General features: G+C 45.5%; 1 long non-coding RNA gene across 1 annotated transcript; it reads left to right on the top strand.

The window, feature by feature from the left end:
• Nucleotides 1-30,741: 30,741 nt before the first annotated feature.
• Nucleotides 30,742-66,017, top strand: LOC142571228 (uncharacterized). The gene is made up of 3 exons (XR_012825805.1): nucleotides 30,742-30,877; nucleotides 48,774-49,004; nucleotides 65,877-66,017. It is a non-coding gene; the product is annotated as an uncharacterized LOC142571228 (long non-coding RNA).
• Nucleotides 66,018-72,089: the final 6,072 nt, after the last annotated feature.

Genomic DNA, 72,089 nt, shown 5'->3' with positions numbered 1-72,089 from the left:
AGCGATACTGCCGGAGAGCTTTCGCAGTCACCACGCCTTGAGTGTTCTCGAAGATCAAGTGAGCATTCCGCCTCGCTCGAGCATTGTTATTTCGGTCGGCACCGAAACACCCGCTGACGTAGAAGGCGTCATCGAAGGCGACCAAGGTCTACTGCTAGACCGTGAAATTTGCGTCGCAAGAGGGATCGCTCGACTGCATCGAGGGAAAACTGAAGTGTTGCTGACAAACTACAGCCAAGAGTTCAAGCACATCAACAAGGGCACGACGATCGCGTACATCGAGGAAATTCTGGAAACCTGTGATGCGTTTCTGCTTTCGGATTCCGCCGCATCTACCCGGACGACGGTGGTTCCCGCACCAGACTACGACATTAATCCAAGTCTACGCGTGATTAAGCAACCGCAGCTCAGAAGTTTGCTCCGACGATACAAAGGCTGCTTTTCGACGTCATCGAGGATTCGACAAACACCAGTCGCCAAGCATCGCAGAATCAACGAGGAGTGCGCTCGACCACTCCGCCAGAGCCCTTACCGAGTTTCGCCGCGAGAACGTGCAGCTATAAGACAACAAGTCGACGAAATGCTGCGCAACGACATCATCCAGCCGTCGAAAAGCCCGTGGGCGTCCCCTGTTGTCCTGGTAAAGAAAAAGGACGGAACCCTACGTTTCTGCGTCGATTATCGTCGTCTGATCAAGATCATGAAGAAGGACGTATACCCCCTCCTACGAATATACGACGCATTGGATCGGCTCTGCAACGCTAAATACTTCTCGTCGATGGACCTCAAGTCTGGCTATTGGCAAATAGAAGTCGACGAAAGAGATCGTGAAAAGACGGCCTTCATCCCCCCAGACGGCCTCTACGAGTTCAAGGTTATGCCATTCGGACTGTGCTCGGCGCCTGCAAAGTTCCAACTCGTCATGGACACGGTGTTAGCAGGATTGAAGTGGCAGACCGGTCTCGTTTATTTGGATGACGTTGTCGTCTTCGCTGGAAATTGCGACGATCACCTCAGGCGGCTTGCGACAGTACTAGAGGCCATCAAGTCGTCAGGGCTTACTCTGAAGCCGGAAAAATGCCGCTTCGCTTACGATGAGCTTCAGCTCCTAGGCCACGTAATCAGCAAATCTGGTGTCCGTCCAGACCCGGAAAAGACAGCTGCCATCGCACAGTTCCCGCAACCCATCAACAAGAAGGCAGTGCGTACATTCCTTGGCATGTGTGCCTACTACAGGCGCTTTGTCAAGAACTTTTCATGCATCGCCGAGCCTTTGACACGTCTAACTAAATGTGATGTTGACTTCAAGTGGGAAACGCCGCAGGCCGACGCATTTGAAGAACTCAAACGACGCATGCAGTCGCCGCCAGTACTTGCGCACGTCGACGAGTACGCCTATACAGAAATCCATACTGACGCCAGTAGCCTAGGCCTCGGTGCCGTTCTAGTTCAGAGAAGAAACGGAGTCGAACAGGTGATAGCTTACGCTAGCTGGTCGCTGTCAAAAGCAGAAGGCAACTATTCTACGACCTAAAAGGAATGCCTCGCAATCGTTTGGGCTACAGTCCAATTTTGGCCTTATCTTTATGGCAGGCCATTCAAAGTCGTCAGTGACCATCACGCGTTGTGTTGGCTAGCGAATATAAAGGATCCTTCAGGACGACTGGCGTGGTGGAGCCTCAGACTACAAGAATACGACATCACTGTAACCTACAAGTGCGGAAGAAAACACTCCGATGCCGATTGCCTATCACGTGCACCCATTGACCCGCCGCCGCAAGATGACGAGAATGACGACGCCTTCCTTGGAATTATAAGCGTGGAAGAGTTCGCTCAACAGCAACGGGAGACCCGGAGCTAAAAGGCCTCGTCGAATATTTGGAAGGGCACACCGACGTTGTCCCCAGGGCATTTAAGCGCGGATTATCTTCCTTCACGCTTCAAAACATCTACTCGTGAAGAAGAACTTCTCACCAGTCCGTGCCAATTACCTTCTTGTCCCGTCAGGACTTCGTCCAGAAGTATTGCGTGCCCTACATGACGATCCGACCACTGGACACCTCGGATTTTCCCGGACACTATCGAGGATACAAGAAAAGTATTATTGGCCGCGCCTGACCACCGACGTCGCCCGTTACGTCAGAAGATGCCGAGACTGTCAGCGACGCAAGACACCGCCGACAAGGCCAGCCGGATTACTACAGCCAATCGAGCCTCCTTGCCGACCATTCCAGCAGATCGGGATGGACTTGCTGGGACCCTTTCCGACGTCAATAACCGGAAGTAAGTGGATCGTCGTGGCGACGGACTACCTCACCCGCTTCGCTGAAATAAAAGCACTACCGAAAGGTACCGCAGCCGAAGTGGCGAAATTCTTTGTCGAAAACATCCTGCGCCGACATGGCGCCCCAGAAGTCCTCATCACCGACAGAGGAACGGCCTTTTCAGCGGAGCTCACTCAAGCCATACTGAAATACAGTCAGACAAGGCACAGGAGGACAACGGCCTACCACCCGCAGATGAATCGTCTTACGGAGCGGCTGAATAAGACCCTCGCCCACATGCTAGCTATGTACGTCGTCGTCGAACACAAGACCTGGGATGCCGTCCTGTCGTACGTGACATTCGCTTACAACACGGCGGTGCAAGAAACAACACAGATCACGCCGTTCAAGCTGGTCTGCGGCAGGGACCCGACGACGACGCTCGACGCCATGCTGCCGCACGTCACTGACAAAGAGAACCTTGACGTCGCTACCTACCTCCAGCGCGCCGAAGAAGCCCGACAGATCGCCCGCCTGCGAATCAAGAACCAGCAGAGGACCGACAGCCGACACTACAACCTCCGACGACGCTTCGTCGAGTACCAGCCCGGTGACCGTATTTGGGTGTGGACCCCAATACGCCGACGAGGACTCAGTGAAAAACTACTGCGACGATATTTCGGACCCTACAAGGTCATCCGACGTATTGGCGCACTGGACTATGAGGTTGTGCCAGACGGCATTTCGCATTCACAGCGACTTAAACGTCAGCGTCTTAAACCCTTTCACGGACGCTGACGAACTTCCTTATTTTGTTGTTTTCTTTGCTAGGAGTGCTTTCCTTTTATTTCGTTTGTTTGCAGCATCGGCTCAATGCTTTTTAAGAGGGGGGTATTGACACGTGTACTTATATTTAATCGGTGACCACGTTTCACCGCCTAACAAATGTTATCGCACAGCGCGGGACGCGTCTGCATGTATCCGAAGTTTCTGGAAAGTTATCGATGCTTCTATCCGCTGTCTGTTGTCGCCGAACCTTGTGTTATCTGATTTCATCGCGTGACTCGAATGTTGTAGAACTTTGTGGAAGGCATGCGCGTCCCAACGATTAGTCTGCAACATTCGATGACTGCTGTATAAAAGCCGACGCACTTGACCCGCTGATCAAATTTTCGACGATCGCCGACCGTGTTCGCCGCTACCGTTGTGCTATGAGTGTAGCCTGTTTTTGTGGCCACAGGTTCGCAGAATAAAAGTTAGTTTTGTCTTTCACATTATTTGCTACTGTGTTCTTCAACGTCACCACCACGTGACAATACCTTAGTAACTTGCGATTCGCTGATGATATTGCCTTGCTTAGTAACTCAGGGGACCAACTGCAAAGCATGCTCACTGACCTGGAGAGGCAAAGCCGAAAGGTGGGTCTAAAAATTAATCTGCAGAAAACTAAAGTAATGTTTAACAGTCTCGGAAGAGAACAATAGCTTACGATAGGTAGCGAGGCACTGGAAGTGGTAAGGGAATACATCTACTTAGGACAGGTAGTGACTGCGGATCTGGATCATGAGACTGAAGGAATTAGAAGAATAAGAATGGGCTGGGGTGCGTTTGGCAGGCGTTCTCAGATCATGAACAGCAGGTTGCCATTATCCCTCAAGAGAAAAGTTTATAACAGCTGTGTCTTACCTCTACTCACGTACGGGGCAAAAACCTGGAGGCTTACGAAAAGGGTTCTACTTAAATTGAAGACGACGCAACGAGCTATGGAAAGAAGAATGATCGGTGTAACGCTAAGGGATAAGTAAAGAGCAGATTGGGGTGAGGGAACAAACGCGAGTTAATGATATCTTAGTTGAAATCAAGATAAGGAAATGGGGGGGCATGGGCAGGACACGTAATGAGGAGGGAAGATAACCGATGGTCATTAAGAGTTACGGAATGGATTCCAAGGGAGGGGAAGCGTAGCAGAGGGCGGCAGAAAGTTAGATGGGCGGATGAGATGAATAAGTTTGCAGGGACAACATGGCCACAATTAGTACATGAACGGGGTAGTTGGAGAAGTATGGGAGAGGCCTTTGCCCTGCAGTGGGCGTAACCAGGCTGATGATATATATATATATATATATATATATATATATATATATATATATATATATATAAACGAGAAGAGAGGGGTTAACCGAGGGTCCCGATTTTTATTAATTATTAATATTATAAGAAGCCTTATGACTTATGGCTTCTTATGATATGACATATATATATATATATATATATATATATATATATATATATATGTATACATATATATATAAGCTTTTCCTAGACCCTATCAATAATGTCACTGTTCGATCTGGAAATGCCATTCCACAGGACCGGCGCATATTCAAGACTTATACTTCTGTATATCTTGTGGAACGGTGTAGGATTGAGACTTGGAACTTCCTCGGTAGTCTACAAACAGAGCCAAGAGAGCGCATACCCCGCATAGCAACGCGCTTAGTATGAGCAGAAAAGTGTAACGTTCCTTCAGTAAGTACACCAGGATCATTAATATCACAGACCTTACACGACGGTACAGAGCCTACAAAATAAGAAAAGCAATGCTTGCTGCTTTGCCTGTGAAAGTCACGACTTTGGCCTCAATTGCATTCGAAGAGAGGTTATGTTGATTGCACAATTTAGAAAAGGAAAGCAGGTCAGACTACAGCGTGCGACAGTCATCAACAGTGTAAATTTTCTATAAAATTTTGATGCCACCAGGATATAGAAGAAGAGTTCCGAATAATGGTATGAACGTCATTAGCAAAAATTAGGAAAGGCGCGGTCCTAATGCTGTTCCTGGAAGGACGCCGCTAGTTCTTATGTAAGAAGACGTTTGGCCACTGATGTTAGCATAATATGATCTATCAAGAAGATAACGGCGCAAGAGATTGACAACTGACGATTTAACATCATAGTGCGTAAGCTTAATCAGAAGCAATGAGAGACAAACTACGTCAGAGGCCTTGCTCAGGTCACAGTAACCGGTGTCAACTTGCCCCCTTTGAAGCACTTGGCGCGGAGATCTGTGTCATGAAACTTCGAGATTTGTGATAGTGGAGCAGCTGGTGAGAAATTCATACTGATTCGGAATAAGTTAGTTCTTCACAGTAAAAGAAAATACGTTGTATAGTGGAAAGATTTGGCAAAAACTTATTGTAATATGTAACCATTCCCACAAAGGACCGCAACTCAGCAACACTTCGCCGTGAAGGGGCTAGCCTGATTGCATCGACGTGCTTCTCGAGTGGCTGTAGCCCTTCAGCATCGATACGATGGCCAAGATATGTCACTGATTGTTCACCAAACTTGCACTTGTCGGAACGTAGCTTGATACCGTTCTCGCGGAAACGCTGTAGCACAGTTTGCAGGTTTACGTTTTCAGCATCGCTTCTCTCGGCTATCAGGACGTCGTCTAGATAAGCCTGGGTCCCTTTTAGTCCTTGTAGCACAGATTCAATTTTCCGTTGGAATATCGCTTGAGCTGATGCGATGCCAAACGGTAACCTGTTGTAGCAAAATAGCCCCTTTTGTGTGTTTATCACTTCTAATTTCCGCGAGTCTTCATCTAGCTCGACCTGATTGTAAGCATCGCGAAGGTCTAAAATACAGAATTTTTTTCCTCCACACAGGTTTGCAAAAATATTGTCTATGAAAGGCAATGGGTACTGCTCGACATTGCAAACAGGGTTTAGTGTAACCTTGATGTCCCCGCAAATGCGCACTGTTCCGTCCTTCTCCAAAACTGGCGGCACGATGGGCGTTGCCCATTCGGAATGAGGGACTGGAGATATTATACCACCTGAGACTAATCTGTCAAGCTCCTTAGACACTTTATCACGAAGTGCAAAAGGAATTTTTCTTGCCTTGCAGAACTTGGGGTTTGCTGCAGCCTTGATGTGCAGTCGGGCGGGCGGGCTTTTCATGAGACCAGCGAGTTCAGTGAAAAGGTCGGAGTGTTGCTGGAGCAGCTTCGGCACGTCCTCCAAGGCTTGTTTTGGCACAGGAGCCATCGAATACACGCTCAGCACCTGAATGCGTTCATCGGTTAATTTTTTCAGTAGGTCCCGACCGCATAGCCTAGGGCCATTGCAGTCTAAAACTGTCAGACTGCACTGCACTGTTGTACATTCATAAGAAACTGGCATTCTCAGTGCACCCAGAAGCGCAACTTTCCGAGATAGCATGAAAGCTGTACTTCCGCCTTTTGCAGCTGCGGCCATCGGTGACAGCGCAATTTGTAAATGCTCTTGGGAATGACACAAACAGGGGAGCCAGTATCGATGTCCATCATTATTTCGATGTCATTTCACGCAAACGCTTTCCTGATGGGCGGTATGAGAGAGCGCGTGGTGGTCAAGGACCAGATTTGTGACATGCTGCTATCACTCACTTCGGTTTCCGTCGCCTGAGCAGTTACTGCTAGCATTTTGCTTGTTTCATTTGCCGCACACATTCTCGCTAAATGCCCTGGCCGTGCACAATTGTAATATTTCCGCTTGATTAGTCGACAAGCATAGGTCTTGTGACCACGCTTACCGCAACATTTGCATTGTTGCACGCTTTGCGACTTCGCGCGCGATTCGTATTGACCAGAGAGCTTTAGCAATCTTGCTTGTTCTTGGTCCGTAACAATACCTTGCGAATCGCTTTCAGCACTCTCTGCGGCAAAGGCAAGAACCTCGGCTTCTTCAAGATTCAGATCTTTCTTCGCTAGTAGCTGCTTCTGCACAATCTTGGATCTGACGCCGCACACGATACGGTCCCTTATCATTCTGTCCAGCATAGTTCCAAAATTGCAGTTGTGTGCCTTCTGCCGTTTTGCCACTGTGAATGCATGTACAGATTCCCCTTCTTGCTGGCAGCGATGGAAGAACTTGAAACTTTCAGAAATTTCATTTGGTACCGGGTCGTGGTAGCTGTTTAACGTCTGCACAACTTCTTTGTAGGTCAGGGCGTTAGGCTTTCGCGGGGCTACCTTTCCGTTCAAAATTTCTATTGTCCTTGTTCCAAGTGCAGCTACCAGCAGGGCTCTTTGCTTAGCATCGTCCTTCACATCATTCGCTTCGAAATAGGCTTCAACCTTGACTAGGTACGCCTGCCACTTATATTTTTCGTCGTCAAATTCCGGTAGCCTGTGTGCCATGGTCGGTGGTGGGCTCCTTCTGCTTGGCTTCCTTGCTGCAGCAGTATCCTCGTCGCCACTGTTACGTTCTACCGGCCAAAGGCTGGCAGCTACGCGATGAAATCCAGGCCGATTCACAGAGCAAAACGACGACGCTTTATTTCCAGCTCGGAAATATATATAGGAGAGAAAAGAGAGAAAGAAGGAAAGAGGGACAATCGACGCATGCGCGGAGAGGTGCACGTGGCTCCGAAAAGGTTATCTGCAGCAGGTCTCATCGAGGCCGCAGCACAGGAAAGGCTTCAAGCGTTTAAGGAATTCGTGGATGAGCTTTTCATCAAACTGAGCCCTAGTTATAGGAAGCGTCGCATGCTGCTGACTGACTGTAGCATTGAGACCTGCAGCTTTATACAATAATAAGAAATGGGCTGCAAAACGAACCGCGCCTGCTTGGACTTCTACTGTTTTAGAGTCAAGCAGGCGAAAACGCTCTCCACATATATGAGCGCCTACGGATGAACTTCCAAAATTCCGCCGGCCGATCCGATGTGCTCTTTTCAATAATAATAATAATAATAATAATAATAATAATAATAATAATAATAATAATAATAATAATAATAATAATCACTAAATGAATCAATCAATCAATCGAAAGTGTTTATTAAAGTTCCCAGGAACAACCTCGACGACCTTGGACTGGCGCACTCAGCAAAGCAATGCACTCGAAATACAGTGCAAGCCCACACACACGCACACGTATACACTAATAATAATAATAATAATAATAATAATAATAATAATAATAATAATAATAATAATAATAATAATAATAATAATAATAATAATAATAATAATAATAATAATAATGTTTTGCCACAAAATATACAAAACAACACAAGCAGGCCGGTCTAAGCCTCAGTTGGCTTGTAGGACCGTGCCAATGAATGTGATAGACAAAGCAAAAAAATATACATAAATTGATGAGAAATGAAGAAAAAAATTAAAAAATAAAACGAAAGGCAAAATTTGAAAAGAACAAGGTAGCATTTGGTTAGCTACATATAACAAAAGTTGAAGAGGTAAATATTGCGATGCAAAAAAGAAACGTACAAGAGGTTAATTTTACTGTAGCTGCTTTAAGAAGTGTTTGAGCGTGCTTTTTGATGTCGCGCTAAAAATTTCTTCTGGTAATTTGTTAAATATGTAAGGCACGTATGCACAGCGTCTGGCCACGCCATACCTTGTGGCTGAACGAGGAACTACATAACGGACATGTTTTCTAAGCTGTCTTGCGGCGGTACTTTTTTGTTTGAAAGCGGAATTCCAGAAATGTTTAACGACAACTGTGTCTTGGCTGTAATAATAATAATAATAATAATTTTCCGTAGATAATAATAATAATAATAATAATAATAATAATAATAATAATAATAATAATAATAATAATAATAATAATAATAATAGTAATAATAATAAACACTCAATCAATTCATCAAAGGTGTTTATTAAATTGCCAAGGAACAACCTCGGGGGCCTTGGTGCAGGCGCACTCGGCAAAACAATGCACAAGAACAGTGCAAGCTCACACACATACACACACACACACGCGCGCACACACACGCGCACACATAAAAAAGAATAATAATTTCGCGAATACAGGTTTTAACAAAACATAAATTGTGTACACGAAGAGAATACAAAGCAAAGGTGGAGAAACAGAAGAAATGATTAAAGAATAATGGAACACACAACAGAAAAAAGAATTTTTGTTCAGTTATTGAAATACCTCTGCAACTCCTTTCAGGAATATATTAAAATTAGGCATGATGATATCCAGGCACTCTCAATGGCGTTATATGTGGCCTGCACTCTAGATAGAGGGCCACAAAAATCTGAAAGCTGCAAGGCGCGCTGTTTCCTTGTGCCTTCCCGCGGAAGGTAAAAGCGCTCATTAGAAAGCAAGTACAAGCAGCAGATTTTTCCGTGTGTTAATTTGTGCAGAAAAACAACATCAGATTTATTGCGTCTACAGAAGAGGGTAGGTAACGTGAGTGTCTGTGTTAGTTCTATGGAGATAGAAGGCTTGTGACAGAATCAATGTTTAAGTATAGATGTGAACTTTTTTGCACATTTTCGAGAAGTGCACAATTTGACCTACAAGTGTCGGCCCATACCATGGAAGCGTACTCAAGAACTGGAAGACATACGTTCTGATATAAAGTTACGAATGGCCCACGTTATTTGAAGTCTCTCGTCACCCGACATACTGCGCCGAGCGTTCGAAGTGCACGTGTAGGGCGAGAAGTGCGGCGTGGGGCGAGAAACTCCGAGCGCTATCGAAGCACCCTCCAAGCTCCTTCGTTCCCTCAGCTCTTGGCAGGAGAACATCTTTAACGCTATAGGGAAATAAGGTCCTGTTAGTCTTCCGCGTAAAGTTTACAACTTTAGTTTTTGATGCGTTTATGACTAGCTTGTTATCAGCGCACCATGGCGCAAAATTTGCAATGTCATTCTCAAGAGCGGTGCAATCATTAGCATTTTTTTACCGATTTCAAATGTTTCGCGTCGTCAGCATATAACAAAATTCAAGAGTTTTGAATGACAGTCGAAACGTCGTTAATAAACATCGAGAAAAGAAAAGGGCCCAGGACAGGCCCTTGAGGAACTCCACTTGTAACCGCATAAAGTTCTGACGACTGACTATTCATGCTAACGTAGCAGTACCGGTCGCGTAGGTAGCTTCTTATCAGTGCTGGGACAGAGTAGTGCGGATCGAGTTGTGCCAACTTTTGAAGGAGTATCTTGTGGCATACGACATGAAACGCATTACTGACGTCAAAACAAATGACATCCAGCTGCCCTTTCTCATACACTGCTTGAGAGGCATGCTTCATGAAGCTAACGAGCTTGGTAGGTGTGGAGGATCCCGATATGAAACCATGCTGCTGAGAAATGAAAGTATGTTTAATAGAAGATGAAATTATTTGTTGCATAGTTGACTCGAATAGTTTAGATGCTGTGCATAGGAGAGAAATAGGCCTGTACTTACTGGCAGCAATATTTATCCCTGACTTAAAGACTACAACAACGCGCGCTGTTTTTCAAACATTTGGGATATGTTCGTGTTTAAAGCAGGATTAAAAATACAAGTAAGCACTGGAACAAGCAAGGCCCCGTACATCTTAATCAAAGCAGGTGGAATGTCATCAGGACGACACGAAAACAATGGTTTAAAGCGTTTGATGCTCTTAATGACAAGTTGCTATGACACCGATAGACATGAATCCAGGCAATAGCGATAGGAAAGCTCACTAACTCACTGTCAGTGCACCTTACACCGTACACAGACCCCAAGTCTAGGGTGATGGCGCCCTCGACATCTGGGACAGGTGGCCGTCACCATCAAGTAGAGAGATATCTTGTTTTGGGAATTGGATGAATGTTCACGAACGTGTCGCCAAAAAGACTGAACTTTTTTGTAGTACTAGGTTCCACATGTGCTATATAGATAGAATGATCACGCTTGTAAAAACGCTTAGCGAGTGCCCTGCACATTTTAATATCTATATGCTAGTGTTCCTAATTTGTACGCTGTGCCCTCCTGTGAGCACGGTCTTTTAGGTTCAAAGTTGTTTTCAGTTAAACAAAAAACCAGTGGGAAAATTTGGAGCGTTTAGCACCTTTCAGTGGTATAAATTTCTTTATTCCATCATGAATAATATTGGTGAATGCCGTGACTTGGTAATAATAATAATAATAATAATAATAATAATAATAATAATAATAATAATAATAATAATAATAATAATAATAATAATAATAATAATAATAATAATAATAATAATAATAATAATAATAATAATAATAATAATAATAATAATAACCTCATTCTTGAATTTGTAATGGATACAAAATATCGTTGAAAATCATCTGAGGCCATAGCCGACTAGCCAAGTGAGGGACCCATTAGCACAAGGCTTCGGACCCTAAAGGGAACTGTTACAAAGGATTCGTAGCAAAACAAGAAAACTGAAACAGAAAGAAGAAGAAAAGACAATTTATGAGGTCATATAAGCAGACTATAAGGGACGTTTTATTTTATCGGTAACAAAATTTTAAAACATCACCCATGAGACGTCGTACAATTCTATACTTGTTGAGCTAGATTATATTCTCAAAGCCAGACGTTATTCCCACAAAAAAAATTAAGTGAATGTTTGAACAGAAATATTTCGCAAAATAACTGTAAATCTAACTATTTTACGCCACATACTCAAAGTTACGAATTGTAGCCGGTGTCTTTTACAGTGATCTTCACTTGGAACAACTTGTAAGGATTACAGCAGTTTCGAGATGTGAATTGCTAAAGTTTGCGATGAAATCCATTGGTATTCCAGTAAGTTTTGAACTTCAGTGAATAAAAACGCATCTTATTAGAAAAGTAAGTGGAACCACAGCGCAATTTTACGACAATTTCGATTGCGATAATTTCAAAATTGATGCTAGATTTCAAATTCGTTTTAAATGTATATAGCTTATCAAATCACTGGCTTCAATTCGCGTATAGCAAGGTGTGCGCTAAAATAATCCGTTATAGCTAGCGAACATCTTTATTTAGTGAGGATGTGTCAGTCCAAGTAATGTATACCTCTTCAAGGATTCTGGCTCAATAAATAGAGTTATGCTAAATGTCACGGGTGATTTCTAAAAATTCTGTTAAGGTTAAAATAAAACACCCGATAAAATAACGCGCCGTATCTTATGTCAGATCGTATAAGAAAGCATACAATAAATAATATTTCAAAAAGGAATGCATACATTTTGTAACAGTACAATGTATGGTGTCATAAAAATTATCAGAGGCATAATATTTGACGCGTATATTTTCCACGAAATATACGTGTTTATGGATTGTGAAGTGTTAGTGTTACATTCGATACCAGTTAAGAGGTTAGTCCGTAGTTAATCTCGAACAAACGCTAACTTGTGGTGCACATGAAGATTGTTAGCCTTTGTTAAGTTGAATGTGTTATGAAGTGCTTGTCTAGTGACACGCTCTGCTGATACCATAATTGATGAATGGTAAGGTGTGTAAGGTACGTAGGATGCAACTATACTTAGCAATGTTTGGGAAGTTTTATCATCGCATCCTATTTGAAAGGGAAAGACGTTTAGTTGGATAAAAAGGGGAACAGGTGATGTAGAACGTGATAAAGATGCGACTATTCTTATAGCCCTTCTCTGAAGACTGAAGATTACGCCGATATACATGCATAATGCGCATGTAAAGCCCGACGATTCAGTACAGTATGTGAGATGACAAGGGAACACGTTGAATTATATTACCTGAAGCGAGTCTCTGTTAAAATGTTGCCGTACCTTAATTAACGTACAGCAGCCTAAAGTAACGTTGTTTTTTATTTTTGTTGTTTACACAGCTCAGATACATGAGGCTGCCAGTGCAGCAACGCATCTATAATTATGCCGAGGTATTTGTATGTCTCGCCATTTTCTATGCTGTTCCCGTCTGTGTTCAAAGACCATACTTTGATCGCGGCATTTTTGGCTGGACGAAAGTAATATATTTTTTATTATAAATTGCAAGTCATAAGCCCTGCACAGTTACTCCCATTCCTTCCGCAGTTTCCGTCGGCAGTGTGGTTCGCGCAACTCGAAGCACGGCTCGAGCCATTACCACGCACGTCCAGTTCTCCTTGTAAGCTGAACTGCCTGCGCCAAGGGCATGTCCAACGACGGCCTTAAAGGGACTGACAACCGGCCAGAACGTGCTGTGACATGCTGACTGAAATGAAATGACCACGACTGATAGTGATAGAATCCAGCACGCTGTTCGCGATTTAAGTAGGGACTATAATTTTAAATTGGCAAAGAAAGTCTCAGAAAATTAGTAAATCGCGAGGCCTGTCGGTGAGATCTTGGTACTTCAGATGTAGTCTACGAGGCTACTGCACGTAAGTCGCCTGTTGTTAAGTACAACCTAATTATTGCTTAATATTGTTTTTGCTATATTATTACACACTTGCGCTTTATTGTACGCTTCGGAAATCAAAAGCGCACACATGTCAACGACAACACATAAAACTGCGTATCACGTGAAAAGCCTCGTTTTGCTTTCGATCCAATTGGTTTCGTTTTGACTGGTTAAATAGCGAAGGAGTTAGACAGGAAATCGCGAAAACACGTAGCTATTATCGCAGAAATGCTTAGCACTTCGGAAAACATAAGTCGTAGGACCATAGACTTGATGAACAAAGTAATACTTTTTCACAGATACGGCCGCATTTGTCGCCTCCCTCCCGCTAATGCCGGTGTATAATGGCTACCACGCTCGCCCATCACCGTTTCCAGCATGCTTCGAGGGAACGACTGCATCCTCACTGCTGATCGAAAAGTTCTGGTAAATGTTCCAGGCGCTTTCGGCGTTACCACTTCATGATTAGACACTCTGACTTCATTGCATTAAAGAATAGGTACTGTGAAAATTGGTTGTCAATCCCTTCAACGATTTTGCATCGGAACTATTTCTTACAGTCGTTACAAACATCAATGCAAACATTCCGACTGCTTTGTGTGTCTTCTAGATTCATCACCACTGGAGCTCCCGGTAATACTAAAGGACGCGGTATGATACCCGTTCTGCTCCTTCGTCTGTATTCCCCGCCACCAATTTTGGCATGCGCTGTTTCTCGCCGTCCAGCAGTGCATATCATATTGACCGCAAATGAAGACGGGGACAGCGGAACATAACACAAAAACAACGCGGGCGGTAGCTTTTAACTGGTTTATTCACGGCAACCCGTGGCAATATATAGACAAACAGAACATGCTCAGAACATAGCAACAAGAACACTCATCAGCATAGCAGGGTAACCAATTATAAAAAAAAGCTATCTCCGATTGAAACATCCTAATGGAAGTATCAGTAACATAGTCTTGGCCTTTCCTTTTTATGTGATATGCCTCCATCAGTCAGCGTGCAGTCTGGTTCTGGGTTCTCCGCAGAATCTTTATCTCCTTGAAAAGTGCCTAGTGTTAGTGATACGCTGTTAGTGATACGGGGTTAGTGATACTTCAATTAGGTTGTTTCAATCAGAGATAGATTTTTTTGATAATTGGTTGCCCTGCTAGACTGATGAGTGTTCTTGTTCCTGCGTTCTGCGTATGTCCTATTTGTCTATATATTGTCGCGGGTTGCGGTGAATAAACCAATTGATAGTTATCACCCATGTCATTTTTGTGTTCTCTTCCGCTGTCCCCGTCTTTATTTGCAGCCGATATGCAGTAAATACCAACTAGGCCAAACTGAAGTTCTTCTGAAGTCCAGCAGTGCCACGTATGAATTGCCCACGTTTCCTCCACCCCGACCCGGAGAGCCAGTCCGTACTTCCTGGAATCTGCCCTGTCGGTTGCCAACCCAGACGCCTGCTGCCAGTACGCCTCGATGCAGTGGTTGGGCGACGCTGTCATCGGCTCCTAGGCGCGAGTATCGCTGCGCAACATCATCAGCAACCGTGCATATTTCTGGACCCGTCTGCATCAGTCACTTCATCCACCAAGTATTTCCCTCACCTATGCCACGCTGCATCCTGGATCAACACATGCACTTCAGCAGCGCCTATACAACAGCCTCATTTTTCTATTATAGTTTCGGTTCTATAGCAACCTTTACATGACGTTCCTTTATTCATTATTTTGTCATCTCAATTTCATTGTAGAGGTTCAGTACGCGACATCACTATCACTTATTATTATGCATTACTCGAGCGGTGAGCCGGACCAAGGAAGTAAACGTGTAATTCTCATCGGCAAGGCTGAACGCCAGAGCTGCCATTCCGCTGACTTTTTCGGTAAACGAGAGGCCGATAGCAGGCTTCGTAGGCCGCCATTATGCTGTCCTTACACCTACAATTACCGTTTTTCTTCTCAGCCCACAGACAATGCGTAGCGTTTTAACGTCTTATGGGAGCTCATCACAGATCTCTGCCGGCGTGCGCCTACGGCAATAGTACTGATACCTATTTGGTGCCTTTGACAGCTTCAAGTGCATCTCTCCATTCCAGCGGGAAGGGAAAAAAAGGCTTGAATTTTCTGACAGGTTCGAGTCAGAATCACTGACTTTTTCGGTTTCAGGAGTACGGTCATTGCGTGTACATATTTACCAACGGATGCGCTTCACACTACAACACAAACAAGCACTAGGTTCACCCAAGCGAAATGCTATATAATGTACTGTCGTGTCTAAAGTGTCTAACACAAGTGCGCAGACACTGACTATTCTCGCCGCTCATCACGCTGCGGCAAATAGCGTTGCACAGGAAGAGCGACAGAAATAGAATATGTTTAGGACACTAAAATCCTGTGTCAAGCCAGTGCACTGACTTCCAAACCACAGAAACCACATTCTGAAGAAGCAGAATGAAATGCCGTGTCCCTAATGCACGTTAAAGGACTCCAGGTGGTCAAGATTATTCTGCAACCTTCCAGAACGGAACTTGTTGAGGAGCTCATTGGGGAAGTAACATGCTAACAGGCACCAACATTACGAGAAGGGAACTTCTGCATATATATTTAAGAAAATTGTCAAAATGATTGCATCTCGACTGAAACAAACGAAATCACTTTTGCATCTCGTCTACGGGTTGGGAATAACGGTGGGTGACGTTTCAAATCCGATTGAAAACGTCATCTTATTTTGTCGTAAGAAGGTGCAGGCACAAAAGTATTTGAAAACTGTTCTTCAGAAGTCCTGATTTTCTGTGTACCGACAACCTGCACAATACTTCCGCATTCGTTTTTAAAACGCGACTACACAAGAAGATGAGGGCGAAAGCAAAAAATAATAATCATAATCAATATACATTATGAATACATAAGGCTCAACTTTCAAGTTTTTCAGTACATTCACTTTGATGTTACCACTAGCGTTCCAGATGGAACAACAAATAACCAAATTGAACCAAAATAAGAGCGTTTGCGCTCGCAATGCCCTGGTGCCATAGTTTCCTGATAACCCCTTCCACTGGATTAGGCAATTCACGGCCGCTCAAAGTTATGTCTCCGGAAATGATCAATGGCAAATACGGTTTCAGTTTAGGCCAAACCATACACTTTCATACCTGATGTTGCATCAATGAGAAATATTCATGCTAGAAGAATGGATACCTACATGTGGAATCATGCACCAGAAAAACCAAAATACTTTACACTTTTTGCTCGTTTTCTTAGTCGTCTAATTTCCGCAGGCATAAGTGAACACAAAACATGTCGTGGAGCTTGCCAGAGAGCTGCGAGCTCGGTAATAGCCGGAATTGGGGTCGGTGTACGCTCTGTTTTTCAGGTTGGACTTGTGTCTTCTTTTAAAGGGAAGCACGTGGCTGTACAGCTGTGAGCACTAGACCGACGACCTTTTGCTGTTTCGCTTTCGCTCATTGTGACCCTTATTTTGTATTCGGTATTAGTCATGATTCGTCAGGTAGAGTGGGAACAACATGGTAGGGCGACGTACCGCTATAATATCTTATGAATAAATATGGGCTCTAGATTTTAAAAAATGGTTTCATGAGCGATGACAGTATGAATGTTGAAAACTTCAATTTGGGTTGGTTTTAAGCTTGTTTTTAATGCTTAGGAACGCAACAATCTTATATGTGTGCTTTGCTACTGACATGGCGCGTTTAAATAAAGCAACTGTGCGGAACCGTAGATATATACTAAGTGCTGAATAGCACTCCTGCCCTTTCTAGTACCGCAACCTTTCAAGACGATCAATTTTCAGAATCACCGATACCCATATTTACCCTAACCTTTGGTTTAGCACTAGGGCTTCACAAACAGAAGGCCACGATTCGCAAGCATAACGGCTGCAATCTCAAGCGCAGCAAACGGAAGACAATCCTTCAGGTAGGCGGAGGAAGTGTTAGTCAGAAACCTTGATCCTGCCGCGCCCTCTGAGGTCTCGCCCGCGCTATCACAGAGGCCACGCAGTGGCACTTCTCAGCCTCAGAGCTATTATCGCATTCTTCTCGAAACTCAAAGCCCCCTTCGCCTTTTTGTTATTACTTTTCCTCCTCTTTTGACCAGAAAAGCAAGAATTTGCACCCACTTGCTTACATTTGTGGAAGGAGAAACCCGCAACAAAGGAGGGCAACACTATTGGAGAAAAAATACGAATCCTTTGACTTCATTTTGGTTCGAAGGCATAAAGCGATATTAAAAATTTTTGAAACAGTTTAATGCAATGTGCCACAATGCTGCCATTAGCTAATGATGCAGCGAAGTATAGAATATTGATGAGCTATACATAAGTGCGATTGCGTAAAACGCAATGCCTCTGAAGGTCTTTTAATGTCTGTACAGGGGTCAAATCAAGTGAGAGGAACCTTGTGAATAAAAGAAGGGGCGAGTGCACACGAACGAGGTTCTTTAACGCGCTCCTGTGAAACAAACATTCCAACGATGGTGCTACTATATAGCAGAAGGGTTATGCACCAGTGAGAACAGCTGTAGCAGGCAAGGTGTCATGGACCTTCAGACACCAAGTGTCACAAAGGAGGAATAGGAAATGTGTAGGGACATCCGGCCAACATCAGCTATCTTCATGAGCTATGCGTATACCAATATACGGCGAGCAGCAGCCGATATTACTAAAGTTTTTCGCACCGAATGTAAGTTTACGACTGTCTCTTGCATGCTGGCGTTGTAGGACGAAGGACGACTACTTTGCTGCACTTTCTGTTCAGCGGCTGAGACAGAGAGAGAGAGAGAGAGAGATAGAGAAGGGAAGAAGGAAAGGCAGGGAGGTTAACCAGGCTGAGTCCAGTTTGCTACCCTACACGTGGGGAGGTGAATGGGGAGTGAAAGAGAGAAAGAGAGAAAACATGAGTATATACCGCACTTTTTACATGCACTAAGTTAGGTGCAGGACGTTTATAGTCGGGTACTCAAGTCTGTTGCCTTCAGGTAGTGAAGAAGCGCTCTAACTGCTTTCTGGCTAATGAACTGTGAGGTCAGGCTCCCAAGATCTTTGCTTGTGTAAATGGCCTGTCGTCCAGTCTGTTGAAGGCACACTGGAGAATCTGCCATTGATTGTCGAAGCGAGAACAGTGGCACAGAAGATGACTGATGGTCTGCTCATACTTGCACTTAGCGAACATTGGTGAGTCCGATATTCCATCATGATAGCTGTAGGGAATGCTATTCCTCCCACAACCGGCACAGCCGGGTTGCGTCACGTCGTGAAAGGTTTGCTGGTAATTTAAGTTGCAGTGATGGGTAGAGGCTGTATAAACGACACTTAGAGTTCTGTGGTATATGCCAGTAACTTGACGAGATGGTACGAGCGAGACTTCGAAGCTCTCTTGCAGCGTCTACTCTCGATAAAGGTATGAAGAGTGTCGGTGCGCCATCCTGGGCACGTCGGGCAGCGTCATCGGCGAGGTGATTACCAACGATGCCACAATGTCCCGGCAGCCACTAAAATATGATATCGTGTCCTTGTTCAGAAGCGCAATGGCAAGTTTCGTTGATTTTAGACAGCGGCTCAAGTACATCCATATCATGCTAAGTGTCCTATAGACTTAGTAGTGTAGAAAGAGGAAGTGTGTGATGATGTGTGATGATGATGTGTGCGTGGTGTTCTTGGGTGCATCCTGGTGTATTGAAGATGCATAGAGATATGGTAACGACGAATTGGTAGAAAGAGCGTCGAATGGGCACCAACGCTGTGCCTCGTGCCGATACGCGCAAGCGGAGAAAGGCGATGGCGTGAGAAGCGCTCGGAGGAAGCCGACGAGCGGGCACACGTTCGGCGAGTGGACGGGTGAGATAGTGGAGCTGGGATGCGGCCACGTAATTTCCAAACACGAGCTCCCAGCAGGCACCCAGGTGGGCAAATCATCGCATCAGCCGCCTCATGACCAGGAATTAGAGACATCATCTTTATAGCGGCCGCCCCTGCAAACATGCACGTTTTCTAGGGGATAGCGTCGTTTATTTTTTTGCGAATAACGAATCATAGAAGTCACCTCTCAAAAAAACACCAGGCCAACAGGTTCTACACGCCTAGCCTGGCATATCATACGAGCTGTATCATTGCTTACAACGGAAAACCCATTCCAAATTGCGTGCGAAGATTGGAAGTATGGGAGTCTACGGAAACGATCAAATTCTGGGCGCTTCTTTTGGCCATTAAAAAAAAAAAGTGGTTAGCCGCAGCTGAATGAAACCAAAGGCATACGGTTTGCCGTCGGGTGGCGCTCCTTAGAGTATCTTTATATTCCGCCTAAGTAGTTAATTAACCAAGTTGAATTATGAAACACGTTTCAATATTTACTTTAGGACCAAGTGCGTTTCGTTGCGCTGTAGAGGTGGTTCAGCAACGACCGATCCAATTTGTTGCGGCAACGTAGTACATGCTGCGTGGTGATATCTTTTTTTTGCGCTTTAGGAAAGCCCGCAAAATATGAAATAAAACCGAGTGACTGCGCTCACGCGCTATCGTGTTGCAGCACTCTCAATCGCGGTTTGTGCGAAAGAACCGTGCGCGCGGAACATGGCGAAGTGAGCGGCCGCGGCTCTAGGCATCGGCTTCACAGTGCGTCAGCACATTTGGCGGTGACACACGGAAAGGAAGCGCCGTCGTCCTTGATAAGCGATAGGCTCGACGCACGGTTGAGAGCGCTGCAGTACGATAGCGCCCGAGCGCAGTCACGTGGCTTTATTTCATATCTCGCGGGATTTCTTTAAAGGCCTAAAGAAATCGCCACGCAGCAGGTACGTTGCCACAAATAATTGGATCGGTCATTTCAGAACCTCCTCCCCTTCCAACACAACGAAACGCACTTGGCCCTAAAGTGAATATTAAAAAGTTTGCATAATTCATCTGACCTAATCAACTATTGAAGCAGAATGTAAAAATACTCTAAGGAGTGCCACATGACGGCAGACCATATGCCCTTGATTTCATTCAGGTGCGGCTGACCACCTTTTTTTTTAAATCCTTGGCAGAAGTTATGTGAAACACCCTGTAAGTATAAACGTAGTTTCGCGCTAGAGCAACAGCTGAGCGCCCTCAAAGGCGACAGATCACAATCTCTGATGCCACCAGCTCGAGTTGGCAGGTTCGAGGCCTGCTGCATCTCTTATTTTTATCATTTTGTTGCTGTTTAGTCTGGCAGTCTTCCACCAGATGGCATATTATAAAATGCAGGTCATTTAGTTAAAGTTCTAGTTTTGTTTCTTTCTATATGCAACAACTATTTTGTACAAACAATAGCTGGCTGGTTTTGTGAACATGCGAACGTGCTTCCAAACTTCTTTTGCACTTTAGGTATATTATATTTCAGACAATAAACCCACCAAACGGGTTTTGAAAGATGATTTCTTTGTTAAGGCGAAGAGTTACGCAGTTTTTGCTAAGAAATATGTTGCCTCCGCAGCTATCTCATGGGAAAGGCGTTTTGTGCGACCCTTGTGCTGCTTGAAACGTAGCAGAAAAAACAATTAGCGGCCAGTGTGCGCAATTAAAATGCACAAAAGTAGAAAAATCGCCAGCAGCCGTAAACGCAGTATTCATACAAAGCAATGTAGATGAAGCTATTTGACTGAGGGCATTCACAGTATATCAAAGCAGCATACTTGCATGCCTGATTTTGGGTGAAAATGTAGGCTGCCCGAAATATTGCAGAAGTTTGTTTCCTTAGTACGAACCAGTAGCTCGAAACCTAAACATTCTATCACCAATATTGAGCGCACGTGTTATCATTCGAATCTTTTCCATATAGCATCGTTAAATCCAACCGCAGACCTTTTTTTTGAGATATGCCCATAGAGTTGTGCAAGAAGACCTTGTCCTCGGCTACAATCACCAGAGATCCCATAACATTCGGCTGTCCAGTTCGGCTCTCACTCTATTGCTGAGTCAGGTCACAGCACCGTGATTTAAGTACTGGTGCAATTCTTCCGTTATGATGTGAGATTATTCTTCCGCCCTAAGTTCAACGTGCTTCAACAATTGAATAAACATGAGAGAGGGCATTGAGGGTTTGCTAGAAATGTTCCATTATCAGAATTGTTTACGACCCATATCGGCACCATGGTTTTGCGTTGATCACGCCAGCGCCCGCCATTTATAAATTTTTCCAACGCCTGTAAATAAACTGTAAAAATGTCGCTGGTTGTGCGTGAGTAGCACAACGCCGGTTGAGCCTTTCATATCGTCCCACTACGCTACACATTCCCTCTTCCGCCATGGTGCCGCAAGGCATGCCAATTTACATCTTGAGTTTCGCGCTTTCAGTTTCCCAGAAAGCTTTCGGAAGTACACGAGACGAGCAGGCAAAGTTTTGAAGTAGCTGTGACATTTGAGCAAATTTCACAGACAATTTTCGCTTTCGACCCCCACCCCCCTCTATCTCAACGGCGATCTTCGTGGTGCCGGATCGTCGCACTGGGCTTCTGGACGGCGTTGAATAATTGACACGTGCTGAAGCTGCGACTGCGTGATAACATCGTGGCCTGCTGACGAGATCGATGATATCACCACTGGATGTCACTACCCTAGGCGCAATCCCTTTAAATAAGCCAGCACCGACGCCTAATATTCACTGACAGCCGTAGTATTGCACGAGCCGCAACTTAAACAGAGTTCACTGTTTACGCAGTTATTCTTACAACCTCTCTTTTTTTCTTTTTTTCCATACCACTGCCGCTGCTCCCACCCCATCTGTGTTCTCCTCCTTCTTCCATCTTCGATTTCGTGTTTTATTGTATACCATCCCAACTAATCCTGAACTCTAAAAAAATCCAGGGTTTAGAGGCTAAAGTTAATAGTTTAGCTACAGACACCTCTGAGAAGGTGTTCGGCAGGTTTTTGCTAAAAATGAAAGATTCCGGCATTGATATTGTGGAATTAAAAAAAGAAGTTGGGTTCCTTCAATCAAGTGCACAACACTTGAACGAACTTGTCGAGGATCTACGTGGCCAAAATGTCTCATTGAGAAATGAGAATAAACAACTCAAAACTCAAAACTACTCACTGACTCGCAAGGATGAAGAACTTGAGCAATGTTGAGGTCGAGGTGTCCCCTGCTACCCAGGGGAGGACTGTATCGCCATCATGGAAAATGTTAGGGGAGAAAGCTGCTTATCCCATATTGCCTAATGATCTCGACATTGTCCATCGCGTGCCTACACCGTCTAGCGACATAAAAAAAAGATCATTGCGTCTTTTTGCTTTAGAACTAAGAAATCTGACTCCTTCAGTAAAGCACGTAAGGTCAAGCTTTGTGTTAGTAATCTAGGCTTTTCTAGCATTTCTAACACACCCATCTTTGTAAACGATCGTCTGCCTCCATGTAACAAGGCCCTGTTTTCCAAAGCCCTAACACTGAAAAGGAAAGAAAATTAAATTATGGGGTTTTACGTGCCAAAACCACTTTCTGATTATGAGGCACGCCGTAGTGGAGGACTCCGGAAATTTTGACCACCTGGGGTTGTTTAACTTGCACCTAAATCTAAGCACACGGGTGTTTTCACATTTCGCCCCCATCGAAATGCAGCCGCCGTGGCCGGGATTCGATCCCACGACCTCGTGCTCAGCAGCCCAACATCATAGCCACAGAAAGAAAAGAAGTGAATGTTTCTTTCGACTGACAACTGTGAAATCAAGGCTAAAAAGACTACTAATTACAGAGTTTTGCGCATTCGTGATGATTCCTACTTGACTAGAATAGACTAATAGCATAGCAATTAGTGTTCACTGTATCACCGCTTATCACATCAATAATGGGCTCTTCCCTGAAACCTAATCAAGCTAACTCTTTCATAAGTGGATTTTATTCCGTGATTCTTTTCAACACTAGAAGTCTTCGCAAACATTTTGATGGGATAGATAAATTCCTTTCATCATGCTCTATCTCATTCTCACTAATTGTCTTAACTGAAACTTGGTTATCAGACGATGACAAAAATCTTTATTGCTTCCTTAACTACAATTCAAAATGTAACAGATTAACTAGCAGTCATGGTGGTGCAGCGATATATATTTCTCCTGGTCTTACTTATCGCAGACGACGTGATCTACACTTAACCATCACTAATTGCGAATCCGTCTGAATTGAAATAGTTATTCTCCCTCAATGATCACAGAGATTTCATATTTGGTTGCATTTACCGTTCCCCTTCGTCATCAGTCAATGACTTTTTATTTAACCTTGATCATACTTTACACAACGTTTCACTAGAAAAATAAAATGACGTTATTATTTTTTATTTTATTGGTTTATTTATCCATACTGTTAGCATGCATGCCAAAACAGGATTTGCTGTATTCGGCACAAATACAGTTTTTTGTGAATTTGAACACAAATACAAACAAAATCATATCGCATAATAAACATATTAGCCCAACTCAGCAGAACACAAGTGAGCCAGAAAGTACATTTGGGTATATCAATTCTGATTTCAATATTTAGAAGCTGCATTACGTACAATAGGTTTTTCGCTCAACAAAGCCCTCTCAGATACTTTATCGTCATTACACAGTGCATAATCATTCGGCAACTTGTTCCATGTATCTATAGCCCACAGAATAAAGAAATTTTAAAAGACACTGTGTGTTGATTTAAAAGCTTTATGTGCTTACCGTGCTTTGTACGCGAATGTGATGTGTCTACAACTAAGGTTTCGCTATTTCAATTTGACATTTGTCATGCAGTATCTCGAAAAAGAATTTGAGGCTGTTGATGTTCATTCTTTGCCACACAGTAAGAATTTCTGCTCGTGTCCTCAGTCTTGTTACCGACTGCGTTCGACGGAAGGAGTTATAAATAAATGGTAAATACCTATTTGGACCCGTTCACATTTCACGATGTTTTCTCGTGTGTATGCTTTCCATACCGGACATGCGTACTCCAGCAACGGCAGAATGGTAGTTTTATACGCTAAAAGTTTGACTTTAGTTGTCGCATCACCAAGCTTACGAGAAAGCATCCACACTTTCTTTTGTGACTTATATCACAGATATAATCTACGTGGCGAACCCAGCTCAAGTCACCTGTGACATGAACACCCAGGTATTATTTACATTCTGACGCACGGCAGAGTGGTTCGTCATGAGCCATTTAATGAGATAATAGCGGCTTGTTTTTTCGGGTAATTGGCCTAAAAACGGTTTTGCTAGGATTCACCTCCATTGCCATTTTCGGCACCAACAGCCTATCATCCCCAAGAGTTCATTAAGTTTTTCGAAATCATAGATAGAATCCACGTTTGAGTATATAACTGTATAATCCACATAATGCCTAATGGAAATGTAAGGCGAGAAACCGCTACTCAAATTGTTAACATAAAGTGCGAACAAAAGTGGCCCTATCACAGAGCCCTGGCGAACCCTCCATTCTACCACTCGACTCGTACTTGTGACGCCTTGGATGCAAACCACCTGCTCTCTCTTTGTTAATAGGCTGCAATCCACTTGAGGAGAGTATCATTCCGCAAAATCATGCTAAGTTTATGTAACAACATGGGATGAATTATTTTGTCGAATGCTTTCCTAAAATCAAGAAAAATAATGTCAACCTGTTCTCTAGCGTGCACAATTTGGTTAATGAAGTCTCTTAATTCAGTAAGAATGGTCACGGTAGAGAAGCCCCGCCTAAAATTACGTTGTTGGTTGCCCATTATGTCGTGCTCTACAATAAATTCTCTTAAGTGCTTAGTAAGTACATGCTCCGGGGTTTTACAGCATGTGCTTGTCAATGACACAGGCCTGTAGTTATTCATGCTATCTTTAGCGCCAACTTTATATGCCTTTACCTTTATGAATCGGTATTACTCTCGCACATTTCCAGTCATTAGGAACCTGTCCTGTTTGCAAGGATTTGTTAAATATGTCAGTCAAGTAATAGGAGCACCACTCAGCGCACCATCTTAAAAAGGCATTTGGAATTCCCTCCAAGCCGGCTGACTTCTTTAGATCACGGTTTAACTGAAGGTTAAAAGTGCCTTCTTGAGTCGCCGCAATATCAGTTATGGCCATAGCAGGAAAGCACAAGTTATGTTCTAGTAAAATGCAGTCATGGTTCATAAACGCTGATTCTAAATAATCATTAAAAGTACAGTCTATCTGGAAATTATCGGTGACTTTGCAGTTCTCACTAGTTAAATGTACATCATTCGTTTCTTGAGCTGATAGATAGCGCCGAAACTTTGCTGTTGTTTAAGAAATCGAAAGGAAGAAGTGAAGTTGAACAGGTCATGCAATGCGACACATGGAGGAGGAAGAGGAGGAGGAGGAGGAGGAGGAGCAGATTTTAATGAAGAGAAAGGAGAAGATGTCGGCCTGGAGAGCGTGTCTCTAGCCTGCTTCTCCTCAATGGGGAAAGGGGAAGTAGGAATATGGGTAAAGGTAGGTAGCAGACGATTATGTTACGGTACAATACCCGTAAGGTATTTTTAAATAAATAAATAAATAAATGAGATATTATATACAAGTTCTCCAAAACACGGATGTGCACTGCATACACAATACATGCAAGAGTAATCTTGTCCACACAAAAATTTATCGCGTAAAGACATTTCGCATTGTCCGCACGCCTCACAGGTTCTAGAGGCGATCGTCTAAACCAGTCTCACGTAGAAAGTACAAGAGTGACTTTATGGCACGTTGGGCATAGTCAACTCTTTTCCACGCGCCTAAAATCTTCTCTTCCGAAAAGGGGCGGGAGTCCAAGAAGTCAACACTAGACTTAAGTGTTCTTCGTTCGGCCGCATATTGAGGGCGCACGCAAAGTACGTGAGCTATTGTCCCGGGAGTGTGAAAGCCGCTACAGTCAGGGTCCCGTGCTTGTCCTATCTTGTGAAGGTATCAATTAGTGTACGCCACACCCAGCCGTAACCGATGGATGAGTGTTTCCTGGCCTCTCCGCAACTGAAGTGGAAGCCGGAATCGTAAACCAGCGTCAAGTCTATGGAGGCGCTCTTGCTGATGTTCGGGGTTGTCCCATTGTCGCGCCATAGAGGTTTTGTTGGAGTTATGGAGCAAAGCGTTGATGCCATACCGGGAAAAATGAATTTTTGTAATGTTTCCGTCACTGTGCGCCTTTTTGTTGCTTCCGCGTCAGCCTGTTCCTTTCCAGCTATTCCACAATGACTAGGAATCCACTGCAGCACGATGGTATGACCGGACTGAGACGCCACAGCATGCACAGACATGATATCATAAACCAGAAGACTATACGCGGTTCTGCGATTCATATAATTTCTGATGAGTTGAAGTGCTGGTTTTGAGTGAAAGAACACTGTCCACTTCTCGATCCTTTTTTGTAGCATGCGGCGAATCGCTTCTTCGGTCAACTCAACTGCTGTAGACGACGTTCTGTGTGCTATTTTGAACCGTTGTGCAATGCCCATTCCAGGTACCGTGTAAGCCGCCGCGGAAGAGGTCTGTGTCACAGAACCATCTGCAAGAACATGTTGTGTATATCCATACATGTAAGCAATCTAGAATAACGCGAAATTCTTGAGCCTCGCAAGCGGCATTTTCGACTTCTGCGTCATTCCGGGGATTGGGAGTCTCACCGTTGGTTTTGCCATCGTCCAGAGTGGAACTTATGGTATGTCATGCGGTTCGAAATCCGACGGCAATAAGTCTTGCTGCGACAACACGGCTTCTAAGTAGGCGGCGACAGGCCATATGCTTGTGATGTTCGTCAGTGGATGATTCCTGTGTCTAGTCAGTAGCCTTAGATGCACTCGCAATGGCTCATGTTGCAGATAAACTCGAGCTGGGCACGCGCGTGCCTTTGCACTAGCGCCCCAAGTAGACGCACATCGTGGTAGCCCTACGCAAATTCTCAGTGCGCGAGCGTGAGAACCTTCAAATGTGCGTACAGCAGTTGTACTAACCCGAGAAAGTACAGGCGCACTGTAGCGGAGGTAGCCAACAAAAGGTGCCTGCTAGAGCTGCAGAATAGATCATTTGGACGGCCCCCATGATTTTCTGGACATATGTCGAATGATTTGAGTAAAGCTATCCAGCTCTTTTTCTTAATGCAGAGATGTGCTTCGACCAAGATAAGTCAAGGCCGAAGATAACTCTGAGAAACTTATAGTGGGTTACCGAAGGTATAATCTTCTCATCAATCATAACGGGTTAGCAGGCCATTGACCTCCGTGTAAATGCCATAGTTGCACTTTTTGTCGGTGAGAGCTGCAGTCCTCGACTGTTTAGGTATGTCGAAGTTATTGACACCGCATGCTGCAGCTTCGTTTGCCCTTGCAAGCGTGTTAAGCTCGTGGTCCATATACAGATGTCATCTGCGTACACAGAGACCATGACTGTGCCTGCGAGTTCTGTGACAAGTACAACAAGAACGACATTAAACAAAGGTGGGCTCAGTACGCCTCCTTGAGGGACCCCACGATAGACGGGATGGTTCCTTGTTTTACCGTCTAGAGTTGTCATAAATATCGTTCTCTCGTAAAGATAGCTGGCTATCCACTGACGCCTACGGCCCCCAATGCCATTTTCTTCAAGGGCATCTAAAATTGCGTCATGTAAAACATTGCGGCGAAGAGATAACGGGTAGCATATTAAGGTGACATAAAGAGCGCGGAGGGAAGGAAAATACAGTCAAGGGCGGCCGAAGAGTGGTTTGTGTGTTGAGACTAAGAAATCTACAGGCATACAATGGAGTCCGCTGGCGCAAGGAGAAAAAAGGTGAAGGCGGATAGTACTGAAGCAACACACCATATTGACAGTAACTAAACGCGTCGGCGTGTAAGAAGCTTGGCTCTTCGCGCTTCCCTCTGGGCAGGCTGCGCCATCAAGCACCTCCGCCACTAAGTCAACGCGTACAGCATGTGTGAAAACTTATTCAGACAAATTTGTCTGAATATTTAAGACGCGAGTTCTATTTCGCCCCGCAGCGGAGAAATGTTAAATATTTTTTTTAGTCATTGAAGAGTGGCACACGGCCAGTAGCATACACCCGGTGACCCAAGCTGGTGTCAAAGAGCTTCGTTGAAGAGCGGTACGTATCCTGTGACCCAAGTTGGCGCCTAAGAGGTTACTTGAACAGCGGCATAATACGCAGTGGCACATATCCAACGATTGAAGTTGGCGTCAAGTGGCCCACGAGAAGTGTCGCATACCCCGTGATTCAAGCTGGCACGATGATTGGCTTCGAACCGTGTTCACTCAGCACAGTAGCCGAATACTCTGCCCATTATACCAAGGACCAACCAGTTACCCGAGTCGGCGGCAAAACGGGAAGACATAGTCCGATAGATATACAGACAGATAGGCGCCGGTAAGTGCGTCAAGTGTCCTAAGTATGCTAATCAGATCAAACGTTGGCTTCCAAAGGTCTTCGTTCAACAATGGACATTAAAAAAAACGGCTAATGGCGGTGAGGAGGAGGTGGATCATGATGACTGTGATCATCACGATTTAGATTATTTAAAATCAGGCCTTATACAGTTTAGGAAGTCCCACTCGAGGCCATTGTGGTGCGTTTGAGACATTCCATATGCCGCTGGTGTCAAGGAGCAAGTGGTCTCAGGAGCATTTAAGTATAGCCAAGAGACCCTCATATCGTATGCACGATATACGTCATTATACCGGCACGCTGTCATTTGAATGAGTTTCGCTCGTCAATTAGATCTATATGGCGACAGCTGCGTTGAACAAACTTATATAAGCACTGTCCTTTTCAGACATATCCCTTTATCATACAGAGTGTATAGTATCGTTATTTGCAAATGAACACGGTGAAAAGACTAGAGTTAGCGTACCTACTCGACAGCGATGGCCGGATGCGAATTCTAAAAAAACAAACAAAAAATGTCAAAAGGTTGTTGACGCGCGAGCATCCGCTGGTTTGGTGCGTGACAGGGGAGGAGCGAGAAATGTCAATAGCCCTCTGCTTAGCCGGCTCGAGCATAATTACGCGCTCGCGCGAAAAACAAGCCCATGCGCGAACGAAGCATAAGTGTTGCGAACGTTGGGTACGTGCTTCCGCTTTCGTGGCTCGATTAGCCTGCCCTTATCTATAACTGAATTTCTCTGCTGCTGCCTTTTATGAGGCAGAAAATACTGCATGCGAGCATAACAGCCCCTGTGCCGATGGGCGCAACGTCGATGTGACGACGCGACGCTGTGCAAGCGCCATCCCGCACAGCGCCGGCAAAACACTATCGTTTGTAGCGATCTTCATCCGGGCAACGCAAGTGCTGAATCGGCTCCCTTCTTGCACTAGTGGAGATGCTTACAACGTGGGGCGTCCACAGAATTCGGTACATGCGCTTTTCTTCGTAAGTCAATCGATACATCGCGGAGAAGTTCCAGTCTCAGTTTTCAGATTCCGTTTATTATTTTTTAAATACAAATAATGGGGAAGAGACAATATACAGACTCTATATGTACGCATGGTAAGGCTTGGAGAGGAAGCTGGGAAAGTCATAAACTTCAGTTTTGTTCAGGGAAACATAAATATGGCTGCAAGCGCTAGTGACAAAAAAAAAGAGTAAGGAAAATATATTTCTTCCGAAAAAATAGAGCGTTGATAGCAAAAAAGTTGCATTTTTTTTCCACGAATCATGGACTCAAAGGTCACTGAGCGATAAATGCGCCTGGTTTTCGGACTGCACTCTCCATGACAGCACTTGGATGTTTAGAGCAACGTAAAAAAAATAATAAGTAAAAAGTAATATACTGGCGCATCGAACGAGGCCTAACCAAACGTTAATCTCTAGTAAAAATGCTTCTCTATTCGTATTTGGAGCGGAGAAGCCAGCGTAGCACAAGTTTTACTTACCTTATACTGTAAACAGAGCGTGGAATGTAACTTCGTGTCTATTTTGGCTATAAAGCCATCAGACGGGCATTCAAAACTCTCTCGAATAATTGCGCTACGTAGTGAGGGAACAAAAAAATATAAATATACATAGTCTTACTAAGGCTGATTTGTTAATTTTCAGCAAGCGCACCACTAGTACAAAGAATGACGCACAGAATGCTGGCAATGCCGGCGACCTTGTAAATACCGAAGCCCCGGTCGCTATGCTGTCGCTAAAGGCTATATATTATTTTTTTCTTTGTCCAGATCCCAGCTTCCATACAGGCAGCTCTAGCCACCTGGCCAGCACTCACCTCTCTCTATTTTTGTTTTCAGCATATTTTTCTCACATACGTTCCCCCCTGTGGAGTGCAAAATTTAGCATTCGTTCAGCGTCGGTGGGCCGTAAAACGCGAGCTTGAAGCATTGCCGGCTCTTACAGGCGATTTGTTCTCCTACGGCTACCTGTTGAAGCAATATAAGGCAACATCAACTGACTTAAGGTAAATGCCGAGGATTAGTTCACTGTTTAATATCGAGTTTTGACGTTCCCCATGCGCCAGCTCCGGATCAGTTAATACAATCTGGTGAGTAACATACACTATATAGCGACTTTTCCTGGTGCCGCCGTTATCAGAACAACTGAGAAAGGGACGTAAAAATGATAACTGTTTCTTTTTCAATTATTTTATCAGACACTTATATTATATCAGGGGCGTATATTTTATTGTTTGTATCATCACTGGAAGGATGTAAACATTGTTTTTCGATAACTGAAAAAAAAGGGAACCCTTAGGCCTATAGACGTGTTATCTTGACAAGATGAGCCTTAAGTCTCAAACAGGTTATATGTTAATAAAAAATTTAATTATGGGGTTTTACGTGCCAAAACCACTTTCTAAATATGAGGCACGCCGTAGAGGAGTACTACGGAAATTTTGACCACCTGGGGTTCTTTAATGTGCACTTAAATCTAAGTAAACGGGCGTCTTCTCATTTCGCCCCCATCGAAATGCGGCCGCCGTGGCCGGGATTCAATCCCACGACCTCGTGCTCAGCAGCCCAGGTTATATATTCGTGTTGCCTAATAAGTTTGAATGGTCCTGAAGCAAGGAATGCTTTCATAAACAAGGTATGCAAAGTGTCTGACTTAAATTTAGCCAAATACTGGGTACAATACAGGATTAGGATGCCTACCATGTTCGCTCATCAATGCTCTTACGCCGCTAAGATCATTTTGTGTGCTAGAAATATCAGACTAATTAGAGAAGATTAATTAAGCAAGATTACTTTTTGCATTCACAGAGTTACTTCAATGGGATAACTGATATCGCGTCCTAGCACAACCTATCCACTCGTTTTCATCGACATATATGTCCAGCACAATTAATTTTTCCGCACTTTGCACGTAGCGTCCAAAATACCAGTACCGCGTGACTGCGCTCTCACGCGCCGCGACAACCTCGGAAATGACCAGCCGGTTGCCATTTCTGGGAAGGATTGGAGTTAGTTCCTTCAAATGACTTTTAGGACCGCTGTTGTCGCGGTACCCAGGCGAGCAGTCGCGTGGAACTTTTTTCTTATTTCGGGCATTGTGATTAAAGCGTGGAAACATTCATTACGCTAAAGATAGTGCGATTAAAATGACTGAATAGGATGTCTTATGAAGGAATAATCGTTTTCCCTTCAATATTGACACTAGCAATAAGAAAACCAAAAACTTGTTCATTTGTACTCTCTAATTAACTGAATAATTGGCAAGCAAGAATGATCGTAGTGGTGGAAGTGGCCTGATAACCGAATACCGCAGGTGTCATAGTCTTATATTGTACCAATTGTTTTTTTTTTGTTTTTTTTAACAGCTTGGCTAACATTAGCTGGGGTACCCACTACATGTATAGAATTTAATTACAAGAAACGCGGCCCAATGAAAAGAGTTATCAAATAAGTTCAAATTCAGAAACATCCAGCCCTTCTATTTTTTGCAAGTGCTGTTCGCGAACTGTGCACAATGCAGTCCTTTCTACATTGAACTTCCCAAAGACCGCATTGCTAACGAGTTCGGTTATACTTGGTTCGGACTGAGAGAATGCATTCTAGCGGGACGACAACTAAAGACGAAGACAAGACATTCCTGCCCTCTCTGTCTCTGTCTGCGTCTTTACGTGCTCTACTTGATGAATGAATTTCTCATTTCGAAAGACGCGTTGCTCGACAGCAAAAAAAAAAAAAAAATACTGCCCTCGATAGAAGGTACATGAAGACTTGACAACGCTCAGGAAAAATGATGCCAACAGTTAACTAATAACGCCGCCTAAACATACAACGTTGGCTTATTTCAAGCCAATGGATATGCGATGCTGGGAGACTGAATGCGGCGATACATTGCACGCGCATCCCGATATCTGTTGTTAATCTTGCTACACTGTGAAGCCGAGCTCTCGAAATTAATATTCAACGCGAAAGAACTCCCCCGTAATGCCGTTTAGAATGTAACGCGCCAACCGATTAAATTACACTTTTTTTTCACAACTTTCGGGCGAGCCTCCCCCGAGAGAATAAACATGGAGATATTGTATCCACGTTTGACTTGTCATATTGGCCTAATTCAATTTTAGACCACGTCATACCCTATATTTCGTGCCCTTGCCATGATATGCAAAACATGTAACTGCCGAATCGCCAACAGGAGAATTGTGTTGGGCAATGGATGAGCGCGAGCCCTCTAAGAGGAAAAATAAACAAACTCGGTCTCTTTTGCCTGAGGCAGCAACTAATTACCACTATTAAGCACGCTTCATACACAACAATAAAGTGACTCATGTCAGTCCGTCACATTACTACTAATCTGAGTTGAAAATACCCCCATGCGTAGTTCCAGCGCGCCTAATCAAGAGCCCGTAGCAACTGCGATGGCGGAATATAAAGGCTGAAAATTCCACCTTCAACTTTCCGCTCTCTTAGGAGCTGAAAAAAAAAACGAGCAGAAGTCCAGATATGCGGGACATCTACTAGTGCGGCGAAACCGACCCTTCGGCGATGTGGTACGCGTAATGCTAAAGGAAGTATTGTTTAAAAATTTATTGCTGAGTCCTACCTCGTCTTTCACAAATCGCATTTTAGGCACTTAATTCGGACAACGCACTCACGCTACATGTTGCGTCAAGATTAATTCAGTTGGCTGGATTTCTTTTTTCCTGGGACACTTTTGGCAGAGCGTTTTAAAATGCATGGGGTTTATCAATTTCCAGGATATCATCATCATCACCATCGTCATCAGCCTGGTTACGCCCACTGCAGGGCAAAGGCCTCTCCCATACTTCTCCAACTACTCTGGTCTTGTACTAATTGTCGCCATGTTGTCCCTCCAAACTTCTTGATCTCATCCGCCCACCTAACTTTCTGCCGCTCTCTGCTACGCTTCCCTTCCCTTGGAATCCATTCCGTAACTCTTAATGACCAGCGGTTAACTTCCCTCCTCATTACGTGTCCTGCCCATGCCCATTTCTTTTTCTTGATTTCCACTAAGATATCATTAACTCGCGTTTGTTCCCTCACCCAATCTGCTCTTTTCTTATCCATTAACGTTACAGCTACCAGTCTTCTTTCCATAGCCCGTTGCGTCGTCCTCAATTTAAGCAGAACCCTTTCTTAAGCCTCCAGGTTTCTGCCCCGTACGTGAGTACTGGTAAGACACAGCTGTTATAAACTTTTCTCTTGAGGGATAATGGCAACCTGCTGTTCATGATCTCAGAATGCCTGCCAAACGCACCCCAGCGCATTTTTATTCTTCTGATTATTTCCGTCTCATGATCCGGATCCGCAGTCACTACCTGTCCTAAGTAGGTGTATTCCCTTACCACTTCCAGTGCCTCACTACCTATCGTAAACTGCTGTTGTCTTCCGAAACTGTTAAACATTACTTTAGTTTTCTGCAGATTAAATTTTAAATCCACCCTTCGGCTTTGCCTCTCCAGGTCAGTGAGCATGCATTGCAGTTGGTCCCCTGAGTTACTAAGCAAGGCAATATCATCAGCGAATAGCAAGTTACTAAGGTATTCTCCATTAACTCTTATCCCCAATTCTTCCCAATTCAGGTCTCTGAATACCTCCTGTAAACACACTGTGAATAGCATTGGAGAGATCGTATCTCCCTGCCTGACGCCTTTCTTTATCTAGATTTTGTTGCTTTCTTTATGGAAGACTATGGTGGCTGTGGAGCCGCTATAGATATTTCTCAGTATTTTTACATACGGCTCGTCTACAACCCGATTCCGCAATGCCTCCATGACTGCTGAGGTTTCGACCGAATCAAACGCTTTCTCGTAATCAATGAAAGCTATATATAAAGGTTGGTTATATTCCACACATTTTTCAATCACCTGACTGCTAGTGTGAATATGGTCTATTGTTGAGTACCCTTTACGGAATCCTGCCGTGTCCTTTGGTTGACGGAAGTCTAAGGTTTTCCTGGTTCTATTTGCAATTACCTTAGTAAATACTTTGTAGGCAACGGACAGTAAGCAGATTGTTCTATAATTTTTCAAGTCTTTGGCGTCCCCTTTCTTATGGATTAGGAATATGTTAGCGTTCTTTCAAGATTCCGGTACGCTCGAAGTCATGAGGCATTGCGTATACAGGGTGGCCAGTTTCTCTAGAACAATCTGCCCACCATCCTTCAACAAACCTGCTGTTACCTGATCCTCCCCAGCTGCCTTCCCCCTTTGCATAGCTCCCAATGCTTTCTTTACTTCTTCCGGCGTTACCTGTGGGATTTCGAATTCCTCTAGACTATTCTCTCTTCCATTATCGTCGTGGGTGCCACTGGTACTGTATAAATCTCTATATAACTCCTCCGCCACTTGAACTATCTCATCTATATTAGTAATGACATTGCCGGCTTTGTCTCTTAACGCATACATCTGAATCCTGCCAATTCCTAGTTTCTTCTTCACTGCTTTTAGGCTTCCTCCGTTCCTGAGGGCATGTTCAATTCTATCCATATTATAGTTTCTTATGTCCGCTGTCTTACGCTTGTTGATTAACTTAGAAAGTTCTGCCAGTTCTATTCTAGCTGTAGGGTTGGAGGCTGTCATACATTGGCGTTTCTTGATCAGATCTTTCGTCTCCTGCGATAGCTTACTGGTATCCTGTCTAACGGAGTTACTAGCGACTCCTATTGCACACTCCTTAATGATGCCCACAAGAGTGTCGTTCATTGCTTCAACACTAAGGTCCTCTTCCTGAGTTAAAGCCGAATACCTGTTCTGTAGCTTGATCTGGAATTCCTCTATTTTCCCTCTTAGCGCTAACTTATTGATCGGCCTTTTATGTACCAGTTTCTTCCGTTTCCTCCTCAGGTCTAGGCTAATTCGAGTTCTTACCATCCTATGGTCACTGCAGCGCACCTTGCTGAGCACGTCCACATCTTGTAAGATGCCAGGGTTCGCGCAGAGTTTGAACTCTATTTCATTTCTAGTCTCGCCGTTCGGGCTCCTCCACGTCCACTTTCGGCTATACCGCTTGCAGAAGAAGGTATTCATTATCCGCATATTATTCTGTTCCGCAAACTCTACTAATAACTCTCCCCTGCTGTTCCTAGTGTCTACGCCATATTCCCTCCACTGCCTTGTCTCCAGCCTGCTTCTTGCCTACCTTCGCATTTAAGTCGCCCATTAGTATAGTGTTTTTTGTTTTGACTTTACCCATCGCCGATTCCACGTCTTCATAGAAGCTTTCGACTTCCTGGTCATCATGACTGGATGTAGGGGCGTAGACCTATACAACCTTCATATTGCACTTCTTATTAAGTTTCACAACAAGACCTGCCACCCTCTCGTTTATGCTATAGAATTCCTGTATGTTACCAGCTATATTCTTATTATTCAGGAATCGGACACCTAGTTCTCGTCTCTCCGCTTAGCCCCGGTAGCACAGGACGCGCCCGCTTTTTAGCACTGTATATGCTTCTTTTGGCCTCCTAACTTCACTGAGCCCTAATATATCCCATTTACTGCCCTATAATTCCTCCAATAGCACTGCTAGACTTGCCTCACTAGATAACGTTCTAGCGTTAAACGTTGCCAGGTTCATGTTCCAATGGCGGCCTGTCCGGAGCCAGGGATTCTGCCGGCCTTAATCTTATGCCTTCGGCAGGAGTGGACAGTGCGATATACAGCTGAACAAAACGAACAAAAAATAATGAACAGGAAAAATTATTACAAGAATTCCATAAATCGCAACAGACGTATTCCGAGATCCGCACGCACCGTACAGAGCATTCCAACGAAAAAGCTTTGCAAAATTTTAATATATTTTAGAATACAGATATTCGCTGAACCGCGCGAGCTGTACAGATCATAATGATAACAACGCGATAGGGATAACAAGAAGTAAAAAAGAGAGAGCCGCATTCATACTGGTATGCTGAAAGACATCGCGCATGCTCAGTTGGTTGAGCAGCAAAAATCTACAAAGAATAATGACAAGCAAGCGAAAAAAACACTTGTGCATAATGTAAATAAAAGAAATACACACACACACACACACACATATATTATATATATATATATATATATATATATATATATATATATATATATATGTACAGAATGCCACGTCTACATGCTATTCAGCATGTTGCAGAATGACTGGATGGTCCGGCATTCCAATGTACTTGCGGGGAGCGCATTCCACTCACCTATCGTCCGAGGAAAACAACCGTTTTTTAAATACGTTTGTTCTGCAAGAATATTCTTTTTTTTTTTGGATGATGAGATCGTGTTGCACGCCTGGTAACTAAAGTAATATACATTTCCTTATCTATCCCTAGCACATCATGATAAAGTAAATGCACTTATTTCAGTCGGTCTCTACATCGCCTTAATTTTAATGTTTCCAATTTGGTTTTGTTAATAAGGTCAGTCGGATATACGTGCCAGCTATAACAGTTAAATACGAATCTAACAGATTTTCTTTGAACTTTTTCCAATTCTGTAATGTTTTTCAGGGTGTATGGTTCCCATACTACTGAGGCGTAGTCAAGAATTGGTCTAATATACGTTTTGTACGCTGAAAGACGGACTTCTTGTGTGGACTGTCGTAGCGACCTTCTCAAGTAGCCTAGTTGGCGTATTGCCTTTTTTTGTAATATGAGGTATGTGTTCGTTCCATCTAAGGTCGGATGAAATTACGAGGCCTAACAATTTTGTATCTACTAACCGTAGATAGATTATTACCACTGAAACTGTAAGAAAAGTTTAAGGGGTGGCGTTTTTGTGTTACTGGCATAGCAAGCGCTTTCTTTGCAATAATATTCGTTTGCCCTGTGGCGCACCATGCTTCTACCTTAGCCAGTGAAGGATTCAAACAGACCTGATCATTTACGCTATTAACTTCTTGATATAGTATACAGTCATCTGCAAAATAATCGTATTTTCACGTTCGCTTCTTTTATTAAGTCATTCACAAAGATTAGAAAGAAAAGGGGCCCAAGGATGGACCGCTGTGGAATGCCCGATCGAACCGGTGCCGATCCAGACCGCGCGCCGTCGATAAACACACTGCCGCCTTAAGGACAGATACGCAGAAATCCATGAAATCAAAAAATCATTTTTATGTATTGTTTCTAGTTTTAACAGCAGTTTGGTGTGAGACCCACGGTCGAATGCTTTTTCGAAATCTATGAATATTATATCAGTTTGGCCCTGTCTGTCTAGAACTGCTGCGAGTTCACGGATAGTTTCGAGTAGCTGTCTTGTAAACAGTCCCTTCCGAAACCTTTGCTGCCTGGAATCAATTAAATTGTTGTCATTCAGCAAGACAGAAACATGTTTAAATCTAGTATGCCCAAGAGTTTTTGCACATGTGGGTAACAATGAAATCGGTCTGGACGAAGTGATAGGCGGCCTGTTTTCTGATTTGGGTATAGGAGTAACCTTTGCGAACTTCCAGTCATCCGGAACTCCTGCACACGATAAAGACTTGCTGAATAGGATGCACAGATATTTCGAGCACCACTCGGCATACCTCACGAGAAAAGCAGTAAGTATGCCGTCCATTCCGGGCGATTTCTTCGTATTGAAATTTAACAAGACAGATAAAATGCCTTTTTCGGTCACTGAGATATTTGCAATTGACAGGCAATCAACTGGAAGGTAAGATATTGATCTGCGACCGTCGTCATCCGTAAATACCGAACAGAAAATTTGATTGAAAGATTTCACGATCAAACTTTGATCAGTTACGGTTTCCCCGTCGATGAAGAAACTAGACAAGGGCTGCTTTTTCGAAGAAAAATGACGCCACAACTTTGCCTGGGAAGACAGCGGAAAATTCGTCAAAGATACACTTCGATAGTATTCCTCTGCTGTTCTAATGCTTGCCTTTAGTTGCAGACGTATGTTGGAAAGTTTACTGGCATTGCCCTCTGTGGTATACTGACGGTGCTGTTTTCTTATTCGTTTAGCCTTCCGTTCCAGCCGCACTATATCTCCTTTGTAATCAATCGGCGTGTGCGCTGTTGAATGCTTAGTCTCATTGGAACAAAGACCCTGACGCATGTTAAGACTAGGTTGCTAAAGAAGCACCACAGCTCGTTCACGCAGCAGGTGCCTGATTCAGAAAGAAGTACAAAATCAGCCAGCGACCTATCCATGGCGTCCAATATGTCAACGTCCTTAGCGCGGAAAAAGTTTCGAACGAGGCATCTTTTTTTCTTGGTTTCAGTCCGACGGCCAAGTTGAACTGTTAAAGATATCATATTGTATTCAGTTATTCCGTCAAAAAATATGTACTTCGTGATCACGACTGAGCACTGCATTGCTTACAAGGAATAGATCTGAAATTGAAGCTGCATCATTCTGGCTGCGCGTGGGCTCTTTTACTAACTGAGCCAAATCATGGAATACTCCGAAGTCAACAAAAGGTTCAGTAGCACTGGAAAGGGGCTCAGGAAAACCGGTACTCCTGTCGATTGAAGGCATACTGAAGTCGCCACCCAAGAGGACATTACAATAATAGCTTTTGCTAGAATAAAGGAATTCGTTAAGCCCGAGAAAAAGTTATCTTGAGTAGGGTACGGTAGAAGCCTGCTACGATTACAGTGTGCCCATCCAAATATACTTTAATGAGGACGCACTCAATTACAGAAACATCAAGTGACCTAGACACCAATAGTGACTGTTGATAAACAATTGCAACACCACCGCCGCACGAACTACTATTTTTACGATGAATTCCGAAACCTGGTGGCGTTACTTCCTCGTCGGAGATAACGGGGTGAAGCCAAGTTTCCGCAATTATAAGAATATGCGGCATGTGTGTTAAAATTTGGTTATTTTTTATGCCCTGACTGCATCGCAGGGAGTATTGACGATGAACTCTTTGTAGCTGTGCGTGGGGAATTCATCGTGGGGAATTCAGTTCAGTTCATCGTGGGGAATTCCCTACGATGAACTCTTTGTAGCTGTGCGTGCACTTATTGATCACTGCAGTCCTGTAAACTTCCAGAACGCATGTGGTATGTCGGTGGATGCCTTTCTAGTGCTCTTATACTTTTATCTGTCATCCACTGTTGTTGAATTGAAAGGCTCCTTGTTCCTTCAGAAAAAAGGAATATGTATTGGCCCTAGTGTTGCTCCAGTGCTTTCCCAGATATCGCTAGCAAAATGTGACAGGAAACTTTAAGGCTTCCTTCAAAACCAGCGTGCGAGCAGTCTTTCGGTATGTGGACGATTTAGTACTTTTAGAGCTTTTACCTAATGACACACAGCCCGCATCAGTAGAATGTGTATTGACTGCTTTTAAAGCTTCTTAACGCACTCTTAACTTCACTCATGAACTTCCTAGCAATCATTCTATCAGGTTCCTTGAACTGTAACTAGCATTCTTTGAAAACGCGTGAAGCCAACAAACACTGACACCGAGGACAACACAGGGGAAATTACTTGTGCTTAATAAATGAAAATAAAGAAACGATAAATAAATGGAAATTAAAGTAGATGAAACAACTTGCTGCAGGTGGGAACCGAACCCACAACCTTCGCATTTCGCGTGCGATGGTCGACCAATTGAGCTACAGCGGCGCCGTTTCCCCATCCGCTTTCTTGGCTATTTATGTGTACTAGCAGAAGCATGGGAGTGTTAGCCAGCGCCACCCCTCACAGACCTTGGGGGCGGACGTGGAACGCCCTTTTGTGGCAGGCGTCACGTGAACGTGATATTTTTGGGTGAAGGCAACTGGTCAATAAACCCACATGTGCTACCTGGAGGCATCAATGCTGCCGGATTCGAGACCCTCGTTATGTAATAAATGAGAAGAAAGGGGGTTAACCGAGTGGCCCGATTTTTATTAGTCATATCATAAGAAGACAAAAAACACTGACACCGAGGACAACACAGGGGAAACTACGTGTGCTTAATAAATGAAAATAAAGAAATGTTAAATTAATATAAATTAAAAAGTGGATGAAAAAACAGCTTGCCGCAGGTGGGAACCGAACCCACAACCGAAATACGAAAGTTGTGGGTTCGGTTCCCACCTGCGGCAAGTTGTTTCTTCATCCACTTTAATTTTCATTTATTTATCGTTTCTTCATTTTCAGTTATTAAGCACAAGTAATTTCCCCTGTGTGGTCCTCGGTGTCAGTGTTTGTTGACTTCTCATGATATGACTAATAAAAATCGGGCCCCTCGGTTAACCTCCTTTCTTCTCATTTATTCTTTGATAACGGGCATTTATGCTGGATGTTTCCAGCTAGAGGCAAGAAAGCTCTTTTACGATGTGGGTTAGCACATTCAGATTGTAAAAAAAGGGATTGCAATGAATTGTTTCCGCGATGCACTCGAAAGAAGCTGTCGCCACGCTACTGAAAGTAGTTTTGCCGCGCAATTCCAACGTTTACAAGCCGCAGGGTTCCCTCAGCCCCTTCCGAAAGCGGTGGCTCAATCGCTGCTTCAGAGGCTAAAGAAGGAGCGTGCGAAACAGGCAGATGTTGGGGCAACTGAACGTAGGAAACTGTAAATCATGCCGTATGTGCAGAAAGTGAGCCGCAGCATCAAAAAGGTTGCCGCCAAGCAGGGAGTAAGTGTTGTGGTTTCAGCCCCTTGCAAGCTTTCGGATCAGTGCTCGCGCATTTTTCGAGGCAGTGCAAGGAACCACAACGCAGCATGAAAACTGTTTCACGGCATGTATAAGTGTATAAGTTCCCTCTCACATGCGAAAGATTTTAAATAGGCCAGACAGGTTCATGTATTAATGACCGCCTGCGTGAGCACCACTCCTCCCTGGGGTCAGAGAACGGTGTAAACTTGCCTCGCCATTGCAATGGATGTGGCTGTTAGCCTTTGTTCAGCAATGTAACGATTCTTGGTAGGGGCAAGGGCAAGGAAGAGCGAGAAATCCTGCAAGCATACTACATCAGTTTTTTAGGTGATGACGGCATCAGTACAACCTCGGTGAGCTTACTTGAAAAGAAATTTGCATTTCTAGGTCGGTCACGATAGATGCGATACCTTGTCTTTTCATGGTTTGTGATTAGCGATGATGTGGTTGCGCATGCTCTGCTAGCCTTGATGGGACTACGCCTTTTCTAATAAAGCTCACTTGATAGCCCAGTCGTTGTGGTGTGGACCTTTCCTCTTGTACTTTGGCTTTTTTTTACTGCTTTTTTCCTTCAACTATGTACCAATTGGCCCGGATTTCAACCCTTTTTTTGTGGTCTCCAGTTCTCAGAAGGTGGTGCATGGTCGGTTAATTTTGCTGGTCTCGCCAGTTCTCCGAAGCGACTTGTCGCAGCGGGCCGAGACGGGTTCGAAGGTCGCTTCTCCAAAGGACGCCAACCCCGCAGGCCGATCGTAACAGTGTGCGCAGAAACTACGTAGATTTCTCACGATGGGAAAAGACTCACCTCCCGCCGTGACGCAGCAGGTGCTTCAAGCAATGACAGTGCAAGCTGCAGCATGCGGCCGGCCGAAGTACATGCTGCGAGGATGGAACTCACACCGTATCGATTCGATCGCCTAGCTTTTGCGTGATGCCACAAGCTCGCGGGCTTCATTCAAGCTCGGAAAACCACTTTCATGTAGCACGTACTGGAGAACAGAAAGCTGTGCGGGGGTGTTTTTCATGGCGCTTTACTATTTTTTCATCGACACTTTTCTATTATTTGTACTATTTCAGAATTTGAGGTAATTAATTCAGACTAACTAGTTAGCTGGGACACATCATATATATATATATATATATATATATATATAATCTCTGAAACGCAGTTTCGTTGTGGTTCGTGGTGTTTCTCACGCTTATGGCTTTATGTAATTCAGTGAGGACACGGTGGAAGGTAACGAGCCGATGTTACGAGACGGCGTAAGTTGCGATTATGGTTTATGCTAAAAAATTGATTTTTCGTGGAAATCTGTGCCACAAACTTCAACTTTCAAAGCGGTATGTGTTGCCTTGTGGAACCTATGAGTATCCGTGGCTGTGCAGTTGCTTCTGTGAAGGGTAGCGAAACTCAATAGGGGCTACCGTTGCAATGCGAGGGTCATTGGATATCACAGAGGCTGGCGCCGAAGATTTAAAGGACGGTTTATTTAAACGCGATAGTTGTGCCCTATGACGCAGCCAAAATAGGTTTTAACGTTGCATTGACAATGCAATTACAGCGAAGGTTTAGACCAAAGATTGGGATGGCGGGTAGAGGCGAGGTGGGGTTTTAAAGCGATAGGCCTGTGGCGGCCCATATGCAACAACTGCTGTAGACGATAACGGTCCGACCGCAAGACATAAACACCCTTCCCGCTTGCAGAGCGATTCCCCGAAAAGCCGTTTGGAAGACTATGGAAGACGCTTCTGCGACATGACACCACCTCGCGGCCATTAAAATAAGTTGAGAAAAGCACGCATCATTTTTGTATTAAGTCTTTGTCTATTCAGTCTATTAAGTCTATTTCCAAGTCTTTGCGCATGTGAACCTAATTAAAACAATAGGTGCCTTACACGAATGGCGTAGGATAGCCTGCCTATGTTATCATGCGCGCAGACAACCTACCTGTCGGCTTTTAAAGCGTCCTGCTCAGCCTCCATCTTGTTAGGACAGGAAAGTAGCCTGCATCACGGAGGAAAGAAAAAACTAAGGGAGACCCTACCTCCTCTGTGCGCCAGGAGAAAAGTGTAGAGAAAGTCACGTGGTAGTTTCTCCTCTCTTTTTTTTTCTGCTGTAGCGGCCATGCTTTCGGGTCACACTGCCGGCCTTGTTATAGCTCTGTTCGCTCACACGTGTTGCTCCGTAAGTTTCGTACCGTGGCAAAGGCGCCGTGTGGGCAGGTTTACGCTAGTCTTCGTGTTTTGTTGCACTCTGCTATCTGGACCGTGCTCTCCCGGATGTTGCAGTGGCCATGCGAGACAGGAGGAACTAAAGCTCGTGAAATGAACGAGTATGCAACGCTGTACGCAATGTACCGCGCCATGGCAATGGCAACGGACGAAGGAATATCCACGGATATTTTCTCCTCATCCGTGGAATCATGCCAACGTGTCATCGCAGGCGGAAACAGATGCGTTTCTGAATCTGTACGATGAACGCCTTGCAGGTCAGTGATTCCTGCTTTTGACAGTGCATGGTGAATTTGTGGCACGTAGAACGTACGTTCTGCAAGAATGCATAGTCCTGGTTTTAGAACATTCGTGTTCAGTAACAACCTCCTTTTGTGCATAATAATACAAATGTTGCACAACTGTTGCTGGCTTCTCGCAGTACTCGCGACAGCACGAAGTCTTTTAAGCAGAGCGCGTTCGAGGTTCATGCACACCTGCACAGCTGTACCACACTACACGTGCTGATAGAGCGTTACACAGAATATTTGCATTTTGCTGCCATCGGTACCGTGCGCTGGCCAGTCGACGCTTCGTCCGGGAAGATGGGAAAGAAGCGGCTGCTTTGACTTAAGGGACGAATCCTCCCTACGGTAGGCGTACCTTATCTATGCGCGCGAGAAGCGCAGGGAAGTGAACGTCAGCGGATGCGCTGCAAGAGCGAGCAAGGCTCCACAGAACGCACGCCTGCGAACACAGCAAACAGCTGTTCCATGGTCGCACGTAGGCCTGTTCTACGCGTGTACTGTGCTGCACTGTGGGACAGCTGTCGCAAAACTTTGGTTCCGTGAAGCTTCACTTACCATGGGAAGAAGGGACCTCAGGCCACAGTCAGTGAATCTAAACCCGGAGTTAGAAATTACATTCTGCCTCCTCGCCGGCGCGCTGTCGTAGTGATGCGCGGCCCCACAAAATTTGTTCAATAAAGCACGACGATTCCTCAAGCCACAGCGAGAATCTATGTTTGTGCTCATAAACACCAAATGGATCGCAAATGGGTCGGTGTGTCATACGTGCATCCAGTGCATTCTTGCAGTGTAGTGAGGATGCGTACATCTTTTTTTTTCGTATCGCCAAGCGTCTTGCTCGCAAGTCCGCCTGAGAACCCCAGGAAGCCCAAGTATAGAAAAGCGAGTAGAAGACAGCGTTAAAGGTGACCTTTTTTAAAAACATGCAAGAACTGGGCAGCGGCCGATACCTGCGGAGGACTAGAACAGTTCAGTTGGCTGTCCTTTTAAAGCATGTTTATTTTCATGAAAGTCGGTAAAAGCAGACGATTCGATGACACGGCCCAATTTGCAAAGTTCATTTTTAACTTCTTTCAACATGACTTCGGCAACGGTAATGCAATGAGACATCGCGTTTACATCTATTTGTTTAGTATTGCTGCGGAGCGAGCGCGTCCAAGCAGCCCGGTTGCGCGCAGCGCGGCGAGGTTTCGCGAGAAATGTAAACACGAGAGGAGAACTGGCCCCACATGATGGCGGAGCAACACCAACGTCCGGCTTCACTTAGCTTCACAAAGAGTGACGTCCGGGCCACTCCTCAGCTTTTCTTCCTCCATGGCCTGCATCGTTTTGACTTCGATACTGTCTTCGTGAAGCTGTCTACTTCGACGTCTTAGTGAGTATACTGGAACGAGACTTAAGATGGCTGCTGTCCGTTCAGCGGTATACTTTGCCGTCTACGGCGAGTATTGGAACACAGCCACTGTACCGAGTAGAACGATTGATATCGCTTGTAAACGACGTGACGACGCTTGGTCAGCGGTGGTCCGGGTGGCGTGAGGAAAAGGAGGGCCGCGCGATAGCATATACCGGATCACTATTCCTCAGTATACGTAAGCCGAAGCCCGGAGTTCACTCTAGTTCGCCTAGGAGATTTTAGATTTGAAATTTGGTTTACGGTAAACGAAAAAAAAAATCGGGATAACTAACCCACGGAATGTCGATTCCACCGTCAATCTGCATCAAATCGACAGCCATGCTACATATTTAACACATGAAATGTTTTCTGTAATCTCAAAGGAACATTCGCATCATTTATGCTCAAACACTGCGTTCAACCTGACGTAAACCTTTCATTGTTCTTCTTCCTATAGAATAATAATAATATTAGTAATAGTTCTGAGTGGTAGTGGTAGTAGTAGTAGTAGTAGTAGTAGTAGTAGTAGTAGTAGTAGTAGTAGTAGTAGTAGTAGTAGTAGTAGTAGTAGTAGTAATTATTATCGTGGTCACATTCGTTTTTACTGGGCACAGAAATTGTCAATGGTTGTTCCTCAGCGGAAACGGTAGACCAGCGTTGACGTGGATAAAGTAGAAGAAACGAAACTGGTGAAATTACCCTCAATCTATAATAAACGCCGATAACTACGCTGTTTACCGATTTAGAGGCTCCTACGGCGTCTCGGTTTTTGTTACAGATGACTGGCAGAAAAGCAATGCAGTCCTGGGAGCGCAAGCCCCCTTAGCGTCACAAATTTTTATGCTGCCTCCAGTTTCAGCAGAAACGTGAAACCGGAGGTCGGCCGCGCAGCTTGTTGAAGTCACATGGTTATAACGCCCAACGAGCGTGCCAACGATCACTTACAGCTTAACGCTATCAAGTGCACCTTATAAACTCGAAAAGTAAGTTCGCGTCACATTTGGCTCGGAGATCAGTGAATTTATTCATTTGCGTCTGGTTTCCGAAAACGCAAAAGCCTATTGTTTTGGTCGTAGGACTTGCACATCTATTTTGACAAAGGTGAAAAAGGCCACAAATACGTAGATCTACTGGAAATCGCCGCGAAACGCCGAGAGGAGCGTGGGCAGCGTTTGACAGAGCTTTTGGTTGCTATGAGAACAGACTCTGAATCGACGCAGCTTCCACATGTGGCGGTTTTGCGCTTCCCCAGACGCGGTAGAGAAACGCCGCAAAATAACTAAACCTTTACACTCAGTGGTGCGCTTACTTATTTATTTATTTATTTATATATTTATTTATTTATTTCGCAATAACACTAAAGGCCCTCTAGGAAGGGTATTACCCTATGTCTTATTGAAATATTACTAATAAGGTATGTTTTGTCTTTCCCAGCCTACACTAAGTGAATTAAAACACGGGAATTTTTTTCAGAAGCACTCTCACCTGTGCGCACTTATCCGTATCCTCTGTATCCTTCCTTTCATAGCCACAGAAAGTTTTCCGAGAGTATAGCTGGTCGTTCGTCTTCTACGTGCGGCGATTATCAGATCAGCCATTCTCGGTTCGGATTCGGCGCTGAAAGCTGTTGGCGTGGCTCTGCTTTGTTTTTATTATTATATGTATTATATTTTCGTCCAGTACATGGCGTGTGCCATCGCGCAAATTTTGAATCTTGAAAATCCGTATGCCACGTGGTGTCAAAGCTGCGTACTAAAGGCGACGTCCGGAATCGCTGAGGTTGATCTGAGTAATGGTGTTTTTTTCCTATAGATCATTAGCACTGCCGCTTGTACCGACGAAACATACGTTATAATTTCCGAAAGCACATCACATTTATTTTTTTTAATAGTATGCAGCTACAAAGCGCCAATCTTCTTAAAGCCGACATTCCTTGAGCAGCGTCGATTATAGGCAGGTCGTGACCACTTTGCTACGCAGTCTTTCAAAGGATTGCAACATTTCATTATGCTAGTACGATGAGCTGTTTTCGTAGAAACATTGCGTCAAATTCACAATGCTCTTTTTTCGTAAGCGCTCTTTTACATTGGCAAAGAACCTTCGCTAATGATATGACCAATTAATATAGGTATGGGCTGCCACTATCAGTTCTAGCGTAAGAGCATTTTTTGTGAGTTCATGTCTCGGTTCCCATTTGGGGCGTCCTCGAAACAGTGATAAGCCATCCCGTGTATTTTGTTGCATCGAACTCGGTGCTGACACACTTTGATGAAGTCAGCTAGATGTTTCCGCTTGCGTTATCGAGTTCAGTCCGGGAGAAATTAAATATATCCAACAGTACCGTGTAACGCGGATGTCGTAATCATATTATTCACACCACGACGGGATGTTCTTGCACTGAACGATCCGCTACAGCAAGCAGTTGCCATGAGACGCCGCGTGGTTCTGTGTACAGGTACCTCGTGCACAAACACCGACTGCCTCATGGCAGGGCGTTCCGGCAGCAGATTGTATAAAGAACAATTTGAAAGGCTCTGGTATAGCTGCATGTGGGTACTTCATAACGTAAGCACATGGTTGACTAAATGAATGCACTGTTAGATACACATGTCATGTTGTCGATACGCTAGAATTAATGTATTTTTTATACTTCTTTCGCCCGCTCTTATTGACTCAGACGAGGCCATGGACGCCACCGTTATTGCCGAAATGAACCACACGGAGCGACGAATGATACAAAAAGAAGTATGCGAAATGAAATTACTGGTTCAAGACAGGGCTCCAGACATTTCAGTTCATTTGCCTAAACTTTGTTGAAGTTAAACAACCATTGGCAACGAAATTATTCTGCAGCCCTCCACCACGAAGTCTCTCACATAGCCTCTGTGTTGCTCTGGGTCGCAAAACTCAGCCAATCAATGAATCAATGAATAAATCAGACATCCTGGTTGACGCAGAGTCTAAAATACAGTGTAGTATAAATCAGAAGGTGATTTTTCTAATGAAACCCTACACGCGCTGGCTGATAAGAGGAATTGTGCCATGAGCGCTCATTCTTTAAAGGCCCGAAACACGGCAAGTAGCATTTCCCCTAAATGCTTTACTTTTTGACAAAGCTGTATCGCTCTGTCCTCGACGGTGGTTTATATCTTTATGCGAAATCAGCCTGTGACCTCGTCAGGAACGGAAACCACTGTAAGCGGATGCTTGGCAAGGCAGCACGCCACAACACAGTTCATTCCTTCTCAATATAAGCAAATCGGGACAACCTTTACCTGCTTGTTCAGGAAAGCGTCTCGCACGTGCGCCGAGTCTACCTCTTAGACATTTGCTGTACATGCCCGCTCGTTGTACTCCATCTACCCCTAGCGACCGAATTATTTAAAGCTACACATTAACTTTAAAAAATTAAAACAGACCACATTTCTGTGACTAGTCTAAAGCGGATCGGTGTTAACCCGCAGGCTTCCGCCGCTCTCAGTGCGCCATGGCTGGAGAAGTTATGGGGCACAAGAACGTCGCGGTCGACAGCTGCTGGACGCTGCTGCCGTTGTCGGCGCTGTTGGCTATGCTCGCTTCGATGATCAACAAGAACAGTGGCCTGTTCTACGTGGCATTTATGGACCAGTTCGGTGCAAGCCGCCAGACAGCCAGTTGGCCGATAACCATACACGGACTGATGGGGCATTTGACTGGTACGCAATCGTCTCTCTTTCTAGAGCTGCTGTTTCATGTTCGAGCACATTGAAATCGAACTTTCTCCCCTGCAGTTCGACCGTCCTATTGCTAGCGCAAGGGATGCTAAATGTTGCAGTTCAAGAACTAAGTATAGCTACCGGGCTTCGCTGCGTCTCGTTTGAGGACGACGTGGTACTCCCAACGCATTCTCTTATTGTTGTAGTCAAACGAATGACACTTTATCTGACAACTACCTGCTAAATTAATATATTCACATGCCCTTCCACGCATCATACTATGCTTAAAGCTTTCATCTAATATTCTGTAGGAGCGATAAATTCAATGGCGCGTTTCTCCAAATCACCTACATTGATCTTTTGTACTGAACGACGCAAATAAAACGCCTAAACTACCGCAAATCATCATCATCATCATCATCATCATCATCATCATCATCAGCAGCAGCAGCAGCAGCAGCAGCAGCAGCAGCAGCAGCAGCAGCAGCAGCAGCAGCAGCAGCAGCAGCAGCAGCAGCAGCAGCAGCAGCAGCAGCAGCAGCAGCAGCAGCAGCAGCAGCAGCAGCAGCAGCAGCAGCAGCAGCAGCAGCAGCAGCAGCAGCAGCAGCAGCAGCAGCAGCAGCAGCAGCAGCAGCAGCAGCAGCAGCAGCAGCAGCAGCAGCAGCAGCAGCAGCAGCAGCAGCAGCAGCAGCAGCAGCAGCAGCAGCAGCAGCAGCAGCAGCAGCAGCAGCAGCAGCAGCAGCAGCAGCAGCAGCAGCAGCAGCAGCAGCAGCAGCAGCAGCAGCAGCAGCAGCAGCAGCAGCAGCAGCAGCAGCAGCAGCAGCAGCAGCAGCAGCAGCAGCAGCAGCAGCAGCAGCAGCAGCAGCAGCAGCAGCAGCAGCAGCAGCAGCAGCAGCAGCAGCAGCAGCAGCAGCAGCAGCAGCAGCAGCAGCAGCAGCAGCAGCAGCAGCAGCAGCAGCAGCAGCAGCAGCAGCAGCAGCAGCAGCAGCAGCAGCAGCAGCAGCAGCAGCAGCAGCAGCAGCAGCAGCAGCAGCAGCAGCAGCAGCAGCAGCAGCAGCAGCAGCAGCAGCAGCAGCAGCAGCAGCAGCAGCAGCAGCAGCAGCAGCAGCAGCAGCAGCAGCAGCAGCAGCAGCAGCAGCAGCAGCAGCAGCAGCAGCAGCAGCAGCAGCAGCAGCAGCAGCAGCAGCAGCAGCAGCAGCAGCAGCAGCAGCAGCAGCAGCAGCAGCAGCAGCAGCAGCAGCAGCAGCAGCAGCAGCAGCAGCAGCAGCAGCAGCAGCAGCAGCAGCAGCAGCAGCAGCAGCAGCAGCAGCAGCAGCAGCAGCAGCAGCAGCAGCAGCAGCAGCAGCAGCAGCAGCAGCAGCAGCAGCAGCAGCAGCAGCAGCAGCAGCAGCAGCAGCAGCAGCAGCAGCAGCAGCAGCAGCAGCAGCAGCAGCAGCAGCAGCAGCAGCAGCAGCAGCAGCAGCAGCAGCAGCAGCAGCAGCAGCAGCAGCAGCAGCAGCAGCAGCAGCAGCAGCAGCAGCAGCAGCAGCAGCAGCAGCAGCAGCAGCAGCAGCAGCAGCAGCAGCAGCAGCAGCAGCAGCAGCAGCAGCAGCAGCAGCAGCAGCAGCAGCAGCAGCAGCAGCAGCAGCAGCAGCAGCAGCAGCAGCAGCAGCAGCAGCAGCAGCAGCAGCAGCAGCAGCAGCAGCAGCAGCAGCAGCAGCAGCAGCAGCAGCAGCAGCAGCAGCAGCAGCAGCAGCAGCAGCAGCAGCAGCAGCAGCAGCAGCAGCAGCAGCAGCAGCAGCAGCAGCAGCAGCAGCAGCAGCAGCAGCAGCAGCAGCAGCAGCAGCAGCAGCAGCAGCAGCAGCAGCAGCAGCAGCAGCAGCAGCAGCAGCAGCAGCAGCAGCAGCAGCAGCAGCAGCAGCAGCAGCAGCAGCAGCAGCAGCAGCAGCAGCAGCAGCAGCAGCAGCAGCAGCAGCAGCAGCAGCAGCAGCAGCAGCAGCAGCAGCAGCAGCAGCAGCAGCAGCAGCAGCAGCAGCAGCAGCAGCAGCAGCAGCAGCAGCAGCAGCAGCAGCAGCAGCAGCAGCAGCAGCAGCAGCAGCAGCAGCAGCAGCAGCAGCAGCAGCAGCAGCAGCAGCAGCAGCAGCAGCAGCAGCAGCAGCAGCAGCAGCAGCAGCAGCAGCAGCAGCAGCAGCAGCAGCAGCAGCAGCAGCAGCAGCAGCAGCAGCAGCAGCAGCAGCAGCAGCAGCAGCAGCAGCAGCAGCAGCAGCAGCAGCAGCAGCAGCAGCAGCAGCAGCAGCAGCAGCAGCAGCAGCAGCAGCAGCAGCAGCAGCAGCAGCAGCAGCAGCAGCAGCAGCAGCAGCAGCAGCAGCAGCAGCAGCAGCAGCAGCAGCAGCAGCAGCAGCAGCAGCAGCAGCAGCAGCAGCAGCAGCAGCAGCAGCAGCAGCAGCAGCAGCAGCAGCAGCAGCAGCAGCAGCAGCAGCAGCAGCAGCAGCAGCAGCAGCAGCAGCAGCAGCAGCAGCAGCAGCAGCAGCAGCAGCAGCAGCAGCAGCAGCAGCAGCAGCAGCAGCAGCAGCAGCAGCAGCAGCAGCAGCAGCAGCAGCAGCAGCAGCAGCAGCAGCAGCAGCAGCAGCAGCAGCAGCAGCAGCAGCAGCAGCAGCAGCAGCAGCAGCAGCAGCAGCAGCAGCAGCAGCAGCAGCAGCAGCAGCAGCAGCAGCAGCAGCAGCAGCAGCAGCAGCAGCAGCAGCAGCAGCAGCAGCAGCAGCAGCAGCAGCAGCAGCAGCAGCAGCAGCAGCAGCAGCAGCAGCAGCAGCAGCAGCAGCAGCAGCAGCAGCAGCAGCAGCAGCAGCAGCAGCAGCAGCAGCAGCAGCAGCAGCAGCAGCAGCAGCAGCAGCAGCAGCAGCAGCAGCAGCAGCAGCAGCAGCAGCAGCAGCAGCAGCAGCAGCAGCAGCAGCAGCAGCAGCAGCAGCAGCAGCAGCAGCAGCAGCAGCAGCAGCAGCAGCAGCAGCAGCAGCAGCAGCAGCAGCAGCAGCAGCAGCAGCAGCAGCAGCAGCAGCAGCAGCAGCAGCAGCAGCAGCAGCAGCAGCAGCAGCAGCAGCAGCAGCAGCAGCAGCAGCAGCAGCAGCAGCAGCAGCAGCAGCAGCAGCAGCAGCAGCAGCAGCAGCAGCAGCAGCAGCAGCAGCAGCAGCAGCAGCAGCAGCAGCAGCAGCAGCAGCAGCAGCAGCAGCAGCAGCAGCAGCAGCAGCAGCAGCAGCAGCAGCAGCAGCAGCAGCAGCAGCAGCAGCAGCAGCAGCAGCAGCAGCAGCAGCAGCAGCAGCAGCAGCAGCAGCAGCAGCAGCAGCAGCAGCAGCAGCAGCAGCAGCAGCAGCAGCAGCAGCAGCAGCAGCAGCAGCAGCAGCAGCAGCAGCAGCAGCAGCAGCAGCAGCAGCAGCAGCAGCAGCAGCAGCAGCAGCAGCAGCAGCAGCAGCAGCAGCAGCAGCAGCAGCAGCAGCAGCAGCAGCAGCAGCAGCAGCAGCAGCAGCAGCAGCAGCAGCAGCAGCAGCAGCAGCAGCAGCAGCAGCAGCAGCAGCAGCAGCAGCAGCAGCAGCAGCAGCAGCAGCAGCAGCAGCAGCAGCAGCAGCAGCAGCAGCAGCAGCAGCAGCAGCAGCAGCAGCAGCAGCAGCAGCAGCAGCAGCAGCAGCAGCAGCAGCAGCAGCAGCAGCAGCAGCAGCAGCAGCAGCAGCAGCAGCAGCAGCAGCAGCAGCAGCAGCAGCAGCAGCAGCAGCAGCAGCAGCAGCAGCAGCAGCAGCAGCAGCAGCAGCAGCAGCAGCAGCAGCAGCAGCAGCAGCAGCAGCAGCAGCAGCAGCAGCAGCAGCAGCAGCAGCAGCAGCAGCAGCAGCAGCAGCAGCAGCAGCAGCAGCAGCAGCAGCAGCAGCAGCAGCAGCAGCAGCAGCAGCAGCAGCAGCAGCAGCAGCAGCAGCAGCAGCAGCAGCAGCAGCAGCAGCAGCAGCAGCAGCAGCAGCAGCAGCAGCAGCAGCAGCAGCAGCAGCAGCAGCAGCAGCAGCAGCAGCAGCAGCAGCAGCAGCAGCAGCAGCAGCAGCAGCAGCAGCAGCAGCAGCAGCAGCAGCAGCAGCAGCAGCAGCAGCAGCAGCAGCAGCAGCAGCAGCAGCAGCAGCAGCAGCAGCAGCAGCAGCAGCAGCAGCAGCAGCAGCAGCAGCAGCAGCAGCAGCAGCAGCAGCAGCAGCAGCAGCAGCAGCAGCAGCAGCAGCAGCAGCAGCAGCAGCAGCAGCAGCAGCAGCAGCAGCAGCAGCAGCAGCAGCAGCAGCAGCAGCAGCAGCAGCAGCAGCAGCAGCAGCAGCAGCAGCAGCAGCAGCAGCAGCAGCAGCAGCAGCAGCAGCAGCAGCAGCAGCAGAAGAAGAAGAAGAAGAAGAAGAAGAAGAAGAAGATTTCCTAATTTCGTCGCACCACCTAGTCTTCTGCCGTCCTCTACTGCGCTTCCCTTCTCTTGGTACCCATGCTGTCACCCTAATTGTCCAACGGTTATCTAATCTGCGCATTACATGACCTGCCCAGCACTATTTGTTTCTCTTAATGTCTATTTTAGAATATCATCTGTAGCCGTTTGCTCTCTGATCCAAACCGCTCTATTTGTGTCTTTTAAATAAGATATGCCTAGCATTTTTCGTTCCATCGCTCTTTGCGCGGTCCTTAACATGTTCTCAAGCTACTTCGTCAGTCTCCTCGCAGTCAGTCTTCTCGTAAGTCTCTGCGCCATATGTCAGCACCGGTAAAATGTGTATTGTATCCTTTCTTTTCAATGATAACGGTAAGCTCTCAGTCAGGAGCTCACGATGTCTGCAGTATGCGATACAACTCCTTTTTATTCTTCTGCGAATTTCCTTCTCATGGTCAGCATTCCCTGTGATTAGTTGACCTAGGTAAACGAACTCCTTCACAGACTCCAGAGGCTGATTATCGATCATGAACTTTTGTTCCCTTGCCCGATTATTTATCATTATCTTTGTCTTCTGCATATTAATCTTCAGCGACGCTCTTACACCATCCCTGTTAAGATCCTGAATCATTTGTTGTAACTCGTCCGCAGTCGTGCTGAATAGAACAATTTCTTCGGTAAGCCGATGGGAAGGACATGTAATGAGGAGGGAAAATAAAAGAAGGTCATTAAGGGTTACGGACTGGATTCCAAGCGAAGGGAAGCGTCGCAGGGGGCGGCAGAAATTTAGGTGGGCGGATGAGATTAAGAAGTTCGCAGGGACAACATGGCCACAATTAGTAAATGACCGGGGTAGTAGGAGAAGTATGGGAGAGGCATTTGCCCTGCAGTGGGCGTAACCAGGCTGATGATGATGTTGATGATTTTGATCGGTAAGCAGAAGATTGCTGAGGTCTGAACAGATTGTCTCAAGTGACACTTTTGAATGAAATCTTAGCAATGAATTTTGATGTGCAGATTGATGTGCAATGTATTTTCTTTGACTTGTTTCGCTCATTTGTGTCATGTGTCAAACCTTTGTCTATGTAATAACTTTATGGCCTTTGTAAGTATGCCTTGTTGTCTGCGCTTCCAGCTTGGACCACATGAGGTCTGGAGTATTATGTAAATAAAAAACAAAACAATAAAAAGACGTATTCGGCGTCGATGCTCACTCCTAAACTTTCCCAGCTTGAACACTTCTTCCAAGCGCGCAATGAATAGCATTGGAGAGATTGTGTCTCTTTGTCGGAACCCTTTCTTTATAGGTATCTTCCTACTTTTCGTGTGTTAAATTAAGGTGGCTGTGGAATCTCTGTAGATATTTTCCAGGGCATTTACGTAAGCGGTCTGTACTCCTTGATTACGCAATGTTTCTGTGACTGCAGGTGTCTTTACTGAATCAAATGCTTTTTTCTTAATCTATGAAAGCCAGATAGAGAAGCTTATTGTACTCTGCGGATTTCTCGAGGACGTGATAAATGACATGGATGTGATCCACTGTAGAGTAACCTTTCCCGAAGCCGGCCTGCTCCCTTGGTTGACTAACTTCCAGTGTTGTCGCTATTCTAGTGGATATTATTTTGGTAAATATTTTAAATAATACTTGGAGTAAGTTAATGGGCCTATAATTTTCCAGTTCTTTAACGTCGCATTTTTTTTGTGGATTGGTATAATGTTTGCATTCTTCCAATTTTGTGGGACCCTTGCAGTCGATAGACACTTCGTATAGAGAGCCGCCAGTTTTCCTAGCAGTCTCCTTCACCTTCGATTAAATCGACTCATTCCATCCTCTCCTGCCAGTTTTTTTCAGTTCTATGCTTTGCAAGGTCCTTCTGACGTCATCTATTGTTATAGGAGTAGTTTCTGTATGCTGTTCATTATTGTTTCGAATAGAGTACTCCTGATTCTCCTGGCTACTGTACAGGTCAGTATAGAATTCTGCCGCTGCTTTTATTATACCTTCGAGATTGCTGATATTATTACCCTGCTTATCTTTCAGTACATAGATCTAGGTTTGTCCTATGCCAGGTTTCCCTCTCACTGATTTCAGGCTGCGTCAATTTTTTACGGCTTCTTCAGTCTTTCTCACGTTCTAATTTCTAATATCGCTTACTTTCGCTTTGTTGATCAGTTTTGACAGTTCAGCGAATTCTATCTTATCTCGTGAGTTGGACACTATCATTCTTTGTCGGTTTTTTATTAGGTTCTTTGTTACTTGGGAGAGCTTGCCTACTGGTTGCCTTGGTGCCTTGCGGGCCACTTCAATTGCTGCCGCTGAAGCCGGCCTCGTTACGGTTTCATTCATTACCTCTATATAATCATCATCACCTCTCTGTTCTAAGGCTATATATTTGTTTGCAAGTACCAGCGTAAATTTGCCTGCTTTTACCCCTGCTGCCCTAAGTTGACCTGTTTTTTCTGGATCAATTCTTGACCAGTAATAAGAAAAAGGAAATGAAGAGCGAGGATCTGTCTGCATTTAAAATCTGCACAATTATGAACCTCGAGTATTATGCAGATGTTGCCTGTGGTGTCGAGGAGACTATACATACCTTCCGAGTGCCAGTCAAATATATAAGTATATAATGTATGGCTACACTGATCACTACTGATCATTATACACTGATTGGCCAGGCTATGATTTATTAAAGCGTGTTAGCAAAGTGTATAAGTCTATCCACTCACTGCAAAACGTTCTTTCATAAACTTCATGGTGAAACCATACCGATAAAAATATGGATACAGAAAAAGGCTGTCTCTGTGTCTTCTGTTAGCTTCCGTTCTTGTGATATTCCTGAGACTACTTTACAATATTTTTTTAAGCTTTAAACACGCCATTCTGTTTTCGGACGTTATCCAATGGACTCTAAAGAGAAGATTCGACATCTATCCTGATACAGTGCAATAATATACCTGCTGCCAACCTGAGCTCAAAATGTACCTTTCGACATCTTTTTTTTTTCTCATGGGAATGCACAGTTTGTCGAAAGCGCAAATGATGGCCTACCACACTGAACAAGTGGTTCCTTCAAGGCGGCATTTCATTCTATTGGATGTACGCCTGAAACATATTTGTGACCAAGATGATATTGTCACGTGGTGGTGACGTTGAAGAACACAGTAGCAAATACTGTGAAAGACAAAACTAACTTTTATTGGGCGAACCTGTGCCCACAAAAACAGGCTACACTTATATCACAACGATAGCGGCGAACACGGTCGGCGATCGTCGAAAATCTGATCAGCGGGTCAAGTGCGTCGGCTTTTATACAGCAGTCATCGAATGTTCCAGACTAATCGTTGGGACCCGCATGCCTTCCACAAAGTTCTACAACATTCGAGTCACGCGAAGAAATCAGATAACACAAGGCTCGGCGACAACAGACAGCGGATAGAAGCATCGATAACTTTCCAGAAACTTCGGATGCAGGCAGACGCGTCCCGCGCTGTGCGATAACATTTGTTAGGCGGCGATACGCGGTCGCCCGTTAAATATAAGTACACGTGTCAATATTTGACCAGGCAGGTACTCAATGTGGGAGAGGTGCTTATTTTTACCATCCTTCAAAAGCGGGATGTGCATTTCAGTCAAGTAATTTACACTGAGAATACGAAGAGTGCACGTGATGGTCCCTCTTCTACATGTGCGTGTGTGGCTGTCATTGTGCCCGCCATACGGAACAATGCACATTGGTGATTGTTTTATTGTGTTACTTTGTCTGTCATTAATGTAACTTGTTTGCCAACAAGGTGCTGTTGCTTTTGCAGGTTACTATAATGAATACCATTCATGAGAAAAGAAACTGTTAGCGTTTCAGTAGGATCTCCTATAGCTTGTCAATGGCATTACGCTTGGATACCACATTACACTTATTATTTTGTCTTTCTTGTTTTTTTTTTCGCTCTGTGACAGTTTGGCTGAAGTGGCAAATGACTTTTTCGCCCCTTACATCTCACGATGACAAGATGACAGCAAGCAGCGCATCCTCAATGCAATTCGAAAGGCCACACCAATTGTACTGTCGAGTCGTACTTTTGAGTTCGTTTATGGCATTCCTTTTACAGTCCGTTTATTTCGCTGTGTTTGAATGTGTTCTCTAGCACCTGTCAAAACAGCGCAATAAATTTAAACGAATGACCCGACGATCCAATTGATGTGGCCTGTCGGGCAGAAGTGACGACGCACTGCTTGCTGTCGTTTGCCGTTGTCAGGTGTAAGAAAAACTGACGCAGAGAAATAACAAACTAATGTTGAATTCCAATGGCGGAGTCGGAGAAAGTTTTTCTGCTCGTTTCGGAGCAAGTTTGTTCCAATGGCAGAGGGAGGGCGGGAGTAAGGTGTTCCAATGAGAGAGTCGGAGGGGATTCAGAGCGGGAGTCAGTCCGTGGAGCAGAAAAAGATGCTCCGCCAAAATCGGCGGAGTGGACCGGAACTCTGCGTGACGTATTTCCTTTACCACGTTTGTCTGCTAGGAGGCGCCAGCGGTCACGGCTCGCTAGGAAGCGAAAGCTGCTGCACGCTTGGCGAGATATCCATTCCGCACTTTAAAAAAAAACAACCGGTGAACGGCGCTGAAGAGACAAGTGACCGGTGCAGCGGTGCTGGGAGCAAACAGCGGAGTGAAATGACAACACGCAAGGTATCCTGGGTAACTCGGTGATAGAACTTCCGCTTCCGCCTTGCTCCGGCGGCGCAGGTTGTGTTCCACTCGCGGATCTGAAGGCGTTGCTCTGCGCCAGAGTCGAGTGCTCGCTCGCGGAGTCCGTCGGCTGCTCCGACTCCGCCATTGGAATTCAACATTAATCCCACCACAACGCAAAGAAAGGGCAATTTGCACCCTTTTCCGTACTCGTAATATTGACCACTGACACCAAACTATTTAGGTCTACATCTCGCAATTGTGTTTTATATCGGCGTTTCCGAATGCCAATACTTGAACACATTATGTGTATTCTACTGTTAGATATTAACTATAATGTATTGAACGCTTTCAGCCGCTCTTGCACGTCCATTTTGGTAAAGAAACGAGCACTCAGCCATGCTGGTACTGATTTCCATCGAAATGCGCTACTGCACGTGCCCTCTCCGTCACCTCATGCACAGTACCCTACCTGCACCATTCGCTACTTTAGGTGGACGAAGCAGCATAAGTTCATACGGAGACGGCCGAGTATTCTTTTAAACGCATGTAAAAGCGACGGGTCTCATACAATGTGTTATGCACATGCTACCAATTTCCAAGTATTTATTAGCGGTCTGCATAGGCGTATGATTAAAGCATGGCCTCCTGAAGAAGCATCAAAAAGGAACTGCTCGACACCTGTATTGACAGCACCTTGGAGCCAATTTTAACAGGAAAGGGTGCACTAAAATTGCTCAGGTATGTTGACGATTTTTTAATAGTTTTTAACAAACTGAACGTGTTGACTTACACAAACGGTGTAAGCACTGTCCTAGACAGTTTTAAAGAGGAGGGACGGGGGTTAGTATTTACGCATGAGCTACCCTTGCAGGGGCGATTACAGTTTTTAGACATTAACATTACCTTGGGTGAAGATCATTTATGTTGGCAGTACGCACCTCGAGCACAAAAGGAGCTTCTTTCTTACGCGTCGGCGCATTCAAAAACTGTAAAACGTTCCATTGCTAAACTTTGTCTTGAGTCTGCTCTCGTAAAATCGTGTCACCATACAATGCGTGCGAGCTTTGACAAGCAAGTTGACAGGTTGGTTTCGGCGGGGTTCCCAAGCACGGCTATCGCAGCAGTGGCTGAAGCGATCTTGCAAAAAATCAAAGGTTCCATGGTCAAGAAACCGTGCACACAAGAAAAACTAGCTGCGAAGCCGGAAGTGGTTCCGTATGTACATACGATAGCCCACAATATGAAAAAAGTGGCAAGCAGACACGGCGTCCCAGTCGTGTTTTCGGCTCCTCGAAAACAAGCACAGCTCTGCGCCCGCGCCGCGAGCGAGGGTACGAGGAGCAGCTGCACAAAAAAACAAAACAAAAAAAAAAAACATGGAAAGCAGTTTGTAAAGTGCTGCACCGGTGTGGTATATGAAATACCTTTGATCTGCGGGAAAACCTACGTGGGCCAAACGGGTAAATGCGTGAATGACCGTGCAGCTGAACATGTGCGGTCGCTGAATGAAGGAGGTGCGCACATTTCGCAACATTGTGCAAATTGCACTGAGTGTGACCGAGCGGCAGAACATTCGCCACGAAAACAATGCCAGTACTGCAAGAAGTGTGAACCATGGTTCGGGGAGATAAAGATTCTTGGCAGAAGCAGGGAAACAAAGGCACGTGAGGCTTTGGAAGCATTCCATATAAAGAAAAGTATAAAAAACTGTGTTAGTGATACTGCCGTTACCCTATTCAAAAGCGAAATGTCCTTTCTGAATAGAACGGTTTGGCAGATGATGCATTATAGTCATTGAGCGCATGTCTGTGATTTTCCTTATATTTACTGATTTTTTCGGTGAATAAAGATAGATGAAGTTGGCGCTTGTCCTGTGTCGTTCTGCCTCTCGTGATCGTCTTAGTTGGCGATGTTCCTTCCTAAAATCAAGTATGCACCAGCTAGCCCAAATGAATGTTGTCTTGATCCTCTGGTCACCATATCGTCGGGTTGGCCTCTCCCAGAAGCTTCTCTCTCGCTACACAGGACCTTATGAATTCCTACACCACGTTAACGACGTCAATTACGAGATTTCGCCGCTACACTTTGATGCATGCTCAAGTCAGACGCCTGTCGACGTCGTGCACGTTTCGCGGCTGAAGCCATACTTCGCTCGCAATTCTTCGCCTGCCATGCGCCGTGGCGGCGCTTCGCCACTCGGAGTTCCTGTTGCGGAAGGATGAGAGAAGTGAAAGGAAGAAGAAGATCGGAGACGCTGGCTGCTGCGTGTTGTTGGTGGTCAGCCATATTAACTACCCTGACTCATCCTGTATATATATTGTAAATATAGTTTTTATACACTGGCAACATCCCCGTAACAGTATCTTCAAAGAAGTATAAAGATTTTGTCGGATGTAACTTCAGCCATAGCCTTCTCATTTATTTTAGGAATACGACATTTAAACTAACACGTCCATTGAAGGGAGCTTTTCAGCGGCGTTAACTAGGGAGCGAGGCTGAATGTTTTGAAGTTAAAAAACTTCGCCTAAGTACTCACTATTATTATTTTGAAATTACCGGCAAATATCTGCGCATGAGTGTCTACAAAATTGGCAGCCTACAAGATGTTCTTAGGTGCTTTGGGCTATCATAGTCGTAATTCCTCGCTGTTCTTATGTATATTTCATGCTTTCTTAAGCATATTCCGCAAAAAAACTTGTCGCTTCGAGCTTAGAGCAGTTTATTTTCTTGTGACTATGGCTATCTTATTTTCACCTTTGTTAAAGTCCAATTGCAACGAAATATGGACCGCATAAAAAGCCCCCTTTCACGTCATTTAGACATACAGATACCTGTGTGCAAAATTTTGCACTTGAAATTAGAGTGTGCGCTTCACAAATTACGCGCAAAAGTCAACGTTTTTTATGCAGGAATCGAAAAGAAAACGCCGCCAATACAACTGGCCGAAAGTTACGTACTATACAGACTGTAGAGAACCAGTCTTACTCCCTCTCTTTTACACCGCTTCCGTGTTTCCGAATAGGTCCCGCATGGCTGCTAGCTATAAAGTGAGAATACTTTGCTGCCTGCTTCGTGCGCTGTGCCAACGCCATGGCGCGCCCGCCGCGTTCCTTTTGCGGAGTACTCTCGCAGCCCAGCCGCTTTTCACTCTCTCGTTGTCTACGTTCAACAGCAGAGCCTCGATGCGTTCTGCCTCCGCTCGAAGAGCGCGTTGGGGCGGCCTGGCTGAAGGCACGGATTAAGACCGGCTTGATGCGGACGCGAAATTATAAGGTTAGAAAGACTCAGGAAGCCGTAAAACACGCACGCAGCTTGACATCAGTGAGAACAAAAGTTGGCATAGGACAAGCCAAGGTGTATGCACTGCAGGATGAGCAGGGTAATATCCTCAGCAATTTAGAAGATGTATAATAAAAAAGCAGTGGAACAATTCCGGCTCTACCTGTACAGTAGCGAGAGCATTCACGCTACCTTCATTCAAAGTAGTAAAAAACAGGATACAGAGGCTCCTTTTATAACTAACGATGAAGCTAGATGGGCCTTGCAAGACATGACCCGGGGAAAAGCGGCCGATGAAGATGGAATAAAAGTTGCTTTAATCAAAGATGGAGGAGATATGATACATTAAAAGCATGCGGCCCCTCATATGCAATGCCGCCAGATTTCAAATGTACCAAAGGACTGGAGTAATTCCAACATAATACTAATCGACGAGAAGAATACGTTAAAGAAATGAAAAATAATAGGCCCATTTGTTTGCTTTCAGTATTGTATAAAATATTCACCAAGATAATTTCCAATAGAATAAGGGCAACACTTCAGTCAACCAAGTGAACAGGCTGGCTTCAGGAAGGTATATTCTACAGTTGATCACATCCATGTCATCAATCAGGTAATTGATAAATATGCAGAGTACAATCGACCTCTCTAAGTGGCTTTCATAGATTATGAGAACGCATTTGATTTAATAGAGATACCAGCAGTCATATAGGCATTACGCAATCAAGGAGTGCAGGAGGCATACGTCCATATCTTGGGAAATATCGACAACGATTCCACAGCTACCTTTGTTCTGTACAAGAAAAGTAGAAAGATACCTATAAAGAAAGAGGTCAGGCAAAGGAGACGCAATCTCCACAATGATATCCACTGCATGCTTGGAAGAATTATTCAAGCTATTAAACTGGGAAGGCTTAGAGGTGAGCATCAACGGCGAATATCTCAACAACCTCCTGTTTGCAGATGACATTGCGCTGCTCGGCGACACTGGGGACGAGTTACAACAAATAATTGAGGACCTTAACAGAGAGAGCGTACGAGTGGGGTTCATGATTATTATGCAGAAGACAAAGATGATGATCAAGAACCTGGCAAGGCAACGAACGTTCAGGGTCGCCAGTCAACCTCTAGAATCTATAAAGAGTACGTTTATCTATGTCTATTACCCATAGGGGACCCTGATCCTGAGAAGGAAATCAACAGAAGAATAAAACTTGATTGCAGTGCATACGGCAGACACTCTCAGCTGCTGTCTGGAAACCTACCATTATCATTGAAAAGAAAGGTGTACAATCAGTGCTTTTTACCGGTGCTGACATATGGGACGGAAAGTTGGAGACTAACAAAGAAGCTTCAAAACAAGTCAAAGACCGCGCAAGGAGCGATGGAACAAAGAATGCTAGGCATAACGTTAAGAGACAGAAAGAGAGCGGTTTGTATTAGAGAGCAAGCGGTATAGGCGATATTCTGATTGACATTAGGAGAGAAAAAATGGAGCTGGTCAGGGGCCCTATAACGTAAAGCTATTCCAATATGTTTCTATTCCAATCTCCTGACGTCAAATTTGCGTAACCACCAACGCGAGCACCGGGCGGTCACCCGCAGGGTTGTCGAACAGACCTATCAAACGCTCTCCTCGTTCATAGGAGGTCACTTTTGTTTGCTTGAAAAACAAATAACATTGCCTACACTGAGCGGCTTGTCATATCTGATTGGCTGACAAGAGGCGAGGAGAACGCTCAAGTGAAGAGGGATTCGATGGGGCCGAGCCACTGCCCTGAAAGTCGATAACTGGATGAAGAGGGTGGTGCCGGCGTCTACGATTGGTCGGCTTTCCCTTACTTAGCTTGCGGTGGCTGGTCGAAAATCGCCGCGGCATGCAACGGAACCTCAAGAATGACGCTAAAACTGACCATCAGCAAAGAAGAGTTGGCAGAATGAGGGGGTAAACGTGCCGAAAGTGCTCGAAAACGTTACACGGCCACGCAAGAAGTTTTATTATTCGCAAATACACCCATGCTCTCCGGCAGGTGCGAGTAGCCAGGGTCTGAGCGATCGGCGGTAGCCATCTTCTATTCATTTCGGAACGGGGCATCCTGCGGCTATTCCGAAGAAAATTCAGTTTTGTTCGGCATAATAATGCATCTTTATCGCGTACACGTCACTTTGACGCGGTGAGTTCTTGCGGTTTTGTGACGTCGCGTGACAGGCAGGTGAAGTAGGTGCAGCCCGAAAACTTTTTACCAATAGCCGAGGGCTAATGGCGAAAAGGGGTCGAATCAGAAATAACTGTTTTTCTTTTTTTCTGTCAAATCATGCATAATCAGTGTGTACACATCATATCAGATGGGGAGGTATCGCTGTTTTCGTGACGTCGCGTGACAGACAGGTGAAGTGGGGGTGGCTGAAAAAAGTTTTTGACCAATCGTGGAGGGCTGATAGCAGAATTGGAATCGAAAAGTTTGGAATAGTTTTACGTTATAGTGCCCCAGGTCATGTATAGCTTAGGAAGGATAACCGATGGAACATTAGATTACAGAATGGGTGCCAAAAAAAGGGAAGCGCATTTTTTTTATTTGTTAATATTGTTTTTTTTTAATATGGGCCATGATCTGATTATGAGGCACGCCGTAGTTGGGACTCCGGAAATTTAGGCTACCTAAGGTTCTTTAACATGCACCTAAATCTAAGTACAAGGGTGCGGCCGCCGTGGCTTGGATTCGATCCCGATGCCTCGTGCTCAGCAGACCAACCCCACAGCCACTAAGCGATCACGGCGGGTAAGGAAAGCGCATTCGAGGACGGCAGAAAATTAGGTGCGGTAATGTAATTAGGAAGAAGCACGACAGATTGGGCGAGTTGTTAGTTTTCCATAATGTTTACCGCGTAAAGACGTACACCGGACAAAAGAATAAAGAATGGGACACACACAGCGCTGTGTGTGTCCAATCCTCTATTCTTTTGTCCGGTGTACGTCTTTGCGCTGTTTTTAAACAATGTAACTAGGAAATTTGCAGGCGCAAGATGGAATCGGTTGGTGCAGGACAGGAGTACTTTGAGATCGCAGGGAGTGGCCTTCGTCCTACAGTGGACAGAACAATGATGATGATAATGATTAACGTTTCATTTGACGTTTGATTTCATTTCAATGCTATTTGAATCGGCGGTGTTCCAGTCGTAATGTTGAGTACATTTTCGAACACTCTCTGTATAATTTTCCCTAGCAACAAATTAACCTATTGTTTGAAGAAGATAGAAAGTGACGCATTAACATTTAATCGAATAGCGACAGGTCTATGAAAGAGCAGAATTTAACTGTTATCAATTTACTGAGAAACAGAAGCGAAACTGTCGTTTAATTCATACACTGTTTATTTTCACAAAGCTCTCTAATCCATTGTATAGGTATACAAAGAAATATACATCGCCAAAGAAACACAAGGAGCACTCCGTAAATTTCGCCTGTTCTCGTGTCTTCCATTGCCGTTGCTCAATTATTTAGTTCCACCAACGGGCAAAACAAGTCGACGCTACGAAGAGAATGTTCATGGAGCTGAGTTATACAATGTTGAATCTACTCTTTGAATTAGCTGCTGAAGTATCCCCACTGCTTTAGGTATTGTCTTTTAATTCTAGTTGATTGGCTGTGCCTCACTCCTATATTGAAGAGCGTTGTAGAACACTGTGAGCAGGAAAGCGAATATCATCATACGAGTCCAGCAAATGAGCACAGAACGTATGAAACCCTAGGTACTGCAACTAAGTACATTGCACAGTGAATGCCAGCCGGAACGCCTAAAGCAGACGCTGCCAGATGTGCACCCGGCCTTCACCAACTAATGGCACACGTGAAGGGCTCGCAACAGCAACAAAGCGCAGCAAACGTGATGCACACATACGCACAGCTTTAGCAGCAAATGTGACTTATAGCGCCTAAGACCCCCCCCCCCCCCCCCATTGTGCACTACCCCCAAAATACATTAAAGTGGAAGTTGCTGTGTTCTCACGATAAAATACAGACACACCAAAGAAACACAATGAGTCGTTTCCTCCTGTTCCTTGCATATATGCCTTCCGGTTTGTCCAAAATTTTCTCATGCACTTCAACATAATGGCTGCGCCGTTTTAATGTTTGTACGATTCATGTTGGTTGTTGTCTTCATTATAGCTTTATCATCTACAAGCTCAGTTTTTGGAAAAGCAGTTGGTGCCCAATGACCAAGTGACTTCCTGAAGCAGATAGTCTTAACTCCATTACCGTGCCAGAGGCATAAATGACCGATGGTGCTTCGAGTGCAGGTGCTTCGAAATTTAAAGTGGTGCTGATTGCAAGGCCGCTTCTGAAAAAATTGATGCACGGTATGCCAATGAAGAAATTCAAACACACATCGTACAAATTTATTTAATAACGATGACAATCCGGATCATTCTGCAGTGCATCATGCGCAATATTCTTAACTGATTCTGCAGCGCACAACCTTTTCTTGCCACAATCCCCAGGTCTGCTTGTCACCTTACTCCAGAAGAAGCTGTCAACCTACCAAATCGCTGTCTCAGGGTGTCTACTCAACTTCACAGGACTTGTAGCCTCGGCCTTCGCACCCACCGCTGTTTGGATGACAATTTCTCTGGGCGTCGTTGTTGGTGAGCTGAGCACTTTTTCTACAGAGTTGTCTAATTGCACATTCGACGTGCTGTGGCTGTCGAAGGCAATGCTGTTACAGTATATCGGTGTCATTAGGCACCATATACCTTGAGGTGACACAGCTGACACTGACACTTAATGTTTTGAAAGTGAAGTAGCTGATGAGGTCGCCGTTGACACTTCAGCGTGCTTTATTTTATAAGTACACATGCTTCTTGCGCTTTGTCCAGTTTCCCTAGCAATATCTTTACCTCCTATTCTATTTTGCTGTCTCCATCCTCTGGCGATGAAGGCAGTCTTTTCGGGTTCCTTGTGGCTGGTATCTCGCAACCTACAAGAATTTCTTTATTCTTACCTTGGAACACTAATGAAACTTGCTTAATTGGCGCTAGAAATAGGAATCATTTACAAGATTAGGTATCCCACATAGCAAAAAAAAATCCGTTTCTCTTTTTCTTTTTCAGGTGCTCCGAGGGAACCCACATGCGTATATTAAGATCGCAGTTTACAATCCTAGTGCGTCGATACTATTCGTGTTGTTATGCACCGTGACGCTACGCATATATAGTACCTATATCGGCTGTATACGACACACTAAAATAATATGGCCCCGCGGACCACAGCAAGACGTGCTGATACTCTGACCACTAGAAATTGCGAAGTATATTACCATCCACACGTTCTTTTGAAAGTACATAGTATGACGACACCGTACTTGTTAAGTCGAAAGCTTATCTAATCAGCCTTTCGAGCAATTAAGAAGAGCTGTTATTCGGCACAGGGCTCTTGCAGCACAGCCTGTTATATGCATTTTGCTGTTGCGTCATAAATACACTTCTCGAACCTGCTGCGATAAGCTAGCATGACGGTACGCCAGCCTGCTTGGCAATGCCGTGCTGCTAATATCTCTGTCTAAAGATTTCCGCTATCCACGTGTGCCCCCGCACCCCTCCCGCAATTATGTTGCGTACGATGTTTTGAGGTTTATTCGTGTTATTAAGAAAACAACCCAGTAACTATTGATAAGCTATAGCTTAAAACATTTGCATGCTCTTGATGCCAATCTTCCCGCATAGACTAAGGGCACTTCGTCCAACATTCCTCCGTGCTGCAGAACTACAAGCCAAAGTGCGGCACCGGGTGGTCAGCCTTATTACTGGCAGGCAGAAAACAAGTGACAAGGGGCTGAGCGAACCAAAACGCAACCTTACTGATAATAACATACGCAGACATTAAAATGCTGCGAAGCCGCAATAGCCGCCCTTTTTTATTCTGTGCTGCAGCTCACTTTTGGCTGTTATATCTCTGTCCGTGCATCATTTAATTAGTGTGTATTCCTCATTTGTTCGTTTGTTTGCCGGTTCGTCGCACACTGCATCATGGCCTCATGTGTGTGTTCGTGGCTCTGCATACGCGCATGGGTACGAATTCGGTGTGGTGTGACTTGCCTTCGCCTTTTATAAATTTTTGTGTGTGTATACGATTCTGCGTGCTGTCGATGTTTGGCCCTAGGACGTAGTTTTCTTCTTAATACGTATATATATATATATATATATATATATATATATATATATATATATATATATATATATATATATATATATATATATATATATATATATAGTGACATCTCGGTCGTTTATTTTCATTTCGATAAAGAATAAGCAGTCTGTCTCAAGCTAAGTGAGCCTTAAATGTTATTGCGTGTGAATGCTCTAGGAATCCAGGGGACTTCAAGGGCAGTGCTTTTTACTTCTGTACTGAGATCTCCAGAAGAATGAATTGCCGACTTGCACACTTCCCAGCAGTTCCTGGTGTCTGCCCTTAGACGTGTCGGATACCCTGGTATAAAGAGAAGAATGGTTTTACTGCAATTTATTTCAGCCCGTGTGCAGTGCAGATATACGGAGCCCCACAGTATACTTCCATGTGTTGACCAACTCAAACCCCTTCTTTTTATGTTTACTCTGTCTTTATTGACCACTCGAGAAAGAATGGCAGAATTATGTTTTTGCGAAGCCCTTCTTCCACATGCAAGCATGTAATGCTGATTCAATTTTTTTACTCTTTTCAGGTGTAGGGTACGGAATGATAGTGCTATCACTGTCCATCTACGCTATGGTATACTTCCATAAGTACAGGGGTACCGCAAGTGGCTTCAAGTACACCGGAATGACGTTGGCGCCAATCGCTTTTCCTCTGGCCTTGTCGGCACTCATCCGAGCGTACGAATTGAGCGGTACACTCCTCCTGCTCTCAGCTATCACGCTGCATACTCTGCCTCTTGCCATGCTCATGAACAATCCACGACCTGTCACCTTTTGCTGCTCACAAACACGTCGTGGGGCCTTGGCAGACAATTTTCGCCCATGTTATGGTACAGTAGAGGAAAGCTCCATAGTTACATGTCGGAAGCAAGGAGCCCCGGTAGTCATTTCCACAGGAGTGAGTTCTAGAGAAGCTCAGCAAGAAGGTGCCTGCAAACCTCCCACTGGGCATTATGCCCACAACGCTACGACAGCAGAGCAAGCAAGTGTCACCAGCAAGCCAACGAACCATACATACTTCGTTTCTTCTGCTACCGTGAGTTGTTCTAAGGAAAGCTCTGAAGAGGATGACAAAGGCTCGGACCCGAAAGCCCCACGCGCCATCACACCGGTTGCCACTGGGGAATGTCGGAAATATTTATCTTGTTTTTCTCTTTCCGGTGAACACCGGCAAAATGAAGACTTCAAAAGCTGCTGTACACGCGAAAACAATGCCTTTGTGATAGAAAGGAAAGAGCGTACCGTTCGTAAAAGCCTGTGTTCGAATGTAGTATCAACCGATATTTGGAATCTGTTCAAAAATCCAATTTTGTATCTTTTCCTGGCCACGTTCACGACTAACGAGTACACTTCAGACACTTTTGAAATGACCATGTTAGACTATGCCATAGACAAAGGTTCTGAAAGGAGTCAGGCTGAACCTATCATTACGTACATAGCTGTAGCTCAATTGGTAGGACGGCTATCATTACCCCTTCTCTGGGAGAGCGTGGGACTTCGTCGTAGCGTCCTCTTGGCGTTATGCCTGGCTGTCGCTGCCGTAGCCCTGGCTGTAATGCCGCACATCCACAGCTTCAGTCACGTCTTGGTAACATCTTTGGCAATGGGTTTTTCGTCGGGGTGCGTGGTGGTGTTGAAGCCTGTGATGTTGAGTGATCATCTTGGCGTTCAGATGCTACCTTTCTGCTGGGGTCTCGCCGGCATCGCCTTGATACCGTTCACTTTTGGAGGGTCACTACTTATAGGTGAGCTTGCTTCTTCACGTGCTCAGATGAACCCACTATAGCGATATTTATGCATAACAGCAAAGACGTGGTATCTCAGTTTGAGGGAATCTGCAGTGGTACGGTATTCAAGCAAATATGCTAAAGAAGTCACCGGCGTGTTTGTTACTGAATAATGCGAAGATATGCTGCTAAAGTCTCCATGTGGAGGGGAGTTTTTCCTGCCTCCAGAATATTTCGAAAAGGGAAATCAGTACAGGAGGAAGAGTTGAACAAAACGATAAAATGAGCATAGTTGCGCAGCAGACAGCGCGAGAATGGTCTACATAACCGGAACATCAAGAATCTATAGCGGAAATTGACGCATTAACATGCATTTTCAGGTATGCACAATTGTAGCACTGACGTTGAACAATTTTGCACATGATGAATGTTTGTGTAAATGCGATATAAGTAACATGCCACGACGGTAAACAGGGGGAAGGCGGGAGATGGAAATTCAAGACGATGAACAAAGCGAGAACAAGGTGAAAAAAGGAGCCAACGTTTTGACAAGGAGACAAGTGGAGGAAAAAGACAAGTCCACTTGTGAAAACGTTGACTCCTTCTTTCACTTTGTTCTCGTTTGGCTCATGCCACGATGTTGTCATTTTCTAAAACAAGACTATAATAGCGGTAAGCGCACTTCATTGACGCATGAAAAGACTTTGCACCTACAATATTTTTGGCTAAGGAGCGGGTAATACAATGTTATTAGGTTGTTATGGAGTCTGCTCCTTACTGCATCACGCCGACGGCCCTGTATGAAGGGGGTCCCAGCTAATTTAAGCCAGAGTTTAAAAATATGCGAATGCCACCTAGCTGGACAGAACCAAGGCAATGTTGTGTACCGTCGCTTGGAGATACTCAAACTATTTTTTCATTCCGCCTAATTAGAGAATTCGTCTTAATAATTAATAAACTTCTCAAATATTATAATTAGATGAAAATTCTCAATGTGAAAATCGTAGCACGACATAAAAAAGCTCCCGAGACAGCTTTCTGTCCCTCAATATGTGCTACGTAAAAAAGCTTTTTCCAAGCGTGGAAGAAGCCCGCGAATACACGCAAACTGCCTCGAGCGGCCAGTCGCGCGGCAATTTTGCGTGCATTTGCGGGCTTGTTTCACGTTCAGAAAAAACACTTTTATGTAGCACGTATTGAGGAACAGAAAGCTGTCTCCGGAGTTTTTCATATGGTGCTACAATTTTCTCATTGACACTCTTCATCTAATTATAATATTTGAGAATTTGATTGATTAATTAAGACTGCTTATCTAATTAGACGGGATTCGAATAAAAATAGTTTGAGTATCTCCAAGCAACGGCAAATAACATGTCCAGGTACGTGGCATTGAAATATTTTTTAACTCTGGCTAAAGCTAGCTGGGACACCCTGTAGAAGCAGAATGTGCATTCGTCGCACGTGGAATAACATTAATATATCGGTAATGTCTTGTGTTTAAAAAAGAGTAACGGAGAAAAAAAATATTATCGTTCAGTGCAAAAGTTCCCTTTTTCATATGTGGTAGCCCCATTCTTGTGTAAGCCTTTATTCCATATGCCACTTCCTGAAACGCAGGTTTATTTCGGGACACCATGGGATCGTACGATAATCTGTACAGGATGATGTCGGCTTTGTACCTCGTCTTCGCCATCGTGCTCTTCATCTTTGCGTTCATGGAGAAGCGTGTTCAAAAGCGCCTTGGCCACAGCTAAATAATGGAACCAAGCCGATGTCCCCTCAAACATTCCGTGGGTCATATATTGTGCACATGGCTCAACTGTGCCAGGTAACTACTTCTCAAACAGCTTAAGTGAGCGCGCTTGCAGAGCTGCGTATTACTCACGCACTACCTTGAGTCGCTTCACTTTATTGCAGCCAGCAAAGCTGTGGACTGCGGCAAACGTAATGTTGTATGAATGTCATGTTTAAGAGAATAATGAATTGTTCTTGACTACGAAAAGCTGGCTTGTAGTACTGAGAAGCAGAATGCCTATCGACAAAAAGTTCTTACGCTAAAATTGTTAGTAAAAGCAGAGCCCTACCAATCGCGCCAGCCGTCATAACTTTTGCAAATGCAGTCAGCCAATGCTGAACAGTACTTACCAACCAAAAAAGCTACAAAACACCTTTTGAATTTTGCCTCAGTGCACTGAGCAGGTCAGATACGTAGTTTTAACATTTTGAATAGACGAAAATTTTTGTAGTCTTTCTTGTTACTCAGTGTTCTCGAATGAAAATGAGACATAATACAACTCGAGCATGGCCCGAAATTGTTTACTTCTGGTTCCCATTTAACCACTTCTTTAGGAAATGGCTCGTTAGCCTGACGACCACGAAGTAATCACTGTTTTTTTCGGTAACAAGACAGTCTGATTGCGTTTGCTACAAGTGTGAGAGGTGGCACGCTCAGAGGCGACGGTAACGGCGTAGGCGAGATCCCGTACACAACATGTGTGGCTGGACCGAAGTAGTGTCCAGAAGGCACCGAGCGTCATGGAAGCATCATACTCTTTGGTGGAAAGTCATAGCTTCTCTGAGACGACGACGAAGTGTTTCTATCATAGAACGCTTGCAACTTTGTCTCGCTTTATTTCTTTCCAAACTCTGGGAGCTGCTGCTCCCGTCTTGCGGCAATGGACGAAGAAGCCCTCGAAGACCTTCCTGGAGCCAAGCCATCACGTGGGGTCGCGTCGAGGAAACGTGGAAATGCGTCAAGTGACACGGACAGCGAGGCAACCGAGTTGTACTCGGA

The sequence above is a fragment of the Dermacentor variabilis genome, chromosome 1 (genome assembly GCF_050947875.1).
Source record: "Dermacentor variabilis isolate Ectoservices chromosome 1, ASM5094787v1, whole genome shotgun sequence".
Taxonomy (NCBI): domain Eukaryota; kingdom Metazoa; phylum Arthropoda; class Arachnida; order Ixodida; family Ixodidae; genus Dermacentor; species Dermacentor variabilis.
The sequence above is the reverse complement of the archived record's forward strand: the minus strand, read 5'-3'. Positions and strand labels throughout refer to the sequence as shown.